This window comes from Symphalangus syndactylus, chromosome 16 (genome assembly GCF_028878055.3).
Source record: "Symphalangus syndactylus isolate Jambi chromosome 16, NHGRI_mSymSyn1-v2.1_pri, whole genome shotgun sequence".
In the NCBI taxonomy this organism is placed as follows: Eukaryota; Metazoa; Chordata; class Mammalia; order Primates; family Hylobatidae; genus Symphalangus; species Symphalangus syndactylus.
In genome coordinates, this window is record NC_072438.2 from 58,556,076 (window position 1) to 58,617,023 (window position 60,948).

The following is a 60,948-nucleotide window of genomic DNA, read 5'->3' on the forward strand; positions in this document are numbered from 1 at the left end:
ATAACATTCAATTCAAAATGAATCCAAGATAGAGATATAGAACAACATCAAATTATAGAAAGTCCAAAATAAAATATAGAAGAAATGTTGCATAATCTTTGGCTAGGCAAAGGATTACTAGATAGATTTAAGAATCGCAAGCCGTGAAAGAATTATTGATAAATTAAATATCAGGCAAGTTACAAAGATCTGCTCTTTAAAAGGTATTGTGAAGAAAATCACATATACCTTAGAATGGGAAAAAATATTTGCAAAAGCACATATTGGATAAAGAACTAATATACTTCCATAAATGTACCTTATCAACTCAAAAGAAAAAGATGGACAGATTTTAACAGTTTACCACATAAGATATAAAAAATGCAAATATATACATGAGAATATACTCGTTATTTATTATAAGGAAAATACAATTTAAAATCGCAATGAAATCTTACAATGTATGTACTATGACTAACATTTTAAAAATTAAAAAAGCAACTGCTGGAGAAGATCTGGAGCAGCTAGAACTCTTTACGGGTGGTAATGAAACACATCCTTAGCTACTTTGGAAAACAATTTTGATGAAGATTTAGAGAAGATAACATTTGCTTACCTATGGACTCACCAATACCAAGTTTAGTTTTTTACCAAAAGCAAATGCAACAGATATCATACAATAACCAATATACAAATATTTATAGCACCTTTATTTTAAGAGTCCCAAAGTAGAAACAGTCCAAATGTTCACCATCTGGTAAATAAACAGTGTAACGTGTACAACGAAATATTACTTAGCAGTTTTTTTTAAAAAAAGGAAAAAAAATACATGCAAAAACAGGAATGAATCTCAAAAACTGTGCAAAGTAGAAGAAGCCATAAGCAAATGCTACAAAATGCATGAATCCATTTATGTGACTTTCCTGAAAAGGCAAAATCATATGGCTCAAATACTCTGTGATTGACAGAGTACAGTGTTTCGGGAGAACATTTGACTGCCAAAAAGAAAACAGGAGCTTGTTAGGGTGATGGGAGTGGTGATGGTGTTTACATGTACTATATCGACATTTGTTAAAACTCCCAGAACTATCCAACTAAAAGTGGTAAATTGTATGTATGTAAATTACGTCACAATAAGCCTTAATATAAAATATCGATATAGCATTCGTTAGATATGCTCAAAGCCTCTTTTGGGTCTAGTGACCTTTCCCTCAGGTCACTGAGGGAGATTGTTTAGTTTCCAGCTCCCATTCATTAGACATTGTCTTCTTCAGGGACTTCATAGCAATATAGACAAAAATATCATAATACGATTTAATAAAACCTAAGGGTTACCCAAAAGACATATCTAACAATTGTATTTATTACAGTTTGAACTAAAAAAAAAAAGTCAACACCATTCTCCATCTTGTTCCTGACAAAGATGCTTTAATATCTATGCAAATTCTATTTGCTTCTATCTCTGATGCCCTGCCCTTCCAGCTGCCATTTCCAACCATTCTACTTAAGATACTTATCTTGCATGTTCATTCCCAGTCTTTTAGTTACTTTATTAAGTGCTAAAGTACTGCCTCATATTTTTGTTTTTCTGATTTGTGTGTTTGGCTTTCTTACCTGTACTCTACGCTATTAATAGGTTGAGTGAAACTATGATGTCTTTTAAAAATATATTTTTAAATAACGTTGTTTCACTGAGAAGAATTTTTTTTAAAAAGCTATTAATTATATGAAGATAAAAGGAGAGTTAAATCTCATCTCTATTGGATTTTATTGCACATGCATTTCCTTCTTCCCAGCTGGCCCCTCCTCCCACAAATCTCAACTGGGTTCCTTAGAGATGTGCCACTGTGATGTCCCAGCCCTGCATTACTGTGTAGTGTCTTCAGCTAGCTGGACATTTATCATTCTATTAGATTATGAACTTGCCCTAAACTTAAATGCTTTTATTTTCTTTCCTCATTGTGTGCGATCTGGCAATAGAGCTTTCAGTGCTCATCACTCCTTAAATTCTGTGCTCTTTCAGAATGCCATTTTCCATTTTTATTTAAAAACTATTATGAACCAAAAATACAAAGCCAAGAATCATAGACTATACACCACAACCATCCAGTGTAATGACAAACACACCTCCAAAAAAACTAAAATTATTTTTTATGCAAACTTGCTTTATCCAAAACGGTCTTATAAACTCTTAAAACACTGCTTTCACAAGCAAGTTTACTTCTAGTGACACTTTCCAGACATAAACGATGCGAGAAATAGAGTAGTGCTAAATCGTGTCAAAGCTTGACCATGTTTGGTTATTTTTAAAGTGTATATAATGTTAACAGGTGAGGTAGTTAAATTTATACCAAGTAAAATTTTGCTAGTCTTTCTACTTTGTGATAACCGATGTAAATTCTTAAGATTTTCTTGATATTTCTAAAATTTTAAACATGAAACAAAAAAATGATAAAACCACAGAATTAATATGAGAGATGAGACATTGTGGAAATTAATACAAATAACTATTCATTTGTGAGTATTAACTTATTTTCATATGTTTTTGCCATTTGAATTATTTTATGTAAATGTTTCCTTGATTTATAAATATGTTTTGTAATTGAATTATCTAAAACAATTGGTGACTCTTTGCAAGTATTGGAAATGTATATATTGTCAAAATATTATCTATCTTTTTTCTAGAAACAATTCTAAAAGTTTTCTACACAAAGTTTTATTTTCATAATATTGACATGCCATTTATTTCTCAGCCTATTATTTTAATGAAAATATTCTTCTCTTACATCTACTTTAACTTTCTTTTACATTTATTGCTTAATTTATTTGGAGTTGATTGTCATATATTCTTATTTCTAATTTTTATTAAAATAGATTTAGTGTTTTAACATATAGCAAAATCAGTGTTGATTTTCAGATTCTAGTCTCATCAGTTTTATTAATTATAAAAATATTTTTATTTTATGTCAAGTTTTTCTTAGAATCTACTGGACTTCAACTTTTACTTTCTCAGCATGCATTACTATAAGCATATTTTTTCTCTTTCTATTTATTTGTATGTTTGCTGAGGTTAAACCATGCTTTCACTCATGATCTTAGTAGATTATTTGGAATACATAAGCTAGTAATTTTTTTACTATATTTATTTAATAGATGGTATATGTGAGAACAATAACTAATCACAAAACCTGACCAATAAAATGAATTCTCCAGTTTGATTTTTCCTATTCATTCAACTCCCATTACACCTGTTAAAAAAAAAAATTTTCATTTTTAGTTCCATTCACTTCCTTTTTTTAAAAAAAAACCATTATATATATATGTGTGTGTGTGTGTATATATACATAGAATGGATATATATATATATATATATATATATACATCGACATATATATGGATATACATATAATGGATATTTAGAGAATACCTATAAATTAATGTATTCCTGGTTCATGTAAACTATTTATTTATTTAGTTTATGAATGCTTATGTAACTTAAATCTTTTGCTCAGCATGATGATTCTGGGGATTTATTCACATTACTAAAGTTAAACACTGTTCCCATGTTTCTGGACCATTGATGCTTCTTACTTTTCTGTTCTGTTTCGTGTGCTTACTATTCGGCTAGGTTGTGTTTAGTAATTCTGAACATTTCATATGGATTCTTCTGTATGTCCTCATATCATTCCTCCATTGCTGTATATCCTGTATATCATTCCTCCATCTTGCAAATATCTCCCATCTTTGTGCTGCTTGTTTCGGGGATCTGTCCACGATAATTTGGTTAACAGACATTGTTAATTTTGAAAGACATTGATTTATGAGTCTTTTTTTTTTACAGTTTACATTTTGTATGTTGGTTAACAAATTATACCATAAAATGTGATATCATATCTTTAGCTTTCTGAATTTCTTCTATAATTGTTTGACTTAAATTATGAATATATATATAATCCAGCTGGATTGATTGGAAATGTGGGTGTTCAAATTTTTGTGTGAGGTAGTAGTTGAATTTCATTTTATTTATAAATATGGATATTAATTTTTCAAGCATGATTTATTGAAGCATTCGACTTTTTCCTATGATCTACAATGTCAAAATTCTGGACTGTATTTCTGGGATCCTTGTTACGTTTCCATAGGTTTTATGTGTCTATCCTTGTGCCATTATCTCACTCTTAAGTAATGTAGCTTAATAATTGTGTGTCATATCTTCTAAGGGATGTCTTCACAGTTTGTATTCTTCATTCTTGGGTTTTGGACTTCCATGTACGTAGAGAATTACTGAAGAAATTAAACCCATAGTCTCATGCACACGTGCATGTGCACACTCACATGTACTCAAAAACCACACCTCTGTTGAATTTTTGTTTTACTAGAATTTCACTAAACTGATAGATCAATTTAAAAAAACTCAACATTTGTCTTATATTAAGTCATCCAATTCATGTATATGATATAACATAAATGTTTTCTTATAAATAATCTCGATTTTCTGTATAAAGGTATTGCATTGCTTTTGATGGATTTACTGGTAGGTGCTTTATGCATTAGAAACTAATGTAAATGTTATATTTTTATCACATTTTCTAAATACTTTTCCTAGTGTATAGTGACATAATTTGAGGATATTGACATTAATTTTTTTATGAATATATTTACTGTACTTTTAGAACAGTTTTATGTGTACAGAGCAATTGAGCAGATAGGTCTCGTTTATCTCCTCACCGTGTACACAGTTTCTACTAGTACTAAAGCCTTACATTAGTATGGTATATTTCTTACAATTAATAAACCAATATTAATATAATATTAACTGAAGTTGATTATATGCAGATCTTCTAGTTTTTACTTAATGACTCTTTCTGTTCTAGGATCCCATTCAAGATTTCACATTACATTTAGCTGTTGTATCTCCTTAGGTTTCTCTTGGATATGCCATTTTTCAGACTTTACTTGTTTTTGATGACCTTGACATTTATGAAAAACACATTTTCAGGTGTGTTGTAGGATGCCCTTCTATTGCAATATGTCTGATGTGACTGATGCTTTTCTGATTAGTAGAGATGTGTTATGAGGTTTTTATTTTCACATTTAGACCTTTACTGAGCAAATGTCTCCCACTTTGACAGGGACACTCTGCAGGAAACAATTGAGAGGTCCGTGGCACACATGTGAGATGAGAAGATGTCATTTGTGCCTTCATGCAGTTGGTTAGCCATGGTCATCAACCACAGTAGCTACAGAAGAAGGTATGGCCATGGCCATTAGGAAAGTGAGCCTGAGGTGTTCCACTGTGGTGCCTAAGAGGTGTTCAAGATGGCCAACCTTTCTTTAGGCTACAACTTTTGACATACAGTCTTCTATGTCCTACTTTCATCCATTCTGTATCATTAGAATTTAGAACTGTTTGTTTTAAACAGTATATAGGTTGATACTGTATCCTGTCTTAGAGATTTATCCTTTAGCTGGAGCTAAAGTTACATATTTATCATAATTACCGGTATATTTGGAATTTTTCTATGTTAATTGTGTGCTTGCATGCTTTCTATTTATCAAACCTCTTCAATTTCTTTTTTTCTTGCCCCTTTGAATACTTTTCTTTGATTGATTTCTACTCCCTGCTAGTTTAGAAGTTAACCTCTATAAAAAATTTACAATATATATCAAAAAAGATAAAGTGGTAGCCACACTACACATTTGGATCTCCAGGTGCAACAATACCAGATGCATTTTTTCTACAGCAACTGTGAAGCTTCTAGAGTCTAGCTTTTACTCTCAGAGATAACATGATTGCTAGAGACAACAGGTAAGTTTCTGCTAATAAAGCCTGGTTTTGTGGTTGGGTGGTGCCCTTGGCTGCCGTGCTCCTGTGTAGCTCCTAATTTGGATGCTGGCCTTCCCAGAGATTGTGAAAATGATCAAATAATCTTTAATAAACTCCCATTTGCTGATGCTATCTTAAGTGGATTCTCTTTGTATCTAAGAACCCTGACAAAATAAATTTGGGTGCTTTGTTGTTTGAGATATAAACTTTTCTGACTATCCCATTGTTAATGTCACAGTGCATCATATCCCTTTCTTGCCCAGTGTTTTTAATCAAAAATTTCATTTTGTCTGATGTTGATTTTGTCACTTTTGCTTTTGCTTGGTATGCATCTATCTGTCCGGTATATCTTTGAGTAACCTTTTATATTTAGCTTTTTTAAACAATTTTTTTCTTACACTTGTTTCTTATAAACAGCATCTCAATTAATTTTGCTCATTAACCAAGTTTGACAGTATTTGCGTTTTAATTGGAAATTCAACTCTATTCATATTTAGTGCAACTGCCTATGTTTTACTTTAGTTCTTCATTTTATCATTACCATTCTATTTATTTCATTGTATCTTCTTTACAAATATCCTTGTTGTCATTGGCTTAAACCTGTAACTATGCATGTATTCTCATTTTTTTCTTGTTAACTTGAGAATTTTGCTATCTTTTCTCTTTTTTTTTAATTATACTTTAGGTTTTAGGGTACATGTGCACAATGTGCAGGTTTGTTACATATGTATCCATGTGCCATGTTGATTTCCTGCACCCATTAAGTCGTCATTTAGCATTAGATATATCTCCTAATGTTGTCCCTCCCCCCTCCCCCAACCCCACAACAGTCCCCAGAGTGTGATGTTCCCCTTCCTGTGTCCATGAGTTCTCATTGTTCAATTCCCACCTACGAGTGAGAACATGCGGTGTTTGGTTTTTTGTGCTTGCGATAGTTTACTGAGAATGATGTTTTCCAGTTTCATCCAGGTCCCTACAAAGGACATGAACTCTTCATTTTTTATGGATGCATAGTATTCCATGGTGTATATGTGCCACATTTTCTTAATCCAGTCTATCATTGTTGGACATTTGGGTTGGTTCCAACTCTTTGCTATTGTGAATAGTGCCACAATAAACATACGTGTGCATGTGTCTTTATAGCAGCATGATTTATAGTCCTTTGGGTATATACCCAGTAATGGGATGGCTGGGTCAAATGGTATTTCCAGTTCTAGATCCCTGAGGAATCACCACACTGACTTCCACAATGGTTGAACTAGTTTACAGTCCCACCAACAGTGTAAAAGTGTTCCTATTTCTCCACATCCTCTCCAGCACCTGTTGTTTCCTGATTTTTTAATGATGGCCATTCTAACTGGTGTGAGATGGTATCTCATTGTGGTTTTGATTTGCATTTCGCTGATGGCCAGTGATGATGAGCATTTCTTCATGTGTTTTTTGGCTTGCATAAATGTCTTCTTTTGAGAAGTGTCTGTTCATGTCCTTTGCCCACTTTTTGATGGGGTTGTTTGTTTTTTTCCTGTAAATTTGTTTGAGTTCATCGTAGATTCTGGGTATTAGCCCTTTGTCAGATGAGTAGGTTGCAAAAATTTTTTACCGTTCTGCAGGTTGCCTGTTCACTCTGATGGTAGTTTCTTTTGCTGTGCAGAAGCTCTTTAGTTTAATTAGATCCCATTTGTCAATTTTGGCTTTTGTTGCCATTGCTTTTGGTGTTTTAGACATGAAGTCCTTGCCCACGCCTATGTCCTGAATGGTGTTGCCTAGGTTTTCTTGTAGGATTTTAATGGTTTTAGGTCTAAAATGTACGTCTTTAATACATCTTGAATTAATTTTTGAATAAGGTGTAAGGAAGGGATCCAGTTTCAGCTTTCTACATATGGCTAGCCGGTTTTCCCAGCACCATTTATTAAATAAGGAATCCTTTCCCCATTTCTTGTTTTTGTCAGGTTTGTCAAAGATCAGATAGTTGTAGATACGTAGAATCATTTCTGAGGGCTTTGTTCTGTTCCATTGATCTATGTCTCTGTTGTGGTACCAGTACCATGCTGTTTTGGTTATTGTAGCCTTGTAGTATAGTTTGAAGTCAGGTAGCATAATGCCTCCAGCTTTGTTCTTTTGGCTTAGGATTGACTTGGCGATGCGGGCTCTTCTTTGGTTCCATATGAACTTTAAAGTAGTTTTTTCCAATTCTGTGAAGAAAGTCATTGGTAGCTTGATGGGGATGGCATTGAATCTATAAATTACTTTGGGCAGTATGGCCATTTTCACGATATTGATTCTTCCAACCCAGGAGCATGGAATGTTCTTCCATTTGTCTGTATCCTCTTTTATTTCATTGAGCAGTGGTTTGTAGTTCTCCTTGAAGAGGTCCTTCACATCCCTTGTAAGTTGGATTCCTAGGTATTTTATTCACTTTGAAGCAATTGTGAATGGGAGTTCACTCATGATTTGGCTCTCTGTTTGTCTGTGATTCGTGTACAAGAATGCTTGTGATTTTTGTACATTGATTTTGTATCCTGAGACTTTGCTGAAGTTGCTAATCAGCTTAAGGAGACAATGGGGTATTCTAGATATACAATCATGTCATCTGCAAACAGGGACAATTTGACTTCCTCTTTTCCTAATTGAATACCCTTTATTTCCTTCTCCTGCCTGATTGCTCTGGCCAGAAATTCCAGCACTATGTTGAATAGGAGTGGTGAGAGAGGGCATCCCTGTCTTGTGCCAGTTTTCAGAGAGAATGCTTCCAGTTTTTGCCCATTCAGTATGATGTTGGCTGTCGGTTTGTCATAGATAGCTCTTATTATTTTGAGATACGTCCCATCAATACCTAATTTATTGAGAGTTTTTAGCATGAAGAGTTGTTGAATTTTGTCAAAGGCATTTTCTGCATCTATTGAGAAAATCATGTGGTTTTTGTCTTTGGTTCTGTTTATATGCTGGATTACATTTATTGATTTGCATATGTTGAACCAGCCTTGCATCCCAGGGATGAAGCCCACTTGATCATGGTGGATAAGCTTTTTGATGTGCTGCTGGATTCGGTTTGCCAGTATTTTATTGAGGATTTTTGCACCAATGTTCATCAAGGATATTGGTCTGAAATTCTCTTTTTTGGTTATGTCTCTGCCAGGCTTTGGTATCAGGGTGATGCTGGCTTCATAAAATGTGTTAGAGAGGATTCCCTGTTTTTCTATCGATTGGAATAGTTTCAGAAGCAATGGTACCAGTTCCTCCTTGTACCTCTGGTAGAATTCAGCTGTGAATCCATCAGGTCCTGGACTCTTTTTGGTTGGTAAGCTATTGATTATTGCCACAATTTCAGAACCTGTTATTGGTCTATTCAGAGATTCAACTTCTTCTTGGTTTAGTCTTGGGAGGGTGTATTTGTCGAGGAATTTATCCATTTCTTCTAGATTTTCTAGTTTATTTGCATAGAGGTGTTTGCAGTATTCTCTGATGGTAGATTGTATTTCTGTGGGATCAGTAGTGATATCCCCTTTTTCATTTTTTATTGCATCTATTTGATTCTTCTCTCTTTTCTTCTTTATTAGTCTTGCTAGCGGTCTATCAATTTTGTTGATCTTTTCAAAAAACCAGCTCCTGGATTCATTAATTTTTTGAAGGGTTTTTTGTGTCTGTATTTCCTTCAGTTCTGCTCTGATTTTAGTTATTTCTAGCCTTCTGCTAGCTTTTGAATGTGTTTGCTCTTGCTTTTCTAGTTCTTTTAATTGTGATGTTAGGGTGTCAATTTTGGATCTTTCCTGCTTTCTCTTGTGGGCATTTAGTGCTATAAATTTCCCTCTACACACTGCTTTGAACGTGTCCCAGAGATTCTGGTATGTTTTGTCTCTGTTCTCGTTGGTTTCAGAGAACATCTTTATTTCTGCCTTCATTTCATTATGTACCCAATAGTCATTCAGGAGCAGGTTATTCAGTTTCCATGTACTTGAGTGGTTTTGAGTGAGTTTCTTAATCCTGAGTTCTAGTTTGATTGCACTGTGGTCTGAGAGACAGTTTGTTATAATTTCTGTTCTTTCACATTTGCTGAGGAGCGCTTTACTTCCAACTATGTGGTCAATTTTGGAATAGGTGTGGTGTGGTGCTGAAAAACATGTATATTCTGTAGATTTGGGGTGGAGAGTTCTGTAGATGTCTATTAGGTCCACTTTGTGTAGAGCTGAGTTCAATTCCTGGATATCCTTGTTAAATTTCTGTCTCGTTGATCTGTCTAATGTTGACAGTGGGGTGTTAAAATCTCGCATTATTGTTGCGTGGGAGTTTAAGTCCCTTTGTAGGTCACTCAGGACTTGCTTTATGAATCTGGGTGCTCCTGTGTTGGGTACATATATATTTAGGATAGTTAGCTATTCTTGTTGAATTGATCCCTTTACCATTATGTAATGGCCTTCTTTGTCTCTTTTGATCTTTGTTGGTTTAAAGTCTATTTTGTCAGAGACTAGGATTGCAACCCCTGCCTTTTTTTGTTTTCCATTTGCTTGATAGATTTTCCTCCATCTCTTTATTTTGAGTCTATATGTGTCTGTGCACGTGAGATGGGTTTCTTGAATAGAGCACACTGATAGGTCCTGACTCCTTATCCAGTTTGCCAGTCTGTGTCTTTTAATTGGAGCATTTAGCCCATTTACATTTAAGGTTAATATTGTTCTGTGTGAATCTGATCCTGTCGTTATGATGTTAGTTGGTTATTTTGCTCGTTAGTTGATGCAGTTTCTTCCTAGCCTCAATGGTCTTTACAATTTGGCATGTTTTTGCAGTGGCTGGTACTGGTTGTTCCTTTCCATGTTTAGTGCTTCCTTCATGAGCTGTTTTAGGGCAGGCCTGGTGGTGACAAAATAACTCAGTGTTTACTTGTCTGTAAAGTATTTTATTTCCCCTTCACTTATGAAGCTTAGTTTGGCTGGATAGGAAATTCTGGGTTGAAAATTCTTTTCTTTAAGAATGTTGAGGGGTGGAGCCAAGATGGCCGAATAGGAACAGCTCCGGTCTCCAGCTCCCAGCCCGAGCGACACAGAAGACTGGTGATTTCTGCATTTCTGCTTGATGTACCTGTTTCATCTCACTAGCGAGTGCCAAACAGTGGGTGCAGGACAGTCGGTGAAGCACACTGTGCGCGAGCCGAAGCAGGGCAAAGCACTGCCTCACTCGGGAAGTGCAAGGGGTCAGGGAGTTCCCTTTCCTAGTCAAAGAAAGGGGTAACAGATGGCACCTGGAAAATCGGGTCAGTCCCACCCTCACACTGCGCTTTCCCAACGGGCCTGGAAAACGGCACACTAGGAGATTGTGTCCCGCACCTGGCTCGGAGGGTCCTATGCCCACGGAGTCTCGCTGATTGCTAGCACAGCAGTCTGAGATCAAGCTGCAAGGCGGCAGCGAGGCTGGGGGAGGGGCACCCGCCATTGCCCAGGCTTGCTTAGGTAAACAAAGCAGCCAGGAACCTCGAACTGGGTGGAGCCCACCACAGCTCAAGGAGGCCTGTATGCCTCTGTAGGATCCACCTCTGGGGGCAGGGCACAGACAAACAAAAAGTCAGCAGGATTCTCCAGAGACTTAAATGTCCCTGTCTGACTGACAGCTTTGAAGAGAGTAGTGGTTCTCCCAGCACGCAGCTGGAGATCTGAGAACGGACAGACTGCCTCCTAAAGTGGGTCCCTCACCCCTGAGCAGCCTAACTTGGAGGCACCCCCCCAGTAGGGAAAGACTGACACCTCACTCGACTGGGTACTCCTCTGAGACAAAACTTCCAGAGGAACTATCAGACAGCTGAATTTGTGGTCTCACAAAAATCCGCTGTTCTGCAGCCATCGCTGCTGACACCCAGCCAAACAGGGTCTGGAGTGGACCTCTAGTAAACTCCAACAGACCTGCAGCTCAGGGTCCTGTCTGGTAGAAAGAAAACTAACAAACAGAAAGGACATCCACACCAAAAACCCATCTGTACATCACCATCATCAAAGCCCAAAAGTAGATAAAACCGCAAAGTTGGGGAAAAAACAGAGCAGAAAAACCGCAAACTCTAAAATGCAGAGCACCTCTCCTCCTCCAAAGGAGCGCAGTTCGTCACCAGCAACGGAACAAAGCTGGATGGAGGATGACTTTGACGAGTTGAGAGAAGAAAGCTTCAGACGATCAAACTACTCTGAGCTACGGGAGGAAATTCAAAACAATAGCAAAGAAGTTAAAAACTTTGAAAAAAAATTAGAAGAATGGTTAACTAGAATAACCAATGGAGAGAAGGGCTTAAAGGAGATGATGGAGCTGAAAGCCAAGTTTCGAGAACTACGTGAAGATTGCAGAAGCCTCAGTAGCAGATGCGATCAACTGGAAGAAAGGGTATCACTGATGGAAGATGAAATGAATGAAATGAAGCGAGAAGGGAAGTCTAGAGAAAAAAGAATAAAAAGAAATGAACAAAGCCTCCAAGAAATTTGGGACTACATGAAACGACCAAACCTACGTCTGATTGGTGTACCTGAAAATGACGGGGAGAATGGAACCAAGTTGGAAAACACTCTGCAAGATATTATCCAGGAGAACCTCCCCAATCTAGCAAGGCAGGCCAATATTCAGATTCAGGAAATACAGAGAACGCCACAAAGATACTCCTCGAGAAGACCAACTCCAAGACACATAATTGTCAGATTCACCAAAGTTGAAATGAAGGAAAAAATGTTAAAGGCAGCCAGAGAGAAAGGTTGGGTTACCCACAAAGGGAAGCCCATCAGACTAACAGCTGATCTCTCGGCAGAAACTCTACAAGCCAGAAGAGAGTGGGGGCCGATATTCAACATTCTTAAAGAAAAGAATTTTCAACCCAGAATTTCCTATCCAGCCAAATTAAGCTTCATAAGTGAAGGAGAAATAAAATACTTTACAGACAAGCAAACGCTGAGTGATTTTGTCACCACCAGGCCTGCCCTAAAAGAGCTCCTGAAGGAAGCACTAAACATGGAAAGGAACAACCGGTACCAGCCACAGCAAAAACATACCAAATTGTAAAGACCATCGAGGCTAGGAAGAAACTGCATCAACTAATGAGCAAAATAACCAACTAACATCATAATGACAGGATCAGATTCACACAGAACAATATTAACCTTAAATGTAAATGGGCTAAATGCTCCAATTAAAAGACACAGACTGGCAAACTGGATAAGGAGTCAGGACCCATCAGTGTGCTGTATTCAGGAAACCCAACTCACGTGCAGAGACACACATAGACTCAAAATAAAGAGATGGAGGAAGATCTATCAAGCAACTGGAAAACAAAAAAAGGCAGGGGTTGCAATCCTAGTCTCTGATAAAATAGACTTTAAACCAACAAAGATCAAAAGAGACAAAGAAGGCCATTACATATTGGTAAAGGGATCAATTCAACAAGAAGAGCTAACTATCCTAAATATATATGCACCCAACACAGGAGCACCCAGATTCATAAAGCAAGTCCTGCGTGACCTACAAAGGGACTTAAACTCCCACACAATAATAATGGGAGATTTTAACACCCCACTGTCAACATTAGACAGATCATCGAGACAGAAAGTTAACAAGGATATCCAGGAATTGAACTCAGCTCTAAACAAAGTGGACCTAATAGACATCTACAGAACTCTCCACCCCAAATCAACAGAATACACATTTTTTTCAGCACCACACCACGCCTATTCCAAAATTGACCACATAGTTGGAAGTAAAGCTCTCCTCAGCAAATGTAAAAGAATAGAAATTATAACAAACTGTCTCTCAGACCACAGTGCAATCAAACTAGAACTCAGGATTAAAAAACTCACTCAAAACCGCTCAAGTACATGGAAACTGAACAACCTGCTCCTGAATGACTATTGGGTACATAATGAAATGAAGGCAGAAATAAAGATGTTCTTTGAAACCAACGAGAACAAAGACACAACATACCAGAATCTCTGGGACACGTTCAAAGCAGTGTGTGTAGGGAAATTTATAGCACTAAATGCCCACGAGAGAAAGCAGGAAAGATCCAAGATTGACACCCTAACATCACAATTAAAAGAACTAGAAAAGCAAGAGCAAACACATTCAAAAGCTAGCAGAAGGCTAGAAATAACTAAAATCAGAGCAGAACTGAAGGAAATAGAGACACAAAAACCCTTCAAAAAATTAATGAATCCAGGAGCTGGTTTTTTGAGAAGATCAACAAAATTGATAGACTGCTAGCAAGACTAATAAAGAAGAAAAGAGAGAAGAATCAAATAGATGCAATAAAAAATGAAAAAGGGGATATCACCACCGATCCCACAGAAATACAATCTACCATCAGAGAATACTACAAACACCTCTATGCAAATAAACTAGAAAATCTAGAAGAAATGGATAAATTCCTCGACAAATACACCCTCCCAAGACTAAATCAGGAAGAAGTCGAATCTCTGAATAGACCAATAACAGGTTCTGAAATTGTGGCAATAATCAATAGCTTACCAACCAAAAAGAGTCCAGGACCTGATGGATTCACAGCTGAATTCTACCAGAGGTACAAGAAGGAACTGGTACCATTCCTTCTGAAACTATTCCAATCGATAGAAAAAGACGGAATCCTCCCTAACACATTTTATGAAGCCAGCATCGTCCTGATACCAAAGCCAGGCAGAGAACCAACCAAAAAAGAGAATTTCAGACCAATATCCTTGATGAACATTGATGCAAAAGTCCTCAATAAAATACTGGCAAACCGAATCCAGCAGCACATCAAAAAGCTTATACACCATGATCAAGTGGGTTTCATCCCTGGGATGCAAGGCTGGTTCAACATACGCAAATCAATAAATGTAATCCAGCATATAAACAGAACCAAAGACAAAAACCACATGATTATCTCAATAGATGCAGAAAAGGCCTTTGACAAAATTCAACAACCCTTCATGCTAAAAACTCTCAAATTAGGTACTGATGGGACGTATCTCAAATAATAAGAGCTATCTACAACAAACCCACAGCCAATATCACACTGAATGGGCAAAAACTGGAAGAATTCCCTCTGAAAACTGGCACAAGACAGGGATGCCCTCTCTCACCGCTCCTATTCAACATAGTGCTGGAAGTTCTGGCCAGAGCAATCAGGCAGGAGAAGGAAATAAAGGGTATTCAATTAGGAAAAGTGGAAGTCAAACTGTCTCTGTTTGCAGATGACATGATTGTATATCTAGAAAATCCCATTGTCTCAGCCCAAAATCTCCTTAAGCTGATTAGCAACTTCGGCAAAGTCTCAGGATACAAAATCAATGTACAAAAATCACAAGCATTCTTGTACACCAATCACAGACAAACAGAGAGCTAAATCATGAGTGAACTCCCATTCACAATTGCTTCAAAGAGAATAAAATACCTAGGAATCCAACTTATAAGGGATGTGAAGGACCTCTTCAAGGAGAACTACAAACCACTGCTCAATGAAATAAAAGAGGATACAAACAAATGGAAGAACATTCCATGCTCATGGGTTAGAAGAATCAATATCGTGAAAATGGCCATACTGCCCAAAGTAATTTATAGATTCAATGCCATCCCCATCAAGCTACCAATGACTTTCTTCACAGAATTGGAAAAAACTACTTTAAAGTTCATATGGAACCAAAAAGGAGCCCGCATCGCCAAGTCAATCCTAAGCCAAAAGAACAAAGCTGGAGGCATCATGCTACCTGACTTCAAACTATACTACAAGGCTACAGTAACCAAAACAGGATGGTACTGGTACCACAACAGAGATATAGATCAATGGAACAGAACAGAGCCCTCAGAAATGATGCCGCATATCTACAACTATCTGATCTTTGACAAACCTGACAAAAACAAGAAATGGGGAAAGGATTCCCTATTTAATAAATGGTGCTGGGAAAACTGGCTAGCCATATGTAGAAAGCTGAAACTGGATCCTTTCCTTACACCTTATACAAAAATTAATTCAAGATGGATTAAAGACTTAAATGTTAGACCTAAAACCATTAAAATCCTACAAGAAAACCTAGGCAATACCATTCAGGACATAGGCGTGGGCAAGGACTTCATGTCTAAAACACCAAAAGCAATGGCAACAAAAGCCAAAATTGACAAATGGGATCTCATTAAACTAAAGAGCTTCTGCACAGCAAAAGAAACTACCATCAGAGTGAACAGGCAACCTACAGAATGGGAGAAAATTTTTGCAACCTACTCATCTGACAAAGGGCTAATATCCAGAATCTACAATGAACTCAGACAAATTTACAAGAAAAAAACAACCCCATCAAAAAGTGGGCAGAGGACATGAACAGACACTTCTCAAAAGAAGACATTTATGCAGCCAAAAAACACATGAAGAAATGCTCATCATCAGTGGCCATCCGAGAAATGCAAATCAAAACCACAATGAGATACCATCTCACACCAGTTAGAATGGCCGTCATTAAAAAAGCAGGAAACATCATGTGCTGGAGAGGATGTGGAGAAATAGGAACACTTTTACACTGTTGGTGAGACTGTAAACTAGTTCAACCATTGTGGAAGTCAGTGTGGCGATTCCTCAGGGATCTAGAACTAGAAATACCATTTGACCCAGCCATCCCATTACTGGGTATATACCCAAAGGACTATAAATCATGCTGCTATAAAGACATATGCACACATATGTTTATTGCGGCACTATTCACAATAGCAAAGACTTGGAACCAACCCAAATGTCCAACAATGATAGACTGGATTAAGAAAATGTGGCACATATACACCATGGAATACTATGCAGCCATAAAAAATGATGAGTTCGTGTCCTTTGTAGGGACATGGATGAAACTGGAAAACATCATTCTCAGTAAACTATCGCAAGCACAAAAAACCAAACACCGCATGTTCTCACTCATAGGTGGGAATTGAACAATGAGAACTCATGGACACAGGAAGGGGAACATCACATTCCGGGGACTGTTGTGGGGTGGGGGGAGGGGGGAGGGACAGCATTAGGAGATATACCTAATGCTAAATGACGAGTTAATGGGTGCAGGAAATCAACATGGCACATGGACACATATGTAACAAACCTGCACATTGTGCACATGTACCCTAAAACCTAAAGTATAATAAATAAAATTTAAAAAAAAAAAAAAAAATGTTGAATATTGGCCCCGACTCTCTTCTGGCTTGTAGAGTTTCTGTGGAGAGATCAGCTGTTAGTCTGATGGGCTTCCCTTTGTGGGTAACCCGACCTTTCTCTCTGGCTGCCCTTAACATTTTTTCCTTCATTTCAACTTTGGTGAATCTGACCATTATGTGTCTTGGAGTTGCTCTTCTCGAGGAGTATCTTTGTGGCATTCTCTGTATTTCCTGAATCTGAATGTTGGCCTGCCTTGCTAGATTGGGGAAGTTCTCCTGGATAATATCTTGCAGAGAGTTTTCCAACTTGGTTCCATTCTCCCCGTCATTTTCAGGTACACCAATCAGACGTAGGTTTGGTCTTTTCACATAGTCCCAAATTTCTTGGAGGCTTTGTTCATTTCTTTTTATTCTTTTTTCTCTAAACTTCCCTTCTCGGTTCATTTCGTTCATCTCATCTTCCATCAGTGATACCCTTTCTTCCAGTTGATCACATCTGCTATTGAGGCTTCTACAATCTTCGTGTAGTTCTTTAAACTTGGCTTTCAGCTCCATCATCTCCTTTAAGCCCTTCTCTCCATTGGTTACTCTAGTTATCCATCCTTCTAATTTTCTTTCCAAGTTTTTAACTTCTTTGCTATTGTTTTGAATTTCCTCCCGTAGCTCAGAGTAGTTTGATCGTCTGAAACCTTCTTCTCTCAACTTGTCAAAGTCATCCTCCATCCAGCTTTGTTCCATTGCTGGTGAGGAACTGCGTTCCTTTGGAGGAGGAGAGGTGCTCTGCTTTTTAGAGTTTGCAGTTTTTCTGCTCTGTTTTTTCCCCATCTTTGTGGTTTTATCTACTTTTGGTCTTTGATGATGGTGATGTACAGATGGGTTTTTGGTGTGGATGTCCTTTCTGTTAGTTTTCCTTCTACCAGAGGACCCTCAGCTGCAGGTCTGTTGGAGTTTACTAGAGGTGCACTCCAGACCCTGTTTGGCTGGGTGTCAGCAGCGGTGGCTGCAGAACAGCAGATTTTTGTGAGACCACAAATTCAGCTGTCTGATAGTTCCTCTGGAAGTTTTGTCTCAGAGGAATACCCGGCCGAGTGAGGTGTCAGTCTTTCCCTACTGGGGGGGTGCCTCCCACTTAGGCTGCTCAGGGGTGAGGGACCCACTTTAGGAGGCAGTCTGTCCGTTCTCAGATCTCCAGCTGCGTGCTGGGAGAACCACTACTCTCTTCAAAGCTGTCAGTCAGACAGGGACATTTAAGTCTGTGGAGTTTCCTGCTGACTTTTTGTTTGTCTGTGCCCTGCCCCCAGAGGTGGAGCCTACAGAGACAGGCAGGGCTCCTTGAGCTGTGGTGGGCTCCATCCAGTTCGAGCTTCCTGGCTGCTTTGTTTACCTAAGCAAGCCTGGGCAATGGCAGGCGCCCCTCCCCCAGCCTCGCTGTGGCCTTGCAGCTTGATCTCAGACTGCTGTGCTAGCAATCAGCGAGACTCCGTGGGCATAGGACCCTCTGAGACAGGTGCAGGACACAATCTCCTAGTGTGCTGTTTTCCAGGCCCATTGGAAAAGCACAGTATTAGGGTGGGACTGACCCAATAGTCCAGGTGCCATCTGTTACCCCTTTCTTTGACTAGGAAAGGGAATTCCCTGACCCCTTGTGCTTCCCGAGTGAGGCAATGCCTCGCCCCGCTTCGGCTTGTGCACAGTGCACTTCACCGACTGTCCTGAACCCACTGTTTGGCACTCCCTAGTGAGATGAAACTGGTACCTCAAGCAGAAATGCAGAAATCACCCGTCTTCTGTGTCACTCAGGCTGGGAGCTGTAGACTGGAGCTGTTCCTATTCGGCCATCGTGGCTCCACACCCTTTGCTATATTTTCTTAAAGGAAAGTACCTAATTTATGCATCTAATCAAACATATATCTGAACAATTTTATGCAATCAATAAACCAACTATTTTTCCTACCAGATTGTTTACTTTTTTCCTAGTCTTTCTTCTCAAGCTGAGGAGACCTTTAGAGGGTTTTAACCTCCCCATTTCTCTTATGCATACATGACACATGAAACTCAGTAAAGGCTTTTGCTTTGCCCTTTGATCTCCAAACATGGATGCTGCATTCCCCTCTGAATCAGATTTTGTGTGAGTTCTTTCTTGAATCATTCCCACATTGGGGTTATTTTGGTGTTATAGTCTATGAGATACCTATTGTTGAGTGCAAATATTTTCTTTTATCTTGACAAATAATATCTTGGAGGATTATAGTGTTATCACCTGATTCTCTTTTTGACCCATACACATTATTTCAACAACTTCATGTTAAAATTAGAATTTTCATGTGAGTTCAATTTCTTGTTATTTATAATGAATAAGTCCTTTCTGCCTGGAAAATTATAAAATTTTCTCTTCTTCTTAGAGTTCAGAATTATTATGTGGGAATGTCTAAGCATATGTCTTGTTTTAAATGTCTTTTTTCATCAATCCTACCATGAGCTCAGTGTTATTCTTATAATCACAGCCCATGTCTCTTTGAAGGCTAGGGAAATTATTGCCTCTTTATTTCATTTTACACACACACTCACACACAATGTGAAAATGTTGGTGAAAAATATTGGCTGTTTTTACTGAACTCTAATTCAACTCTCAGCAGAAACTATTCTCTTTTCAATTCCTCTAGTTAGTGTGACTTTTAAAAGTATACTTTTTAACCATCAGTCTTTGTGATGTATTTGAATTTCCCCTCTTTTGTGATATATTTGAATTTCCCCTCTTTATCTATGAAAGGAGTCAAACTCTGTAAAATATTTGAAGAGATTTATTTTGAGCCAAATATGAGTGATCATGGCTCATGACACAGCCCTCAGGAGGTCCTGAGAATATGTGTCCAAGGTGGGTCAGGGTGCAACTTGGTTTTATACATTTTAGGGAGACATGAAACTTCAATCAAACACATTTGAGAAATACATTGGTTTGCTCCAGAAAGGTGGGACAATTCGAAGTGAGGCGGAGGGTAGGGGGGCTTCCAGGCTATAGGTAAATTTTAATATTTTCTGGTTGACAATCTGTGGAGTTTGTCTAAAGACCTGGATTCAACAGAAAGGAATAATAAAAGATTGTGGAGACCAAGGTTCTTTTGAAGTCCAATAGTGGCTGCCTGTAGAGACAATAGACGACAAATGTTTATTATTCAAACGTTTAAAAGATGCTGGACTCTTGGTTAGTCTCTTCAGGATTGGAAGGGGCTGGAAGAAAAACAGCTAGCTATGTTAATAGAGATTCCTTACAGATGCAAATTTTTCCCCCACAGAGGATGGCTTTGCAGGGTCATTTCAAAATATGGCAAAGAAACATGCTTTGGGGTAAAATATTTTCATTTTCTTCTTTGTTACATAACGTTATACCAGAGTCAGATTGGAAAGTAAGTCACGATATATAAGGTTAAATAAAACCTATCTGGTGAGAATTTATCTTTTGTAGGGCATGATTTCCCAGGCCCCTTAGATAGGAATTTGGGCAAGATAAGAAAAAAATCAGAGCTTAGTCTTCATCTTATTAGTTTATTGTTCTCCACATTAGTATATTCAAGTTGATATCTGTTTCCTTTAGCAGCTCTATTTTTTTATTTTACTTTTTTTTAGCTCTCACACCTGCATATCCTTAGGTTTTGTATTAGTTTCCTGTGGCTGCTCTAACAAATTACCAGAAGCTTAGTGTCTTAAAACAACGCAATTCTATTATCTTATAGCTCCAGTAGGCAGACATCCAAAGTAGGTCTGACTGGATAAAGGGACAGTGTTGGCAGGGCATGTCCCACCTGGAGGCTCTGGATGAGAAACTTGCCTTTTCCAGATTCTAGAGGTTGCCAGCATTTCCTGACAGTGGCTGATCACTCACATCTCCACTTGCCCGTCCCTTCTTTTCCTTCCCATCTCCTGCCTGTCTGCCCTTAAGCACGCTTTAACCTAAAGACCATGGATTCTAGCGCCTCATCCCGACAAGCTAAGACGGCAATCCACCCCGGCATGCCCCATGAAGACCTGCGGAGTCAGGCGGGCAATACCGGGACGGCCCTCCTGACCTTGTGACTGTAATACAACCACAGCCACATTATTCAAAAGAAGACAAATGCTGTATTGAGCTGTCTTGGATATCCAGGAGGTCTTTGAGAGAGTGGACAGTGGGAAGTGGAGCTGTAGTTGCGACAGACTCGATGCTCTGGGCTGCCTGCCGCAGTCACGAGCAGGAAGGCGGACTGCCTGAGCACAGCACTGTGGTGCGTTTTTGAAGAGATTATCCTCCTTTTCTTCCTCTTGTGGTAAATTGTGAAAGCCTGGAGTAAACATTCAAATGAGCTGCTGGTTACTGTCCACCTGGAAGCTGAAATGCAGTCTGTTCCTCTCTGCCTTCAGCAGCTCTTTGTTTAAACTCATTTACAATTTAATGACTATAACAATACCTAACTCAGAATCTTAGGAAAGTTTTGCCAAGGTATTTTGTTTAAAATAGTAATACCTGCATGCTCTGTGCTATGAACAGGGATGCTAATGCTAGTTTTCCTTTTATACGGAAAACTTTCAGTTAAAAAACACCCATTTTCCATATCTCAAGGCATATACTTAGGCATCCTGTTGGCCTGAGTTCAAATTGTGGCCCTGCCACTTACTACCTGGGTGACTAGAAAATGTATTTAAACTCACAGAGTTTCAGTTTTCTGCTGTATCAAATGAGGATTATTTTGCTTACCAAGATGATTATTGATACAATAACAGCTAAAGGTTACCAAGCACATATATGATACACAGTAGAGAGTAAATATGAGTTAATTTCTTCTCTTTGTTCTTGGATCATTGCTCTCAGGTTATGGCTTCAAGGGTAGAGCTCCCCTTCATGACTTGAGCTAGGATAGGCTTTAACTAGCCTCAAAGGCGCTTCCCATGAAACCCAGTTTTGTTAAGGAAGGTGAAATAGCGGCATTTGGCCTGATGCTGAATACTCCTGTCACAACCGACCTGTCACATGCCACTCCCAACTCTCGAACTCCTACGATTATTCTGGAGGGTCCTGAAGGTAGGTATATTCAGGTCCTTTATTGAGCTGGTCTAAAATACGTGAAGAATTCTATCTCTTCAGTTAGACCTAGGCCTAGATAGTTGACATCACTTAATGCAAGCTAACTACATATCCTGGCCATCTGTCCCTGTCCCCATATTCTAATCACAGGGTCTATTGCTTGCAATCAAGAACATTATGTGTAACATAATTCACAGCAGAAAAGACACTGCCAAATGATCTTCAGATAAATATAAGGATTCTAATATTAGTCACCAGCCTTAGTTAGAACAAAACAAAATCTAAAACAACAATTATAACTATTCAGAGATGGACATCTGTTAGCCTATAGCTCATTTTGTTGAAGCAGTTAATTGAATTAACTATTGTCACCTGGAATTAAGTCAATACCATAATGTGTTTGAGGAACTTAAGTGAAATAGTTTGTGATGACTTTGCCATTTGAAAGCTTAGTTTAAAAATTTAATTATGAAACACAGTATGGTATAAGGAAAAAAAACCTTGACCCTTACCTCAAAGTATACACATACATCAACTCAAAATAGATCACATACCTAAATATAAGCCTTGGAAATTATTAAACTTTTAGAAGAAGATAGAATAAAATATTTGTAATCATGGGTTAGACAAAAAATACTCATTAGTTATAAGAATATAAAATTTTGTTAACATTTTAATTTAAAAAAAATTAAAATGTACTTTATAATGATTAAAAATATTCACTCTTCTCATGAGGTCAGGAGATCGAGACCATCCTGGCTCACACAGTGAAACCCCGTCTCTACTAAAAATACAAAAAAAATTAGTCGGGTGTGGTGGGCGCCTGTAGTCCCAGCTACTCAAGAGGCTGAGGCAGGAGAATGGCGTGAACCCGGGAGGTGGAGCTTGCAGTGAGCAGAGATTGCACCGCTACACTCCAGCCTGGGCAACAGAGAGAGACTCCGTTTTGAAAAAAAAAAAAAAAAAAAAAAAAAAACTCTTCAAAAGAGAAAAAAATCAAGCCAAAGATTTAGGAAAAGCTATATATATTTTGAAAAAAGCTAAAAAAAAAACCCTCACAATTCATATTAATAAGATAACAATAAAAATGGGTGAAATATTTAAACAGAAACTTAGTAAAAGAATGGCCCATAAGCACATGAATAGATCGTTAATATCGGTAGTCATCAGAGAAATGCAAATAAAAATCACAAGATACCTCATCATGCTCATAAGAATAGCTAAATTTAAAAGGACTAATCATGCCAAGTGTTTCTGAAGATGCGGAGCAACAGAAACCCTATGTGTTAGGTGGGAATGCAAAGTTAAGCTGCCCCTTTGGATAACAATATAGCAGTATTTTATGAAGCTAAATATATGCTTACATATGACCCAGTAACTCTTCTTCTAGTTATTTACTCAAAAAAAATGAATATATATATATATATATATATATATATATATTCACAAAAGAATGTATATGTGAATGTTCATAGCAGCATTCTTAAAAATAGCCCAAATCTAGTAGGAGCACACATGGCTATCAATTGGTGATAAACAATAATGGTGATATGATTTGGATCTATGTCCCTGCTCAAATCTCATGTCAAATTGTAATCCCTAATGTTGGCAGTGGGGCCTGGTGGGAGGTGATTGGATCATGGGAGTAGATTTCCCCCCTTTGATGCTGTTCTCATGATAGAGTTCTCACAAATTTTGGTTGGGTCTCTGGTGCCTCCCCACTCTCTCTTTCTCATGGTCCAGCCATGTGAAGATGCCTGCTCCAACTTTGCCTTTTGCCGTGAGTAAAAGCTCCCTGTGGCCTCCCCAGCCATGCTTCTTGTACAGCCTGTAGAACTGTGAACTAATTAAACCTCTTTGCTTTATAAATTTTCCAGTCTCAGCTATTTCTTTATGGCAGTGAGAGAATGGACTAATACAAATCAGATCCTTAAGCCTATGGAATAGTAAATACTCAGCAATATAAATGAACATAGTTATTCCCCCAAACATTATGCTAAATTAAAACAGTAAGACACAAGAGACTATTATATGATCTCATTTATATAAAACATAAGAAAAGACAACTAACTATAAAGACACAAAGCAGAGCAGTGGTTCTATGGGACCAAAGGTAGGAGAGGAGATCAACTGCAGAAGGACATAAGAAACGTTTACAGCATAAGGGATTTTTCCTGTATCTTGATTGTGGGAGTGGTTACAAGTTTGGATTACTTATTAAAATGTTGTATGTAAATATATCTTATATCAGGTGTTCCCCACCCCAAGGCCATGGAATGACACCTGTCCATGGTCTGTTAGGAGCCAGGCTGCACAGAAGGAGGTGAACTGTCCATGAGCCAGCATTGCAGCCTGAGCTCCACCTCCTGTCAGATTAGTGGTGGCATCAAAATCTCACAGGAGTGAGAAGCCTATTGTGAACTGTGCATGCAAGGGATGTAGGTGATTGAGTGCTCCTTATGAGAATCTAACTAATGTCTGATGATCTGAGGTGGAACAGTTTCATCCTGAAACCATCTACCCTCCCCCACAGGATCCTGGTGAAAAATTATCTTCCATGAAACTGGTCTTGGTGCCACAAATGTTGGGGACTGCTGCTTTATACACTGTACTGAATTTTGTCCCCTTTAAATTAATATGTTGAAGCACTAGCCCCCCAGTATAATGGTATGTGGAGATAAAACCTTTGGGAGGTAATCAGATTTAGATAAGGGTAGGGGTCCCCATTATGAGATTAGTGTCCTTATAAATAGAGACACCAGAGCGCTTTCTCTCTCTCTCTCTCTCTGCTGTGTGAGAACATAACAAAAAAGCAGTCATCTCTAAGTCAGAAAGAGAGCCTTCACCTGACTTTGCTGCCAGCCTTATCTTAGGCTTCACTCTCCAGAACTGTGAGAAAATAAATTTCTATTGTTTAAACCAATCAGGTTATGGTATTTTGTTATAAAAGCCTGAGTCAATTTAGATAGCTTAATATTTTTTAAAGAAAAATAATGATAAACTGAAATATTTAATTTCTTAAATCGAGAGCTAGACTTAAATGCAATGGCTATTTACAAGTTTTGCCTAGATAATTAGCAGAAATAGCTAGAAACCATAATCAAGATTTGTTCCTGTGAATTTCCCATGTATTTCATTTGACTTACAGCCTTGTCAGGATGTTTTGCCCAATTAACATTACTATCAATGATTCATCTTCCTTTTTTCTGCATGCCTTTTCAATATTCCCACCAATTCCATAATCAAAATCGTATCCTACCACACTTCAGAAACAAACTTCAAAGTCCAATCCAGGTAGCAAAATCTGCACACCAAATAATTGCAAGATATTTCTAACACTCATCAACAAAACATCAAAGGAATATATGGGGAAATTGATTCTGAGAGGGCTAGGCAAGTCCAAAAGGAAATATAATACAGGAAACAAATTGTAAAAATTGATACACCTGGAAGGTGACAGTTTTAATTTTTGGTATAATTGGTTGAATGAAACTGTATTCAAAGTGAATTATACTAAGTAAAATTTTGATGAAAAAAATTTCATCTTAAAACACATAAAATAGAAGCCAAAAACTTAAGGAAATAAAAATGGTTGAGATAAGATAGCATATACAATTTATTCATCCATCCTCTAATTTTATCTTACGGAAGAGACCTCAACACTCTCTTTCCTGAAGCATTAAAAATGCATCAGCGAGAAGAGTGTCAACATATTTGAAAACTGCTCCAGTGACTATTCTCTATATACCAGAAATAAGGTGGAAGATGCTGCCTTGGAAATGAGCTGGTGAGTCCAGTGAGAATGGTGACTGAAGCCAAATGACAGCACTTAAGAATGAAGGGAAGATTGGGAATTGCTACTATAACATGTACGAAGAAAAGAAGTGATGTAGAAGATAGTGACTTAAAGGGATCTTTGATAATGGCTAAGTGTAGGGTTTCTAGAATCAAAGTGCAGGAGTAGCCTATTAAAGTCTTGTTTTTTCTATATAAGCCAAATACTTATTTCTAGTGCTACTAATTCTGACTTGAGTCATAATGATAGAGAATAATGGATGCTCCTCTTGTAGTTGCATTATCTGGGTACATTCAGAGTCCTAGAATCCTTGATAAGAAGAGGAAGCTGATTCTCTTCACAAAAGATACAGCAAAAGGATCACAAATGCAAACTTAAACGGTTCCAGTGGGCTTTCTCAAAGGATCCAGAGAGTTTTTGTTTTTTTGTTTGTTTGTCTTGAGGAAAGAAAACAGAAATGGTGTTTTGAGAAAAAGGTGGCTGCCAAGACATTTAGGGGTTTTAAGAATCTTGATGGGTCACCACTCAGGATTTATGGAGTTTTAACTGAGAGTGTCTCAGAATAGGTCTGAAAACCCATTCTGTGGTTATTCCTTAATTTCTGAACATAGAGTTGGAATACATATGTTAGCATCTAGCAGAATCCTCACTTTGACTCTTAAACTCATGGGGATGAAAGTATTTAAATTCATAAGGATCAAGTTTACACTCGCTGAACTCTGGCAGTCTGACAAGATATTAAACAAAAGCAAAGGCACATCACTGGAGAAATTTTAAAACAAAATTGATGTCCAGATAATGGGACTTCCTAAGGGCTAACTAAGGGCTATCTTATTACTAGAAACTTTAGGAATCTCTGTATAACAATTACATAGTGCTAGAAGGAGCCATGAAGGAGATTATCTAACCCTATCCCCTGATCTATCACATGAAAAAATCAATGGAAACTTTGCTGAATTCAAATCCATGGTTACTGATTTTCAATCCCAGAGGCATGCTTTTGGGAAGAAAAAAATATGACATAGATTATCTCTTGCTCTGTTTTACACAATTTAAGTATATTAAATTTAAGTATATTTAAGTATATTAAATTCAGATCACAGATTTGGTAAGGCCACGAGCTGAGATTCAATCCTTGGACTCTCTAACTTTCAAACCTTTGCTTATTCTTGGAAGTATTAAAAAAGAAAGTGAAAGTTTACACTTTTAATTGTCATAGTGTTGCAATTTTATGGGTGGAAGAATGAGAATGACATTATAATTTACTTCAGGTGTAAGCTTAGTATATCAGTCCTCTTATGACTGGGTCAAGAGGAATCTTTTCACGTTAGATGAGTATAAATGTAGATGAGCAGGGTTTTTTTTGTTGTTGTTCCTGTCATTGTTTTGCCATTGTGTACACAGGCATGTTTGGTGGCAGCATTGGTATGGCTTACAGGTCTCAAAGGTGGTAAATGGTAACACTAATAATAGCAATGATATGGCCAACATTTATTGAACATTTCTTATATGCAAGAGGAGAGAATATTATATCATCTTTTTACCCTCTTCACCAGTTCTTGGTTTCATTACTTAGATCTTCTCAGAAGATAAGATCCACAAGTAAATTTGTGACTGTAATGGTATTTTAACAGTACCCAGAATAAAGTGATTGTTTCATTAATCCAGAGTAACTATAAAGGCAGGCCTTTCAGAAGAACAGAATAGATGACTCACATTTGCACCACTTTTTACCTAATAAAGTTCCATTTGTCTTGGATGAGTGTCTCTATTAAATAACAGCAGAAAATAAAATGACAGCAATATATCTCTTTTCCTTTGCTTGTGCCAGAGGGAAAGGAGCAGTACCAGGCAAAGCCCAAAAGCATCTAGCTCCTATTTGATGTAACAGTTTTTCCCCTGCAATCAGTTGCTGCTTCAAGTTAGCTATGATCTTCTTTTTCCTCCTTCTTTGTATTGTTAAATGCTGAAAAGGCACCTCTGCCCCAGTTTTCAAGAATTAAAGAAAGCCTTTCTTACTTCTCTTCTTTAAAGTCGGTAAGAGTTCTGCAACAAGAAAAAAGAATATGAGCTATGGCAGACAGAAAAATGCAGTCTCAGTGGTTTAGTAATGAAGTTGATAGTTTCAGGAGAAAAAGAAAATCCCATGTGGCAGATCCATACATGGCAGGATATTCTCAGAATAAATGTGAATCATTTCTGGAGTTGTTCCCCATGTTGTTTTAAAAGGAACTTTATTTTATTTTAATTTTATCATAAAAATATAACTTTATTTTTGTCAGATATTTATGTAACTAGTAGATAACTAAAATGGAGTAGAAAAAAAACCTGATGCTCAAAGAAACACCTGAAGATTGAATATTTTCTTTTTAATAAAACACTGAAGTTAAGGAAAATGCACAAACTCATAAAGAACATAAAACCTGTTATTCAGAGAGTAGGGGTGGGAAACAAATGGGATATTGATTAGCTTGTTCTTTTAATGAATTTATCCTTAAGAGAACTTCTGATTTTCCACTGACCTACTTCCAGATATAGTTTTAAAATTACAATAGTATAAAATAAACATCTTAGCCTAGAACACAAAACAGGAAGTGCAGGATTTTCTTCTCTAGACTATAGCAAGCTTTGCAGTTAAAATAGTAATATGTGCTTATAAAGATTTTCTTTAAATGAAGGTAATGATATTCTTGGTGAATTTTCAAACATAGAGATTAATTGTATTTGATTTTGTGTTGTGAAGGTTAATTTTATATATCAGTTTGGCTTGGCCAAAGGTGACTAGATATTTGACCAAATATTATTCTCGGTGTGTCTGTGAGGATGCTTCTGGATGCAATTAAAGTTTGAATCAGTAGCCTGAGTACAACAGATTACCTCCCCTCTGCTTCAGTATGGGTGGGCTCATTCAGTCAGTTGAAGAGCTGAATAGAACAAAAAGTCTGAGAAAGACGGACCTTTTCCTACCTATCTTGAGTTGGGACATAAGTCTTTTCCTGTCTTCAGGCTTGAACTGAAATATCAGTTCTTCCTGGATCTTGAATCTGTTCGCTTTGAAAACGAATCAGCACCATTATCTCTCTAAGTTGGCAGGCCTTCGAACTGAGATTGAAATAACACCATTGTCTCTCCTGGTTCTCCAGCTTGCCTACTGCAGAACTTGGGGTGTCTCAGCCTGCTTAATCATGTGAGCCAGTCCTCATAATAAATCTTTCCTTCCTCTGCCCACTCTCATATACATTCATATACATACATACACACACACACACACACACACACACACACACAGACACACACATATATGTATTATATCAGTTCTGTTTTTCCAGAGAACCCTGATACATTCACAAATTCACTTAAAAATGAAATATGTTTTTAATTATATATAGATATTTATTTACACACTCATATTTGCAATGTGTTATGCACACTGTAATGAATATTTAAATCAAATTACATATAATAGTATATAGAGGACAGAGCAACAGAGAAAGAAACACATTAAAAGGTATAGGCTAAAAAGTCATCAAAACTTATAAGGAAAAGTAGAGAATGAGTACACATTTTGGAAGTTCAAAAATCTGAATTCCATTTCTAGTGTAACATTTACTAGAAATCAAATCTCAAGTATATTGTGGGAATTAAGGATAGGGTGTGCAGGTCATTTCCTTCAATTCTGTAACAAAGTAGGAGCTTTGACAAATTCAAATTGTTGTTGGGACTCAGCTTTGGGAAACTAGATAGCAGGAAAGTCTTGGGCAGTCACCACCACTCACCATTTCCATAAGTAGTATGACCAAGGAGGGAACCTGCAAAAGGAATGAAGCAAGCACAAGAGAAACAAGAGGGCAAGGCCACACCACACACTGAAGTCAGAGTAAGTCTTTGATCCCTGCTGAAACAGAGGTAACCCGAAATAGATTTTCATCACTAAATTATGTGACCCAGAATGAAGGCCAGCTCTGAAGTCTGCAGTCAATGTTTGGCTATACTCAAGTTTATTGAAAAATTGCATAGGTAACAAAATTCCTCATGTGGCCAAGTCCAGGTCATGAATTGGCTTAAAAGCATCATATTTTCCATGAAGAAACCATATTTCCTTCAGGTTAGAATTGGCCATTTTCTTCACACACACACACACACACACACACACTCCACACACTCTTCTTCAGATATATAGAGATATAGATATGTGAACATATACATATAGTCTTCTTTAGTAACATGCTGCTAATTATCTTTTGTACATCAGAATCATACAAATGGCTTGTTACAGTGTAGATTGCCGAGCCCATCTCCAGATTTACTGATTCAGTTTATTCGGAATGAGCCCATGAAATTCGCATTTCTGACAGTTTCCCGCATAATCCCAGAGGCCACACATGGGGAACTATTGCCTTAGCACAATACATGGCAATTTGCAAGGCAGGGATGAAATTCTGAATGAATACATAGAGGATTGATAATTTCTGATAAAACTTGTTTGTTGGAGTTACTGTGCTCAGAAACTGAGGCCAGCTGAGTTCTTTAGTAGAGAGACTTTGAAAATTTATTTGACAGAGGTTGGCTAGAACAGAAAGAGAAAGAGAAACTAGGAATTTAAAAAGTCACTGATAAATGCTATTTGGGTATTAATATTATTATTAATCATTTAAACATCTTAAACTTGTGCTGCACTTTTTACCACTGAATCTGTAAATAATTTAATGAGGACGTTCTCTGAGAAGTCATTTTCAATGTACACACTGTAGCTTATGGGCTAATTTCACACCAGTCACAGCTTTTGTATTATTTATCTTGCATGTTAATCCCCGTTACCTTCTAACTTTGAGTCCTCTGCTTATGTGCCCATGCAGAAAAACAATTATATTTTTAAATCTCGCTGATAATGTAATGGTTGCCATGTTTAAGGAATTAAAGGTATTTTTAGATCTTCTGACTTACGTATTCAGCTAAAGCTAAATAGAACCATAAGAATTCACATTCTAGGGGTATCACAGTAGAAATAGTAGAAGAAAAATTAAAACAGAAATGGTTAAAATTACTTACTTCTGTAGAACAAGACTAAGATCATGAGAAGTGGGGATAGAGAATGTGACTATTCATCGGAATACATTGTTTTGTAAACATGTACGTGCACTGTTTTCATTATTTAAAAAACAAAAATAAATATGCCCAAACACATAGCACATATATAAATAACTATTCCAATATTCATTTACTTTAGGGGTACCATGTTTACTCTCTTTGTGGAAAAAGTGGTATTCTGTACAATACATTTGTCATTTAATCACAATTATCTTGTTTTCATTTCATTGTGCATATTTTACAGATTTTTATCTCCCAGACTTTTTTGGAGAATTTTTATCTTTATACAAAATCTAAAGAATAGGGCCATGGCCAAGCATTTACTCTTAAGCCAGAGTCACCATTTGTAAACTTTAACTTTTAATACCACACTCGTGCATATATAATGCCCATATGTATATGTGTGTGTATGGTGTTTTGTAAGTAATTTGCAGGTATTATATTTCATTTTGTATACTTCAGCATGTGCCTTCGTAGAATAAGAAAAACTTCCTATATAATCACAGTATCACACCTCTAACATTTCAGTTAAATTCTGTCATCACCACTTCTAAATCCACACTCAAATCTTCTCAATTACCCTAAAAGTGGTTTTTATGGTCTTAAAAAAATTTCTCACCCAGGTAATGTTACAAGTTGTATTTATTTATTGCCCTTTTAATCTCTTCACAGCTAGAACATTGCCCATGAGTCTTCTCAAGATACTGATTTTTTGAGGCTTGAAGTCCATTATTTTGTATAATTAATCAAATCATATTCTAGATGTGTAAAATTATTTACTAATGATCAGTTTTACATTAAACATTTTCTGACAAAAATAAAATGTAGATGGTATAGTGTTCTTTCATTGTGTTGTGTCAGGGGGCACATAGATTGTTCCAAAATTGTTGATGCAAAATTTGATCATTTAAGTCGGTAAACTACGGATATTTCTATTTTAAAGGTATATTGTTGCTTTATAAATACAATTTTTAAGCAACCTGTGGGACAGTATTTTGAGACAATGTGTTTGTCCTATTCTCCAGTGACTTCTTACCAAATAATTTTGAATACATCATAGTTCTTGCCTAAATATTAGTTTAGTGGTCACAAGATGATGATTTTTCAAATTACAGTTTATTTTACTTTTAGATATTACCTCATTAGTTTTTGAACACCTCCCTGCTTTCTAGCTAAGCAAGATTCTCTGAGTCGATGTATTTTCCTGCACACAACTAGAAGTAAACTACTTTTATAATAGTTAAGTAACTCTTAGAAAAATAATTGTATTTAGAAACAAATATCTGGATTAGATAATTGTATTTCAAATACATCATTGGATAGAATTAGAAAAAATATCTATATATTTACATTTATACGTATAAATATCTGAGTTCACATTGACATTTCCAATTCAGATTTAACATTGCAAAATTTTTCCTTTATTTTTAAAATTATTTGTATTAATTTTATCTTACAATAGAAATCTTGGTTCTTACTAACATTAATATATTTACTTATTTAATATTGTGCTCATAGAATAAATTCAAAATAATAACTCCAATACTACTTCTAAAAATAAACCTACTATTGAAGTTTAGTATTTATTTGCAGTTATGTTTGTTCTTACAGTACAGCCCACTAGAGATATAAAATCATTTTTCTGCTTTCAGAATTTAGTTGACTGGAGTTATTATTATTATTATTATTTATTATTATTTTTTACCTCAGACATGCAAAGAACAAGCAAGAGCATTATTCTTACCATTACAACAAGAAAGAAATTTGGACAAAAGAAAATCAGTTCACTTTCTGGGATCCATCAGAAACTGAGGCTGGAGGCAAACAGCTAACCTACAATCTGTGGAGAGACAGGCACCTGCTGGGAATTACAAGACCTGAGGGCTTGCTTGCTGGAGCAGATGCTGCCAGACAACATATAAGCTGGTGAGAAGATCAAATCAGCAATTCAATGAATTGCTAAAGGCCAATTGTGGGCTTGCATGGTGACTTTAGATATAGAGGAATTTGACCTATTTGACCTACTTGTAGGCAACTTCTGCTTCCCAGGTTCAAGAGATTCTGCTGCCTCAGTCTCCCAAGTAGCTGGGACTACAGGTGCACAACACCATGCCCAGCTAATTTTTCTATTTTTAGTACAGATGGGGTTTCACCATGTTGGCCAGGATGGTCTTGAACAGAGCTTTATAAATGATGCATATTAAAGTTATGATTAATGATATAGATGTATCCATAATAACAGTTGGAGATTTCCATACTCTTTTATCAGTAATTGACAGAAGAAGTAGGGAGAAAATCAGTAAGTTTATAGCAATCTAGACATAATCATTGGCAAATTTGACCACACTGACATTCATAGAACACTCCACAAACAACAAAAGAATACACAATCTTCTAAAGTGTACAAGGAACATTGATCCAAATAGTTCATATTAGTAGCAATAGAACAAATCCTGGAAAATTTAATGGAAATTAAATCATATGAATTAATTTTTAGTCAACAACAAAAATTAATAGGAATCAACAACCGAAACATATCTAGAAAATTCTTAAATAGTTAGAAATTAAATTATTCACTCCAAAGTAACTCATAGGTCAAAGGGGGCACGTCAAGAAAAATTAAAAATTAGTTTGATGCAAATAAAAGTAAAATACAATATTTTAAACCTCTGGAGCTTAAGATAAACTAGTGCTTAGAGGAAAAAGTAATTATGTAAATTATTACATTAAGACCCCAAAAGCAAATGCAACAAAATAAAAAATAAATAAGTGAGACCTAATTGAACTAGAAAGCTCTGCAGAGCAAAACAAATAATCCACAGAGTAAACAGACAACTTACAGAATGGGAGAAAATATTTGCAAACTATGCATTGGACAAAGAACTTATATCTAGAGTCTTCAAGAAACTCAAACAAATCAGCAAGGAAAAATAAATAATCCGATTAAAAAGTGGATAAATTACATGAATAGACATTTTTCAAAAGAGGATATACAAATGGCAAAGAAACACATGAAAATATGCTCAACATCACTAATCATCAGGAAATTGCTAATTAAAACTACAATAAGATACCATCTTACTTCAGCCAGAATGGCCATTATTAAAAAGTAAAAAAAAATAGATGTTCTTAGAGATATGGTGAAAAGGGAGTGCTTTTCCACTGCTAGTGGAAATGTAAATTAGTACAGCCTCTATGAGAAACAGTATGAAGATTTCTCAAAGAACTGAAAGATCCGCCGTTCAACCTAGCAATCCCACTACTGGGTATCTACTCAATGAAAAAAAAAAAAAATCATTATATCAAAAACACACTTGCATGTGTATATTTATTGCAGCAAAAATCCCAATTGCAAAAATATGGAATCAACTTTTTCTTGATTTTTTTTTTCTGTATTCATTGTATGTTTCTTGGCTTGCAGTTATCATGAGGCTTGCAAATACTATCTTATAACCTATTATTTTAACCTGATAATGTTGTTTGCATAAACAAACTTTAAGCAAGCAAAAAGGAAACTAGTAAAAATTATTTGCCTTAACTTTATCCCCCCAACTTTTTAACATTTCGTTGTTTCTAATTATATCTTCTTATACTGTCTATGTCTTGAAAAGTTGGCATATTTATTATTTTTGATTGGTTCATCATTTGATCTTTCCACTTAAGATTAGTCTACAGACCACACCTATAGTGTTGTAATAGTCTGTGTTTTTCTGTATACTTACTGTTACCAGTGTACTTCCAGGTGATTACTTACTGCTCATTAACGTCCTTTTGTTTCTAACTAAAATACTACCTTTAGAATTTCTTGTAGGACAGGTCAGGTGTTGATGAAATCCCTCAGCTTTTGTTTGTCCTGGAAAGTCTTTATTTCCCTTTCATGTTTTGAGGATTTTTTCACCAGATATATTATTCTAGGGTAAACGTTTCTTCCTTCAACACTTTAAAGGAGAAAATTATCCTACTCTCTCCTAGCCTGTCAGGTTTCCACTGAAAAGTCTGCTGCCAGACGTATCGGAGCTCCATTGTATGTTATTTGTGTCTGTTCTCTTGCTGCTTTTAGGGCCTTTTCTTTATCTTAGATCTTTGAGAGTTTGATTATTAAATGCGTTAAGGTAATCTTTTTTGAGTTATATCTGCTTGGTGTCTATAACCTTCTTGTTTCTGGATATTAATATCTTTCTCTAGGTTTAGCAATTCTCTGTTATCACTTTACCTAAACTTTCTACTCCTTTTTCCCTACTTCTTCTTTGAGACCAATAACCCTTAGATTTGCCCTTTTGAGGCTGTTTTCTAGATTCTGTAGGTGTCCCTCATTATTTTTTATTCTTTTTTTGTCTCCTCTGACTGTGTATTTTCAAATAGCTGCTCCTCAAGCTCCCCAATTGTTTTTTCTGCTTTATCAATTCTGCCATTAAAATATTCTGATCCATTTGTCAGTATGGCAGTTGCATATATTAGCTCCAAAATTTCTGCTTTTTTTTTCATTTATTTCAATCTCTTTAATAAATTTATCTGATATAATTCTGAATTACTTCTCTGTGTTATATTGAATTTATTTGAGCTTCCTCAATACAGCTATTTTGAATTCTTTGTTTGAAAGGTCATGTATCTCTGTTTCTTCAAGATTGGTCTCTCGTTTCTTATTTAGTTAATTTAGTGAGGTGATGTTTTCCTGGATGGTGTTGATGCTAGTAGATCCTCTTCAGTGTCTGGGCACTGAAGAATTAGGTATTTATTGTAGTCTTCACTATCTGGGCTTGTTTATACCTTTCCTTCTTCAGATGGCTTTCTGGATATTTGAAATGATTTGGGTGTTGTGATCTAAGCTGTATCTGCTTTAGAGGACACCTTAATCCCAGTAATGCTGTGGTCCTCACAGTTTTGTAGAGGTAATGCCTTGATGATAGTGGACAAAATCCAGGAGAATTCTCTGGATTACCAGGTAAAGACTCTTGTTCCATTCCCTTACTTCCTCACAAACAAGTGGAGTCTCTCTCTCTCTCTCTCTCCCTCTCTCTTCTGAGCCACCTAAAGCTGGAGGTAGAGTGACAGAAGCACCCTTGTGGTAACCACCACTATGACTGTGCAGGGTCAAACCTAAATCTAGCACAACACTGGGTCTCGGCCAAGGCCTGCTGTAACCATTCCCTGGCCACTACCTATGTTTGCTCAAGGCCTTATGGCTCTACAATCAGCAGGTGGCAAAGCCATCCAGGCCTGTGTTCTCTTCAGGGTAGCAAGTATCCCCAGGGCCCAGGTGGTTCCGGAGGTGCCATCTGGGTGTCAGGGACTGCAGTTAAAATCTTAGAAGTCTATCTGGTGTTCTATTGTACTGTGGCTGAGTTGGCACTCAAACCACAAGACACAGGCCCTTCCACTTTTCCCTCCCCCGTAGCCACTGCCACCCCAGATTATGAGGAATTCTACCAGACTACTGTCAATGTTCCCTAAAGTCTCAAGGGCTCTTAAGTCAGCTTGTGATAAATGCTGCCTGGCCTGGGACTCATTCTTCAGGGCAGTGGGCTCCCCTGTGGCCCATGGAAGATCTAGAGATACTGTCCAAGAGTCAATTCCTGAAATCAAGGACCCCAAGATCCCACTTGATGCTCTACCATCCTGTAGCTATGCTGGTACCAAAGGTGCAAGACAAAGTCCCCTTTACTTTTTCCTCTGCTTTTCTCAAGCAGAAGAAGCTTTTCCTCATAGCCACAACAGCTGGGAATGTACTGATACTCAACTGAAGTGAGCAAGTCTCAGAGGTTCACCCAAGGCCCTTGACATAGTACCTGTTTATTGCTGCTGATTGTTCAGGTCCCAAGGGCTCTTCAGTTAGAAGGGGATAAATGCTGCCAGGACTATGTCCTTCTCTTCAAGGCTGCAGGTTCCCTTCTGGCCCAGTGTGTTCTAGAAATGTCATCTGGGAACTAGGGCCTGAAAAGAGATATCTCATGACTCTGACTAGTGTCCTATCCTACCGTGGCCCAGCTGGTATTCAACATGCAAGACAAGTCCTCCTCACTCTTTTCTCTCTTTTTCTCAAGCAGAAAGAAGGGGTCTCTTTTTGGAGCCATGAGCTGTGTAGTTTTGGGTTAATGTAGGAGTGAAATGAATACTCTCTTAGCTGCTCTAGCTGATGTCTCAGTAGGTCACGTGTCCCCCACACACACCCAGTTCACTGTCTCTGGGCCCATTTCAGCCCTAAGACTCACATTAGCACATCAGAGTTGCAGTCCTTGTGGCCTAGATTGCCTTTCAAGTTTACTTAGAGACCCAGGGCACTTTGGCCCTTGGTAGTGAGGTTTTTCAGAACTCAAGTTCAGACTGCTGGGATTGGTGATTCCCCTTTGGCTAGGGTTGGTTTAAATGCTCCATTTGTAGACATGCATTAGTTCAGTTTGGTCTGGTTTTCATTTCTGCTCTAACAGAATAGCACTGCCTCACAATTGCTATGTTCATAACAGGAGTGCCTCACAATTGCCATGTTCTCCCTCCCCTGCCACCCAGAGACAGGCTCTCTGCACCATGCCTCTTCTTCCAAGGTGTGAGGGAGGGGTGGCATCCACCATTCAAGACTATTTATTCTATCTTTTCAATTCCTCTTTCAGTGATATATAGTTAAAACCAGGTACTATGAGGGCTCACCTGATCTTTGGTTCTTATGAAGATGTCTTTTCTGTGTAGATAGTTGATAAATTGGTGTCCTTGCAGGGAGGATGATCAGTGGAGCCTCCTATTCCACCATCCTGCTCCTCCCTCTCCCTAAGAGAACTTAACAAAAAAATAGATAACGTGAGTTGTCCTATAATTATTAATGAAATTGAATTTTTAGCTAAAAATTTTCCCAAACTCAGATGTCTTCACTTATTCATTCTACAAATCTTGTAAGAAAAAATATATAATACATCTTTACACAATATTTAAAAAGAACTCTGAGGATTTAAATAAATACAGAAATATACCATATTTGTGGATAGAAAAATACAAGATTACTAATATGTCAATTATCTCCAATTTGATCCAGAGGATTAATGAAATCCTGTTCAAAATTGCTGCAATATTTTCAAGGGTGTGAATAACTAATTCTAAAGTATATATCTGGGAAGGTAAAGAAACTAAAATAGCAAAAATAATTCTACCAAAAAAAATAATTTTCAGGACACTCACTGTCCTTCTGCAGGTCTTCATATACAGTTACTATAGTTAAATCTATGGCACTGGGGAATGGATAGATCTATAAATCAAAAGGAACTAAAACAAAGACCCCAGAAATACACCCAAGCACATATAGTGAACACATTTATGACAAAGTTGCAAATACAATTTAACAAAATAGAGATGGAATAACTTTACTAAAATTCAGAGAGTTATGTGCAATAAATAAGAAAATATAAAACAAAAAACAAACATCCTTAACTTATACCTCACAGTTTATACTGAACTCAAAATTCATCATAAACATAAGTATAAAATATACAACTATAAAAATTGTATAAGAAGTTATAAGAAATGGTCTGTATGATATTGAATTTGACAAGTTATTACTTCAAAAGCATTATCCATAAGAAAAAAAATGTTTTCTAGTTTAAGAGCTTTTAATGTATAACATAATTTTATCAAATCTAAAACCTTAAATTTTAGTGCTCATGCCCTTTAAAAGAAAGTGTTACATTTAAAAAGAGGCTATATACTGGGAAAAATATTTGCAAATTATGTATCTTATAAAACACATATCTAGACTATTAAAAAAAACAAAACTCAGACAAACCCCAACAATAACAAAACAACAAGCCAAATAATAAATGAATAGACTATCTGAAGAGACATTTCAACAAGAATGATATTTATGTAGAAAATAAATATTGGAAATTATGCTCAGCATCATTAGTCATTAAGAAAATACAAAATCAAATCACACTAAGATACTATATAAACCTTATTAAAATGGAAAAAACAAAGTAAAACAACAACAACAACCAACAACAAAATACTGACAGTATAAAATATCGTGAGATTATAGAGCAACACAAATTCTCACTTATGTTTTGTTTCAGTTAAAAATGTCACTGTCAATTTAGAAAATAATTTGACAACTTTTTAAAGGAAAGCTTATACACACACACAGACACACAACACACACACACACAAACATATGTTTATCATAAGACTGAGGACTTGCACCTCCAGATTTTCATCCAAGTGAACTAGAAACTATATGCACACCAAAAATTATGAGAGTATTTGTAGCAGCCTTAATTATAATGACCAAAAACTGGAAATAACCTAAATGTCCTTCAACAGCTGAAGGACATTTGTATAAATTGTGGTACATCCATACAAGGAAACATCACTAGGCAATAGAAAAGATCTCATTATTGATTTATGTGTCAACATGAATGGATCATAACAGCATTTAGATAAGTGAAAGAACAAAGCCACAAAAGCTATTTACTGTGTGATTCCGTTAGCTGGCATTCTGTAAAGGTAAAACCATAAGCAACAGAAAATAATAAAAAGGAGCCGAACTTACAACTTTGGAAAGAGTATTTTAACTACATTCTGTAAGGTTAAAGATAAAAATAAATCTTCTAATTCATCAGTACCTTTGTTTCTCACAGGAATATGGGCTAGTAATTTTAAAAATGGTTTGTATACATACTAGAATTGAGCAAATAAGCAAATAAATTACAGATCATGGGAGCCAGGTTTCTCACTACATAGAAAGAAGTTGTAAAAAGGCATGGAAGTGGAAGCTGGAATAAACACTTTGGTACTATTTTAAAGCCAGACATCATTCTGCACTATAGTTTATTTTATCATGCATACTGGTAGATAATAAAATAAATACTGAGAAGTATCTACATCTGGAGGAAAGGACATCTATTGCTCACACCCAATTTATAAATATAGAAGGAATTAGGAATATAGAAAATCACCATGAGGATGTAACTGTAGTAAGTATAGTACGCACAATGCATTGATGAAAGCTAAAAGTGTGGGAGACTTTATAAAGAAAAAAGCCATTGCATAGACTCAAAGTAACACCCCAAATTATTTATTAATGTGGTAGTTTTAATACATGTGCACATATTATTGGTTAATCTTCCCTCTAGAGGGTGGAAATTAATTCCTCTCCCCTTGAGTGTGGGTTGTACTTGGTTTCTCATTTCTCATCAATAGATTATGCAAAGAGAAGAATAACTCTCAGTATAGCAACTTGGAAGACACCACTTTAACTAATCAATGTGAGCATCACCAATAATAACTCATACTGGTACCATATACCCCCTGTTTGATTCAATGAGAGGGCACTTAACATTATGGAGTTCTCCTCTAAAATTTTCAATCCCAGTTGAATTTTGACAATATCTCAGAGAAACCCAGACTTACTTTTAAAAATAACTGGACTGTATCTTTCAAAACCAAAAAGGTTGTCACTATAAACTTTTTAGGATGGGCAAAATCCAGAATGCCAACAAATGCTGATGAAAATGTGCAGCAACAGGAACTCTCACTCATTGCTCCCGAGAATGCAAAATGGTACAACCATTTTGGAAGACAATTTGGCAGTTTCTTACAAACATGTGTTTATTATGTGATTCAGCAATTGTGGTGTTGTTATTTACCCATAGGATTTGAAAACTTATGTCCACCAAAAAACCTGGACACAGATGTTTATAGCAGCTTTATGGATAATTGCCAAAACTTGGAAGCCACCAATATGTCTTTTACTAGGTGAACGGATAAATAAACTGGTGTATCCAGACAATGGCATATCATACAGTACTTTGTTGGTAACTATCAAAAAATGTCTGTCTAATGCTTTAATTTCTTACTTTTTGATTCAGTTCAAGGATAAAGGCCTGAGAACCTGCGTGACTCACTGGTCTAAGTCCCAGAATCCTAAGAACTACGAACCTGGAGTTCTGATATCAGAGATAAGGAAAACATGAAATGTCCCAGCCTTAAATAGAAAATTTGCCCTTTCTCCGCCTTTTTAATTGCTATTTTGTTTTGTTTAGTAGTATTTATTTTGGCATTTAGAAAAATCTAACTTTGTAGACTCATATATAATCACACACTAAAACCTTTTATGATATTCAAGTTTCCCTTGTCTATCTCTTTATTGTAAAGACCATCTTTTATTAAATTCCTCAGGCTGGGTTAATAAATATAATATTCTATAAATTCTTTCTTCTTTGAAATTGTTTTTCTATTAGTTTTACGATTTAAATCAGTTCATCTTAATGTGACATGTATTTTAATTAACTTCATTTCTCATTCTATTTTTATTTTCTTCTTGTCTCTCCAAAGGTATATCACAATGTGGTATAATTTAAAGCAATCACTTTCTTTTGAAAACCATTGAAAACAGTTGCCTGTATTTCATTTTTGTTGTACTATATTATGTTCTATCCATACTCTCAACAGATTGGATAATGCCAACCTGCACTGGAGCTCCCACTTGCCTGAATCAGCAGCCTGAGAGGCCCCACCCTTCCTGGGCATAGATTGTGGTACAGCATAGCCTTCTCTGCTCCATACCCAAATAGATATTCAGACACTTGGAGTAGCTACTCACTTGCATTAGGAGTTTAGGCCCCTCCCACGCTCAATGAAGACAGTGTGAGGCCAAGGAGGTGTGCCAGCTCTACAAACAGGCACACCTCTAGGTGCCTGGTGGCTGCTCAGTGTATTTTTTCTTGGTGCTGATGCTTGTGCCTGCCATCAGGAGACCTGTAAGTGGGCCTTCCTAGTCTGGCCATGCCTATTGTATTAGTCTGTTTTCACGCTGCTGATAAGGACTACTTGAGACTGGGTAATTTAGAAAGGAAAGAGATTTAATTGACTCACAGTTCCACATGGGCTGGGGAGGCCTCACAATCATGGTGGAATCTTGCAGGATCTGACCAGCAGCCGGCAAGGCAACGCGGCTCTGTCTTTGTTCCCAGGTGGATCGGCAGGTCAAGAAATAAAAGACACGCACAAGATAGTGAAAGCTGGGTCCAGGGGGGTCACGGCTGCTGCCAATGCACTGGATATACCAGCATTTATTATTAAGTTTAGTGAGGGCGGGGGTAGGTTAGTGAGGGATTTAGGGTCATTTGATTGTGAGGTGAGATGGTCACATGGGGATGAAATAATTCTTTAACATAACATCGGTAGGCTCAAGTACAGTATACAGAGATAAGAATTTACAATATACTGTGTACATCAGTAATTTCTAACAGAACCTTAAAACAGAAACACAGTCTTTCCATAACCTATGATAATCAAGATATCAATCAGCAGTAACAGTTGCAGCAAAAGCTGTTTACAAACAATCAATAGAAACAAGATGTGAAGCTAGACAACTAGTTAGACCAGAAATTCTCAGAAGGGATTGTTAACCCTAAAGATGCCTAGAAGAGCCGTGGCAAGGTAAGGGCGTTTATAGCCCTATCTTATCCATATGAACAGGCGCCCCTCGTGGGTCCATTTATAAGCTCTCCACAAGGTCACATTCCATTCCCAAAGCTATGAACATCTACTTTTCTGGGATAGGAATCTTGGTGATGTGAAACCTCCTTGACTGCACATCCGTTCATAGGCTCTCTGCAGGAGGAAGAACATCACACGCTGTTGGCTCATTCTGGCAGCCCAACCTGACACTGTCTTTACACAATCCTGCATGCAATTTTATATTTACAATAATCAGGAGCATTTCATCTTTTATTCTGTAGCGATAGTTTCAAGGGGGTCTCCCTACAGTGGAAGGCAAGCAGGAGAAAATTCACATCTTACATACATGGTGGCAGGCAAAGAGACAGAACTTGTGCAGGGGAACTACTCTTTATAAAACCATCAGATCTTGTGAGACTTATTCACTCTCATGAGAACAGCACAGGAAAGATCTGCCCTCATGATTCAATTACCTCCCACTGGGTACCTCCCATGATACATGGGAACTGTGGGAGCTACAATTCAAGATGAGATTTGGATGGGGGCACAGACAAACCATATCACCTATCATGCCTCACCTCCAGACTCAGCAGGGAGCTCAGACCACTATGCACTTCACAGGTTACCCCATTGTCTGAAGCAATAGAGAACTTCTGCTGGTGAACAAGGATCAAGTATACATACAGCCACATAGGCCACAGCCAACTTCTTACCCATAAGCATCATCTACTGTCCTGTAGGTTGTACTGCACAGCTCAATATAAAACCTGCCAACAGAAGAGCAGAAGCAAATCCTAAAGACCCTACCCAGAATTCTCTACAGTCACACACCTTAGGAAGGGGGGAAATGAAAAGAAAAAAAAATCAGGGAGAAATAAAGAAACAAATTCGATTCACACAAAAATCGTTACAAAAATTAGAAGTGCCAGTGTCTACAAATGTGAAGGAATCAGCAGAAGAATTCTGGCACCATGAAAAAAAAAAAAAAATGCTGTGACAACACCAAAGGATCACACCAGCTCTCCCGCAATGGTCCCAACCAAAATGGAAACTTAGAAATGATTAATGAAAATGTGAAGCATGGCCTCCAAGGAAGCTCGACAAGATCAGAGACAAGACTGAAAATCAGCACAAAGAAACTTTGAAAGCAATCCAGGAAATGAAGAAAGAGATAAACATCTTTAAAAAATCAATCATAGCCTCTGTAATTGAAAACCTCACTTAAGGAATTTCAAAATACAATTAAATCATTATCATTAAACTACACCAAGCAGCAAAAAGAATTTCAGAGTTTGGAGACTAGTCTTTTGAATTAAAACAGTCTGACAAAAATAAAAGGAAAGCAATTTTTAAAAATAAACAAAATATTCAAGAAATATGGGATTATGTAAAGTAAGCAAACTTAAGAATTACCAGCATTCTTGAGAGAGAGGAAGAAAAGGGAAATAACCTGGAAATATATTTAAGGGAATCATCTAAAAAAATTTTTTTTATCTTGCTAGAGAGGTAGACATCCAAATATAATAAATCCAGAAAACCCTGTGAGATACTATTAAAAACATGCATCACCAAGGTATTTAGTCACCAGAATGTCCAAGGTCGATGCGAAAGAAAAAGGCTTAAATGCAGCTGGAGAAATCGGTCAGATAATATACAGATAATATATGGAGCCTCTTCAGGCTAACAGTGGACTTCCCAGCAAAAGTCTTACAAGCCAGGGACCATTCTAAAAGAAAATAAATTCCAACTAAGAATTTCATATCCTTCCGTACTGAGCTTCATAAAGGGAGACATAAAATCTTTTCCACACAAACAATCATTAAGGGAAGTGTTACCACTAAACCAACCTTAGAAGACATCCATAAGGGAGTTCTAAGCAAGGATATAACAGGACGATACCAGCTACCACAAAACACACCTAACCCACTAGCACATGGTCCACAGGCCCTATAAAGCAACTATGCAGTAGAAACTACAAAGCAATCAACTAATAACATAATAATAGGATTAAAACATCACATATCAATATTATCCTTGAATATCTTAAAAGACACAGAATGGCAAGTTAGATTAAAAAAAAAAGAAAAAGAAGACCCATCTCTCTGCTGTGTTGAAGGGACACATCTCATACATAATGATGGCCACAAGCTCAAAGTAAAGGATTGGAGAAAATTCTCTTATGCAAATGGAAAGCCAAAAAAGAGGAGAGGTTGTCATTTTATATCAGATTAAACAGACTTTAAACCAACAACACTAAAAGGAAAAAGATAATCAAGGGCATTGCATAATGATAAAGAGTTCAATTAAACAAGAAGACATATTATAATTATTCTAAATATGCGTCCAACATTGGAGCACCAGATTCATAAAAATAAACACTTCTAGACCTGCAAAAAGACCTAAATAGCCACACAGTAGTTGTGGGGGAAGGGCTTTAACACCCCACTGACAGTGTCAGACAGATCATTGAGGCAGAAAACTAACAAACAAATTCTGGGCATAATTTTGAAACCTGACCAATTGGACCTAATAGAATTCTACAGAGTACTCTACTCATCGACCACAGAACATACATTCTTCTTATATGCACACAGAACATACTCTAAGATTGACCACTTGCTCAGCCATAAAGCAAGGCTTAATAAATTCATTAAAAAATTATTGGTGTTGACTTCTCAAAACCACAAAATTATGTGGTAATTAAACAAATAGCCCCATTAAAAAAGTAGGGGAAGCGTACATACAGACACTTTTCCAAAGATTTACAAGCAGCCAACAAAGATCTGAAAAAAAAAGTTCATCATCACTAATCATCAAAGAGATTCAAATCAAAACCATAATGAGATACCCTTTCACATCGGTCAGAATGGCTATTATAAAAAAGTCAACAAAGCAACAGATGCTGGTGAAACAGCAGAGAAAAGGGAATGCCTATATACTATTGGTGGGAATGTATATTAGATCAGCCACTGTGGAAAGACACATATATTCTCCCACTCTGCATATTGTTTGTTTACTCTGTTGATTATTTGTTTTGGAGATTTCTGAAATAACTTAAAACAGAATTGTCATTTGACTCAGCAATCTCATTCCTGGGTATATACCTAAAGGAAAATAAATCATTTTATCAAAAAGACACATGGACTTGTATGTTCATCATAGCACTATTCACAACAGCAAAGACATGGAATCAACTTAGGTGTCCATCAGTTGTGGATTCGATAAAGTAAATTTTATATATATATATGGCATATATATTATAATATATTATATATAAATATATATAAGTATTATATGTAAATATAATAAGTATTATATATGTATATTATATGTAAATATTATATATGCATTATATATAAATTATATATAATGCATATATATATACACACACACACACGCACACACACACACACCATGGCATGCTACATAGCCATCAAAAATAATAAAAGTCATGTCTTTAGAGCAACATAGATGGAGCTGGAGGCCATTATCTTAAACAACTTAATGCAAGAACAGAAAACCAAATACCACATCTTCTCACTTATAAATGACACCTAAGCATTGGGTACATGTACATAAAGATGGAAACAGTAGACTCTGGGGACTCTTAAAGGGGTCAGAGAGGGAGGAGGATAAAGGCTGACAAGCTACTTACTGGGTACTCTGTTCACTATCTGGGTAACGAGATCATTCCTACTCCAAGCCTCGGTGGTACAATATACCATGTAACAAACCTGCACATGCATCCCTTGTTATATCCCTTGTTGGCCAGGCTGGTCTTAAACTCATGACCTCAGATGATCTGCCTGCCTTGGCTTCCCAGAGTGCTAGGTTTACAGGTATGAGCCACCGCCCCTGGCTTATATCTCATGTATTTAGGCTTTATTGTGGTGTATGATGTGAGGCATGGATTCAATATTACCTTTTTCTGAAAGGTTATCCAAACTTTTCAGTAAATATTACTATTTACTAAATGTCATTCTTTACTCCAGTGCTTTGAAGACTTTGCTTTCTAATTCTAAATTTTCTATTTTGTTTCACCAGTCATTTTTTTTCTCTCTTACCATGTGCCAGTACCATCCAGTGTAATTTTAGAAATTCTGTAACAAGCTTATTTATTTACTGGTTGGCAGATCCACTCTATTTTCAGGGTTTTTCAAGCTATACTTACATGTTTTTTTCTTCCAAATGAGCAGTAGAACCAACTTGTCTCCAGAAATAAACAAAAAGCCTTATTAAAAAGTTCTCTTTTTTGAATTATGAGAAAAACGGTGTATATATGTTTACTCATTATATCAGAGGCTAAAATAATATCTTTCCATTTGTTCAAGTCTCATTTTGTATCTTTCCATAAGTAAAGTTTTATAATTTTCCCCAAGCTTCTCATTTAATTTATCCTTGGGTATTATATATTTTTATGTAGCTATTTTAAATATGACTTAATATTTTATTGTCTTTTAACCAATTCTTTATGTGAATGCTATTAATTGTATAGGTGAATTTTATCTTCTGTTAAATTATTTATTTCACCATTGATATCATTTGCAAATGGAAATCATTTTATTTCTCCTTTCCACATTTGATTGTATAATTGTTTTTTCTGGTTTAATTGTATTGTCTAATACTTTCAATCAAATATTAAATAATAATGGAGATAGATGAATCTTTTGCATTTTACTTACTTTCCACCATAGCTAAAATAAATACCACATTTATTTTAATGGCTATTTAATATTCCATAATATGAAACAATAATTTTTTAAACCAGACCTAAACAATAATTTTTTAAATCAGATGGAAATTTAAGGAATTTTCATCTTTAGCTATAACAGAAACTTCTGAAAGACATTGGTTTATAAGCCATTGTAAATTATATAAATATGTATGTAGAAAATATAGTTGAACTGTCAGATCAAGCAGTGTCTTAAATTTTTATAGATGTTTCAAAATTTATCTTAATATACACATACTTTTCAAAGCAATATTTATGAATTTCTGTTTCTTTTTATTCTTGTCTACATATCGTATTATTCAATACTTTTTTGACCAAGTAACAGAAAAATAATATATATTTGTAATTTTATTTTGTATCCAATACAAAATATGCAAAAATATAAAGCATACATTAAAGAAAATTAGCATGGGACTCATATCCTGAAAGAATATTAACATTCTTCTTTTGGAAAGTAATGATTTACTTAATAATATATTATTTTTATTACATCAATTTAGTTCTTTGCAAATCTTTGCCAGTATTCTTAGTCAGTTTGAAGTGTATCTGTTTGATGTTTTTGTGGTGATTGTACCATGCACAAAACTTTAAAAAATTATATGGTATATTTTGTTATCTTCATTGATAGGTTTTATGGCATACTTAGAAAGGCCTTCTAAACACCAAATTTATTAAAGACAATGACTCAGGTTGTTTCTAGCTAAAATTTCTTATGTCTTATTTTTTTACACATATCCATTCTATCTATTTGGAAGGTATTTTGGTGAAAAGTATGGTTCTTTTTTTTTTTTAGATTTTCACAAAGTTTCTTGGAAGATTTCATTCATTTTCTATATTTTCCAATAAATTAAGCAGTGTTACAATTATCTCTGCCAGAAAAAAATAGCTAACTCTTTCATATTACTTACATATGCCACTCACTCTTCTAAAGCCTTTCATCTAATCATCCTAGCATCATTATGAGAAAAGTTATGTGATTTTCTTTATTTTACAAATAATGCAAACTAAAGAACAGAGTGGTTATGTAATGTGACCAAGTTCATATAACTGGTGGGGGTAGGGCTGAGATGCAAACCTAGGCTGTCTAAGTCTGAAGTCCATGTGCTTTTTACCATGTCAAGATACTCGTTGGAAGAATTTCTCTGTGAATTTGCCAGTATTCCCCTCTACCACTGACAATGTGTCATTTACTTTAGAAACCTGTGTTCTGTCAACTTCACCTGCAATCTTTTGCTGTGGGTTCTTCTCACCGAATCTTTCTGTCCCGTTTAACATTAAATTTAGAAGCTCTTCACATATTTTATTACATGTGGTTTCATGAGCATTGTCCTTGTGCAGGAGGAATACAAGGCCCTAAGCTGGGAAGGGTGTCATGCTTGGTCTAATGCTTTGACATCGCTTTCCTTAAAGTCTTAATATTTTTTTATAAGCAGTCTCATTTTCATTTTGCACTGGGTACCACAAACTAGGTAACTTGTCCAATATATATATATGTTTCATGGATATTTCTGTTTGTTTAATCAATGCTAGGAATCCTACATTTCCCTTTTCTTGTTTCCTTTAGGTGATTGCAGACACAATAAAATAAAAGTAGTAGTCCACACTGCCTCTTTTTTTTTTTTTTGGAGACGGAGTCTCACTCTGTTGCCCAGGCTGGAGTGCAGTGGCGCAATCTGGGCTCATTGCAAGCTCTGCCTCCCGGGTTCACACCATTCTCCTGCTTCAGCCTCCCGAGTAGCTGGGACTACAAGCGCCCGCCACCACGCCTGGCTAATTTTTTGTATTTTTAGTTGAGACGGGATTTTGCTCTGTTAGCCAGGATGGTCTCAATCTCCTGACCTTGTGATCCGCCCGCCTCTGCCTCCCAAAGTGCTGGAATTACAGTCTTGAGCCACTGCGCCCGGCCCCACATTGCCTTTTTAAGTCAAATTCAGCAGGTTTAAATAGTTTTCCTAAGGTCACAAATTCATAAGTGAGTATTGAAGCCAGAAGTGCTTTATTTCACCACCACTCTTTGCTGAGAACAACAACCTCACAGAATTAAAAGAATGGCTTTTTGGAGATATAGCACCATTAACATAGTGTATAAAATTGAGTCATGTCTTTGGGCCACATGACAAACTGAGTGCACACAGCTGTCATTCCGTCTCCACCACATTGAAATGCTGCATAAATTATAATTAAAAATATTACATTGCTGAGCTTGAAAGATAGGCAGGAAACTAATGTCTAAAGAAGTAAGTGCCACATGTTCTTGCCTAGGCCCACCATGTTCTCAGACTGCATATTGACGCCAGAGAAAGAGATGAGTCCAAATGCCAGGTCAAGAGACTCTATAGGATGTTTCCTGACATGGGGAAGCTACACCTCAGGTATCTTCTTAGAATCTGGAGCTTCAAAAATCTATTCAGTTCTCAAAAAATAGGATAGAAAATTTTCAGCTCAGTGCTATGGAAATAATGAGACATATTGACTTTTATCTAGAGCTTAGTGTAGCAAAATAAAGTATTACTAATAAAAAACTGAAAGCTCAAGCATTTCTTTATTAAGGTTTGTAACTCAAATTTAAAATGAATTTATTATGCATGATTCCAAAGCCTCAAAATTAAATGAAATCTGATCCTGGGTCATTAAAACTTCTGGAGGCTTGAATAGGAATAAACTTCAAACTGCTTTGTAATGAATTGTTTATACTTCAGGCCTTACAAGATGCAAAGAATGATAGAACTTCAGTGAAGATAAGCTTACAATAGAAATAAAATTATAAATATAAATAAAATTATATTTGGAAGATCAGTGGGCATAATAAACAATATAATTAATGCACCAAGAATGATAAATAATGAAATTAGCAGGAGAAGCCCCCAAAATTGTTGATTAAAATGATTAAATAGGTAAAAAAATAGTAGCATCTTTTAGGAAAAAATTGGATTATATGAGAAAGAAAGTTTAATTGAAAATGAATCAACTAGAAAAATTATGAAAAGCTAGCCCTTATATCCAAGTCACTTTAAATAAGATACAGCTGATTATACTCAGCTGAAGAAAGAATTTAAGAACTGACTAATTGATTCAAGAAAATTGTTGCAATACATAAAGAGATGGAAATTGTGAGAAAAAGACTAACATAAAAGATGGAATCAGCAAAGCTAACACAATTAGAATTCTGGAAGAGTGAATAAGGAGAACAAAACAAAATATTTAAGAAGTTAAGATGTAGTGATATTTCCAAATTTAAGAAAGATATTAATATTCAAATTATCCCAGGCAGAATAAATTGCACACCTACACATATCTCACTGACAGTGAAGAACACCATAGACAAAGGTAAAATATTAACAGGAAACTGCCCATTCTATTTTCTGGTCTGAATGCGAAGAGCTTAGAAGACATCACTCTCATCTCCAAGACAAGAAAATAGGCTGAAAAAAATGGAAAATCAATAACCTTTCTTATATCCACTAGAGAAGTAAGATTATAGAGCAAACCACCACTCCAAAATCTGCAGAGATAGACAGGTAAAATGGAATCACCGTCTACCTGGAACATGCTGAGGACACAAAGATTAGGTGACCACCTGCTAAAGATGAGCATGTGAGAGAGATGAAAACTCCTGGGGGACAACGTTAGTGGATCCCCCTCCCCAACTATAGTGTGTTTTACATCCAGCAGCCCTACCAGGTTACCAGAGTGAAAATCAGAAAAAAAAATCTTTTCCTGCTTCCAGCAGCAGGAAGGGAAAAGCAATTTTGAAATACACCCAGAGAGCTCCTTTCTTCTTAATGAAGGCCTGCCTTCAAGGGAAGCTATTTTATCAGAGCCCAACACAGGCCTCACTTGCCTGAGGGAAGAGAAATACTCAACTCCAGCTCTTTTTAGCCTTCTTGTCTCCCATAAAGAGGAGGAGAGGGGAATCTAGGAAGCACTTGCAGAAATCACAACCCTTGGACACAGGCTTACCAAAAGATTCAGAGCTAATTATAGGTCTAGAGAATGCTCCACAACCCTGCATCTTACTGCCACAGTAGCAAGGATCCTGTATAACATCAAGGGATGACAGCTAAAAGAACTTTAAGCTTCAGACCCTATTTTAAAATGAGTCTCAAAAGATGCCCAAAGACAACCGGGGAGATGATAACAGGACACTAAAGGTAATTTTAGCCTCTGACAAAGCTGCTACAGTAAACAGTAAGTGCTGCCAGACTCCTAATCAGATATGCATAAGACCTCACTCTAAGAATGGACTTTTCTCTGTTCCCTTTAATCCAATATACACTTTCCTGCCCTCAAATGCATGTGTTCTTTTATGAATAGTGTCATATCATGCCTACAATTTCCATCCCTACTGGCTAATCTGACAAACCAGCAATGGTTCCTAATTATCTGTGCATACTAATGATAGAGAACAAGGTATTCAGCTTGGGTCAAATGGGCAGTGTGATGACTCATTTTTTTTTTTTTTTTGGCACAACGAAAGGCTTGTCAAAAATAAACAGAAGGAAGCCATAAAGAAACTTATTCATAGATGTGCTTGCATATGGTTGAACAGCACAAATTTAGAATACTTTATTATATAGCACTTAAATTAATGGCTCTGCAGCCATGAGAACATCTTAGAGGCAAAACATGAATGGCAGGCTGTGAAGGAGGTTTGCAGTCCCCTCCAGCACATCCCTAATGAAGATGCTATCACTAATACCCTTACAAATCTCCATTTCTATGAAGTCACTTCAATATTAGTTCTGTTCTGAAAATTGTCACATGTTCATGGGCCCGAAATTTGTTTTTTAAGTAATTCATTTTAAATTAATTTGACCACTGCAAGTACATCTTACCAAGATTTATTCTCAAACTCTAAATGAGACATTATAAATTATTTTATTTAAAAGACATGGGAAGAAAGAGAAAATCAGAAACAAACATGGAAAAAAGCAAAAAGAGAAAAAGTGCAGTGAGTGGTACAGAAAGTATTTGTTTAGGGGCAAGACAAGTTCTGGCTCCACTATTAACTCTGCAAGGGTTCTCGCACAACTTTTTATTTTTTTTTTTTTGTACTCAGTCTTCTTATGTGTTATGAAAGAAGAATAATAGCTTATTTAGCCATTTCATAACATTGGGCTAAGAGACCAATTAGTAATCAAAGAAGAGTACTTTGAAAGTACAAAGTATAATATAAATGTCATCATCATAATTATTTTGCTAATTAATACATCTTGGAAATATTTAAATTTTCCAATTGTTTACCAGCACTAATAGCCATCATTTCTTTGCTGTCTGATTTTCCTTAATGGTCCTCAATCTCTTCCATAAGGGCTTACAAAAACACAGAGAAACACACACACTTGATTAACACCTTATGTCCTTGATTAGCTTGTTAGTTTTCCTGGGCCATGAAATGCCAAGATATCTGATTAACCATTACTTCTGAATGTGTCTGTGAGTGACTTTCCAAAAGAAATTCACATTTGAGTTCGTGGGCTGAGTAAAGCACATTGACCTCCTCAATACAGGTAGACAACATTAAACCTGTTGAAGATCTGGGTAGAATAAATTGCCAACAAAGTTTGAATTATCTCTTTGCCTGTCTGAGTTGGACATAAGTCTTTTTCTGCCCTCGAAGTAGGACTTATACCATTGGATCTTCTAATATTCAGGACTTCAGATTGAGAATAGAATTTACACCATGACTTTTCTGAATATCCAGCTTGCAAATGACACATCACAGGACTTCTAATCCTCCATAATCATGCAAACTAATTCCTTATAATAAATCTCATCTTAGATATAAGATATATATTTATCTTATCTTATATCATCTTAGATATCTTCTATGTCATCTTAGATATAAGATATCAGGTGTGTATAAACCACATACACCTGATATGGTTTGACTGTATCCCCACCCAAATCTTATTTTGAATTGTAGCTCCCATAATCCCTATATGTTATGGAAGGGGCCCAGTGGGAGATAACTGAATAATGGGGGTGGGTTTTTCCTGTGCTGCTCTTGTGATAGTGAATAAGTCTCATGAGAACTGTTTGTTTCATAAAAGAGCAGTTCTCTTGCACATGCTTTCTTGCCTGCTGCCATGTAAGACGCACCTTTGCTCCTCTTTCATCTTCTGCCTTGATGATGAGGCCTTCCCCAGCCATGTGAAACTGTGAGTCCATTAAGCCTCTTTTTCTTTATAAATTACCCAGTCTTGGGTATGTCTTTATTAGCAGTATGAGAACAGACTAATACAGTAAATTGGTACAGGTAGAGTGGATGCTGCTATAAAGATACCTGAAAATGTGGTAGCAACTTTGGAACTTGGTAACAGGCAGAGGTTGGAAGAGTTTGGAGGGCTCAGAAGAAGAAAGGAAGATGTGAGAAAGTTTGGAGCTGCCTAAAGACTTGTTGAATGGTTTTGAACCAAAAAGTCCAGGCTGACGTGGTCTCAGATGGAGATGAGGAACTTACTGGGAACTGGAGCAAAGGTAATTCTTGCTATGCTTTAGCAAACAGACTGGCAATTTTGCTCCTGCCCTAGAGATCAGTGGAACTTTGAACTCTAGAGACATGATTTAGGGTATCTGATGGAAGAAATTTCTAGGCAGCAAAGCATTCAAGAAGTGAGTTGGGTGCTCTTAAAAGCATTCAGTTTTATTCATTCACAAAGATACAATTTGGAATTGGAACTTATGTTTAAAAGGAATGCAGAGCATAAAAGCTCAGAAAATTTGCAGCTTGATGTGATAGAAAAGAAAAAGCCATTTTCTGAGGAGAAGTTCAAGCTAGCTGCAGAGAATTGTGTAAGTAATGAGAAGCCAAATGTTAATTGCCAAGACAATAGGGAAAACGTCTCCAGGGCATGCCAGAGGTCTTCACAGTAGCCCCTCCCATAACAAGCCAGGAGGCATAGGAGGGAAAAATGTCATGGGCTGGGCCCAGGGCCTTATTGCTTTGTGCAGTCTCAGTACTTGGTGCCCTGCATCACAGCTGTGGCTAAAAGGGGCCAACATACAGCTCAGGCCATTGCTTCAGAGAGTGCAAGCCTCAAACCTTTGTAGCTTACATGTGATATTGTGCCCGTGGGTGCACAGAAGTCAAGAATTGAGGTTTGGGAACCTCTATCTCGATTTCAGAAGATATATGGAAATGCGTGGATGTCCTGGCAGAGGTATGCTCATAGAGAACCTCTGCTAGGGCATTGCAGAAGGGAAATGTGGGGTGGAAGCCCCCACACAGAGTCCCCACTGGGCCACTGCCTAGTGCAGCTATGAAAAGAGGGCCACCATCCTCCAGACCCCAGAATGGTAGATTCACTGACAGCTTGCACTATGAACCTGAAAAAACCTCAGACAGTCAAAGGCAGCCTGTGAAAGCAGCCAGGAGAGGGGCTTTACCCTGCAAAGTCACAGGGGTGGAGCTGCCTAAGACCATGAGAACCTACCTCTTGCATCAGTGTGACCTGGATGCAAAACATGGAGTCAAAGGAAGTAATTTGGGAGCTTTAAGATTTGACTGCCCTACTGGATTTGGACTTGCATAAGGCCTGTAGCCCTTTTGTTTTGGCCAATTAACATTGGCAAGATAACATTGCTCATGTGTATGTACTCAATGCCTGTATCCCACTGTATCTAAGAAGTAACTAACTTGCTTTTGATTTTACAGGCTTATGGAGAGAAGGGACTTGCCTTTTCTCAGATGAAACTTTGGACAATGGGCTTTTGAGTTAATGTTGAAGTAAGACTTTGGGGGACTGTTGGGAAGGCATGATTCATTTGGAAATGTAAAGATATGAGGTGGAATGATATGGTTTTGCTTTGTCCCCACCCAAATCTCATCTTGAATTATAGCCTCCATAATCCCTATGTGTTGTGGGAGGGATCCAGTCAGAGATAATTGAGTCATGGGGACAGGTTTTTCCCATGCTGCTCTCGTGATATTAAATAAGTCTCACAAGAACTGACAGTGTTATAAAAGGGGAGTTCCCCTGCACACTCTCTTGCCTACCACCTTGCAAAACATGTCTTTTCTTCTCCTTCACCTTCTGCCATGATTGTGAGGCCTCCCCAGCCATGTGGAACTGTGAGTCCATTAAACCTCTTTTTCTTTATAAATTACTCAGCCTCTGGTTTGTCTTTATTAGCAGCATTAGAACAGACTAATATAGCACCCTAATGGTTCTGTTTTTCTGGAGATCCATGACTAATGCAGCCTATATCTGCAGCTCTTCTTTGAAGGAAGCTTTGAGCTCCAGAAGCCTCTTTGCCAGTTATGTAGGGAGCTAGAAGTAATTACGAGTATGTAGGCCTGGCTTGGTGGCTCACGCCTGTAATCCCAGCACTTTGGGAGGCCAAGGTGGGTGGATCACCTGAGGTCGGGAGTTCCAAATCAGCGTGACCAACACAAAGAAACCCTGTCCCTACTAAAAATACAAAATTAGCCGGGTGTCCTGACACATGCCTGTAATCTAAGTTACTAGGGAGGTTGAGGCAGGAGAATTGCTTGAACCCGGGAGGCAGAGGTTTTGGTGAGCCAAGATCACACCATTGCACTCCCTCCTGGGCAACAAGAACAAAACTCCATCCAAAAAAAAGAAAGAGTGTGTGTCCCCTACAGCATATTTTAGCCAATGACTGCCTGATGAACAGTATGAAAGAAACCCTAGAAACCATAAGCTATGTTTGGTAGTATGTGACATAGCTAACTTGTGGGAAGAGGCTTGTCTTAGGCCATTCAGGGTGCCATAACAAAATATCATATATAAGATGATTTATAAAAGAAACATTTATTTCTCACAGTTCTAGAGCCTGGGGAGTCCAAAAGAAAAGCAACAACAAATTTGATGTTTTGTGAGTACCCATGTCCTGGTTAATAGGCCACTGTTTTCTTCCTGTGTCTTCACATGGTGAAAGGGAAGATGGAGCTCTCTGAGATCTATTTTATAAGAGAACTAATCCATTCATGAAGCCCCCACCACAGGTGATTTATAACCTAATCACCTCCCAAAGGCCCCATCTCCTAACATAATCAACTCAAGGATTAGGATTTCAACATATAAATTTGGTGGGAGGACACAAACATTCAGTCTGTAACATGGCTGAAGCTGCTTCTGCAGCGTGTCAACTGACCTACACCCTGGTGTGACCTCTTTCTTTTCTCTGTCCTACTTTTTCTCTCCTTTAAGAGTTTCTCCTGTGCAAACTTCCTCAGTGAATCACTTGTGCAAGGATCCTCTTCTGAGAGTCCACTTCTGGATGTTAGACATAAGATAACATTGCTCAATCTTTCTGTTTTGGCCCTCAAGTATTCCATGCGGGGAATTTTCTAACTGCCTCTCTGATCTAGGGTGCCCTGTGTGCTAGAGGCACTAGTGTCATCTGTGAAACTTTCAATGGTCAGGACATATAAGAGAATATTTCAATAACTTTGAAACTGGTGAGGCCTCAGAGTTTTCTTTCAGCAGAAAATACTATTATTAAAGAGCAACACATGTTTAATATTTCAGTTTTCACATGTGAAATTAACCTTGTTTCAAGAATGCTTTTTTTATTTTAAATAATTTGAAAAATGCTATAAAACAAAGAAATAGCTATGAGTCTAGGTACCTGGATACAATATATTAAAATGCAAATAAGAGTTTATATTTATATTAATATCTTCTTCTCAATTATGAGACTGGATTTCCAAATAATTTTTGATACCTTCTTCCATGGCTCTCTAAATATCATAATACCATAGATGATAAATCAGGATACAAAATTCCTCTTTTTGGGACTCTCCGTAAATGATTGGTAAATTGGGGGCATCTTCTTTAGTTTTACTGCTTCTTCTCAACTCCTTCTGAAACCCACTACTTTCTGGAAGCACCGTGCAAGAGTATGTGAGGATGCTATGATAGAAGTGTTCACTCCAGGAACAATCCAGGTTATAGGCAATTCTAAGCATATATTCCTATGAACATTTCCTTGACTCTTATTCAATTACACAGAGTCACTGATTTTGTTTTTTTAAAAAACATTTAATTTAGGTTCAGGAGTATATGTGTAGGTTTGTTGCACAGGCAAACTGCTTGTCTCGGGGGTTTGGTATGCAGATAATTTTATTACCCAGGTAATAATCATAGTACCCGGTAGGTAGATTTTTTATTCTCTCCCTTCTACCACCCTACACCCTCAAGTAATCCTGTGTCCATTGTTCCCCTTTTTATATCTATGTATTCTCACTGTTTAGCTGTCACTTCTAAGTGAGAATGTGTGGTATTTGTTCTTCTGTTCCTGTGTTAGTTTGCTTACGACAATGCCCTCCAGTTCTATTCATGTTGCATCTACATAGTATTCCATAGTGCATATGTGCCACATTTTCTTTATCCAGCCTACCATTGATGGGTATTTAGGTTGAGAATCATTCATTTTCTTTTTTTTAATCATAAAATTTATATATTAAAATAATTGCAACTAACCTACTAGTATGTATTAAAGGTCTAATGTGGTATCACATCTTTCCAAACCAATCTCCTCACACACAAACGCTCTCACTCACAATTTTCATGAATAGGATTTATAGATCCTAAAATTGCAGTATTTCAAAGGACACTAAATATCATTACATGTAACTACTTCATTGAAAAATGAGGCCATTATAACAAAGATGTTTTAAAATAAAATCAGCTAATTAGCATGAGAAACAAAAAAAGAATTGCACTAAAACCATTGTCGTTTCCAAAATATTAACCTATTTATTATTTTCTTTTATAAAGAAAATCCCACTACCATAATCTATCAGAAAAACAACTGGCCATTTCACATTTTATTCCACATATATTTTATTTCTGCATAATATGATAAACTCCTTAAACCAAATAATGACAGCATTTTATCTCCTAATCACACCTGCACCATCCGCAAAATTACAGCCATCATGAATCTTCATGCCTCTGCTTGATGTTTCACCACAAAGAATAGAAATGAAGTATCACTGATAAACTAACTCTAGCACCTAGTCTTATTTTTTTCTCATTAAAAAATAAAGTTTAATTCAGTCTCTAATGCCAGTCTCTGGCAATAGAAGGCCTTTAGAGTGAAAATAAAGCATAGCAAATTAGCTGCACATAGATATTTGGACATCTCTTCTGTTTTCTTTAATCTCTAGCACATATTCACCCATCCCATGAGTACACAGAAACGGTCTTGAATATGGTCTATTTTAATATTTAGGAAAGTCTTCCTCTTTAAAAATTGCTAGATCTTCAAGGAGAAGTGATGAGTTTATTTCACTGTTTTGTTAGAGTAGCATTCTCCTCATTCGGTCTGTGGAGAGCTGTCCCTCGTGCTGAAGAAAACTTGATTTTCCTCTCTCTCTTTCCCGGTTCCCCCACCACTCTTCGTTCTCAGTTCCTCTGATTCTTGGGAAACCCCGCCCCCACTCAATTTATTTCCCCTCCTAGCTTCTTCCTGGGGAGCTTCAGAATGGCAATGGGGTGGGGGGGAGACACAGAGGGGTCGCAACTAGCACTGATACCTGCTCCTCACCTTGTACCATGTCCCCAGAACTTACCTCCCAAGCAGTCAGCCCCGCTGGTCTCTGCTTTCCAGACCATCAAACTTCGCTGTCTCTGTCCCTTTCTGGGAAAATGTCCATGTGCCGACCTGCAAACCAGCCTCATTCCCAGCATCCCAAGTCCCTCAGACCACCCCTCCTCCCACGCAGCTGCGGGCCTCCCCCTCTGTGTGTCTCACCTGCTTCCAGTCTTGTTGGCAGATGCAGGTGTCCCGTGGCTGCCGAGGCGGGACCTGCGCTTTTATAGGCTTCGGGGAAGGGGGAGCGCTAGGAATCCTGGGAGGGGCTTCCCCAACTGACCAATGGGATTTCGCCTCAGAATGACTTTCCAAAGATTACCTCATAGGATGTGGCCCACGCTTCAGAATAAAAGTCTGGCATCTGCCCAAAAACTGGGCTAGGGGATTTTTTTGGATGGGGAAGGAGCATTCATTGTGGACAACAGAGTCTCCACACTCTCTCCAATCCCCTCCTGAGTTCCTGAGCTCCAAGTTGGTTCAGGTGTCCTGGCTGGTACCTGTTTCTTCCCATTCCCAATTTTTGCTATTGCTCCTGGTTCAGGAAAGAAAAAGATGGTAAACTGTTTTTGGAAAAAGTAAGGGATGTGGAGAATATTAAAGTCCAGCTCCACCTAGGAAAACTGACGTCTGTGAAAATGGAGGGCTCAGAAGACTCTGGGGCAGAGGTGGGACTTAAGCCTGAAGTTTTGATTCGTTGACTCGAAACCCAACTTATAAAATTCAGCTTACTTGTAGTGCTATACGGGGCAGGCTCTGAACCAAAAAATGAAGAAACGGGGGTGCAAGTTCAGATTTTTCTTCTCCAACTTGGGCATAGTTGTGCCTCAGTTTTTGCAATGGTGAATTAGTGGTAATAGTAGAGCATTTGCTGAGGAATTAATGATAGGGTGTGGATTGCGTGTTGGAAATAATCAGGGCATGGGCTAATGTGAGTTGTGTGAGGCACCTGCCTCAGAGGCAAAATTTAAAGGGGCACCAAAAACTCAATAATCAAGGTAAATAATATTTCAGGCCAGGTGCAATGGCTCATGCCTATAATCTGAGCACTTTGGGAGGCCAAGGTGGGAGGATCACTTGAGGCCAGGAGTTCAAGATGAGCCTGGGCAACATAGAGAGACCCCGTTTCTGCGAGAGAAAGAGGGAGAGAGGGAGAGAGAACGAGAGAAAGAGAGAGAGAGAGCGAGAGAGAGAATGGCATCTGTGGTCCCAGCTACTTGGGAGGCTGAGGTGAGAGGATCACTTGAGGCCAGGAGGTCGAGGATGCCGTGAGCTATGATTGCACCACTGCACTCCAGCCTAGGTGACAGAGCAAGACTCTGTCTCAAAAAAAAATCAATGCAATGTTTTAAGAAATCAAAATGTATGCCAAAATCCACAAAGAACAAAATATCAAAAATATAGATAAAGGCAGAACCAGCCTTTCTGAATTTTCCTTTTGCCAGAGGTCCCAATATGGCTTGGCATGGCACTAGCAATCATGTCTGTTTATCATAAGTTTTCTAATAATGCAGCTGTTATTCTTTCCTGATCTATTCCACCCATTCATTTCCTCAACAAACTTGTTGTACTAGGCACTGGAGATAACATACATGAATTCAGCAACCAACTTTGACTTTATGGAGGGTAAAGACGTGAAAACTCTGCTCACATGTTGGTATGGGCATTGGGTTGAAGGAACAATCAGTGTAAGGGCCTTGCTGGGGGTGGGGGAAAGAACAGGCCCTGGGGGGTGAGCAAGCATAGAAGGGACAATTAAGATATAAATCAGGGACAGCTGGACAGGACCTGATCATTCAGGCCAGGACCAAAGTGAAGTTCCTCAGGTTGCACAGGAAGACCTGCCACCCTTTCTCTCTCCCCTTCCCTAAGCTTTTACTCTGTGCCAGGGTCAGTGCCAAACATTCTACCTGCTGAGTGCTCTGAAGGCCTCAGGGCAGCTCCATGAGATAGATCCCGGCCAGGCACGTTGGCTCACCCTCGTAATTCCAGCACTTTGGGAGGCTGAGGTGGGTGGATGACCTGAGGTCAGGAGTTCGAGACCAGACTGGCCAACATGGTGAAACCCCATCTCTACTAAAAATACAAAAGTTAGCCGGGTGCAGTGGCGGGGCCTGTAGTCCCAGCTACTACAGAGGCTGAGGCAGGAGAATTGCTTGAACCCGGGAGGCAGAGATTGCAGTAAGCTGAGATCGTGCCACTGCACTCCAGCCTCGGTGACAGAGTGAGACCTCGTATATATAAAAAATAAAGGAGCCAGACATGGTGGCTCACAGCTGTATCCCAGCACTTTGGAAAGCAGAGGTGGGTGGATCACTTGAGGTCAGGAGTTTGAGACCAGCGTG

The 60,948-nt window shown here is 37.4% G+C and overlaps 1 long non-coding RNA gene across 3 annotated transcripts; it reads right to left on the reverse strand.

The window, feature by feature from the left end:
• Positions 1–27,267: 27,267 nt before the first annotated feature.
• LOC129464670 (uncharacterized) lies at positions 27,268–59,090 on the reverse strand. Of its 3 annotated transcripts, XR_008651654.2 has the most exons (4): positions 58,766–58,807; positions 38,032–38,098; positions 37,510–37,635; positions 27,268–27,825 (listed from the first exon to the last, which is right to left on the reverse strand). It is a non-coding gene; the product is annotated as an uncharacterized lncRNA (long non-coding RNA). The 3 variants fall into 3 exon arrangements; XR_008651656.1 differs by lacking the exon at positions 38,032–38,098 and having other exon boundaries at positions 58,766–59,090; XR_008651655.2 differs by lacking the exons at positions 38,032–38,098; positions 58,766–58,807 and adding an exon at positions 41,719–41,808.
• Between the last annotated feature and the right edge of the window lie 1,858 nt (positions 59,091–60,948).